General features: G+C 37.2%; 4 protein-coding genes, 1 long non-coding RNA gene and 1 other non-coding gene across 34 annotated transcripts; 3 read left to right on the top strand and 3 right to left on the bottom strand.

Annotated features, from left to right (window-relative positions):
- Window positions 1–312: 312 nt before the first annotated feature.
- Window positions 313–6,275, bottom strand: LOC147560242 (putative F-box/LRR-repeat protein At3g59170). 28 transcript variants are annotated; one of them, XM_086662349.1, is made up of 9 exons: window positions 5,860–6,275; window positions 5,076–5,184; window positions 4,397–4,780; window positions 3,922–4,052; window positions 3,102–3,179; window positions 1,622–2,611; window positions 1,126–1,293; window positions 896–1,021; window positions 313–804 (listed from the first exon to the last, which is right to left on the bottom strand). In XM_086662349.1, exons 6-9 carry the CDS (start codon window positions 2,261–2,263, stop codon window positions 544–546), a joined length of 1,197 nt encoding a protein of 398 aa, XP_086518475.1. In that variant the 5' UTR covers window positions 2,264–2,611; window positions 3,102–3,179; window positions 3,922–4,052; window positions 4,397–4,780; window positions 5,076–5,184; window positions 5,860–6,275; the 3' UTR covers window positions 313–543. The 28 variants fall into 28 exon arrangements, with proteins under 28 accessions (XP_086518475.1, XP_086518471.1, XP_086518491.1 ...); XM_086662345.1 differs by having other exon boundaries at window positions 3,922–4,482; XM_086662365.1 differs by having other exon boundaries at window positions 1,622–3,159; window positions 4,397–4,482.
- Window positions 6,276–7,662: 1,387 nt separating this feature from the next.
- TRNAD-GUC (transfer RNA aspartic acid (anticodon GUC)) lies at window positions 7,663–7,734 on the top strand. The gene has a single exon. It is a non-coding gene; the product is annotated as a tRNA-Asp (tRNA).
- LOC147560240 (putative galacturonosyltransferase 10) lies at window positions 7,703–12,581 on the top strand. The gene is made up of 2 exons (XM_086662343.1): window positions 7,703–8,315; window positions 10,691–12,581. Exons 1-2 carry the CDS (start codon window positions 8,166–8,168, stop codon window positions 12,140–12,142), a joined length of 1,602 nt encoding a protein of 533 aa, XP_086518469.1. The 5' UTR covers window positions 7,703–8,165; the 3' UTR covers window positions 12,143–12,581.
- An 8,398-nt stretch (window positions 12,582–20,979) lies between these two features.
- On the bottom strand, window positions 20,980–24,490 carry LOC147560239 (uncharacterized). 2 transcript variants are annotated; one of them, XR_015233691.1, is made up of 4 exons: window positions 24,016–24,490; window positions 22,137–23,862; window positions 21,305–21,717; window positions 20,980–21,199 (listed from the first exon to the last, which is right to left on the bottom strand). It is a non-coding gene; the product is annotated as an uncharacterized LOC147560239 (long non-coding RNA). The 2 variants fall into 2 exon arrangements; XR_015233690.1 differs by having other exon boundaries at window positions 24,151–24,490.
- A 4,838-nt stretch (window positions 24,491–29,328) lies between these two features.
- On the top strand, window positions 29,329–30,689 carry LOC147560238 (chlorophyll a-b binding protein 13, chloroplastic). Its single transcript, XM_086662340.1, has 3 exons — window positions 29,329–29,721; window positions 29,830–29,991; window positions 30,083–30,689. The coding sequence occupies exons 1-3, from the start codon at window positions 29,590–29,592 to the stop codon at window positions 30,590–30,592; spliced, it is 804 nt and encodes a 267-aa protein (XP_086518466.1). The 5' UTR covers window positions 29,329–29,589; the 3' UTR covers window positions 30,593–30,689.
- A 147-nt stretch (window positions 30,690–30,836) lies between these two features.
- On the bottom strand, window positions 30,837–33,640 carry LOC147560237 (protein NRT1/ PTR FAMILY 5.4-like). Its single transcript, XM_086662339.1, has 4 exons — window positions 33,236–33,640; window positions 32,661–32,878; window positions 31,885–32,378; window positions 30,837–31,724 (listed from the first exon to the last, which is right to left on the bottom strand). The coding sequence occupies exons 1-4, from the start codon at window positions 33,339–33,341 to the stop codon at window positions 30,899–30,901; spliced, it is 1,644 nt and encodes a 547-aa protein (XP_086518465.1). The 5' UTR covers window positions 33,342–33,640; the 3' UTR covers window positions 30,837–30,898.
- Window positions 33,641–52,250: the final 18,610 nt, after the last annotated feature.

Genomic DNA, 52,250 nt, shown 5'->3' with positions numbered 1-52,250 from the left:
AATGAAGACAAAGTAAATCTTACCTAATGCGCATAAAATAACAGCATCAACCTGTCCGTGTCAAATCACAGACTTAACTTTCACTCTTTCAGAATAATGGAAGCTTTCAAGTTTCAACACAACACTGGTTAAGAATATGAAGGAAAAAATGGAACAAGAGAGACTACAGAAAAGCACAAAGCTGGCAAACCCGCCCGCCTAGAGAGCATAAGTTCATCATCATTTAATGATCGATCATCAGTCATCAAACTATGCATGGAACGGACAATATATTCGATAGTTCATAATAGACAAAAAGCATTCCAATTCTTCGTCAAAACTTAATTTATAGTCAGAGAAATGAGACAGTATAGATAATTGCAATTCTTATAGGAAGATTACAAATACAAACAAGGTGAATAAGATGGGGGATATCAAATAGAAGTCAAAATGAGTACTCAAAACATAAAGTTAATATTCAGAACTATTTATCACTAAATATCGAAAAGGGGATGAATATTTCACTTACTGAAATTCATACGAAGGACAATGTTGTCGGACGTTCTAGACTAGCATGATCTGGACATTTGAAGAAGTTCTTGGGGAACTAAGTAGCTCATTAACACATTCCCTTAGCCGTCTTTGGGAATGAGATGATTGAGCCTTGGCTGAAACATAAAGCACCAGCTTCTCTAAGGCTATGGCGTTCTTCATTAAAATTTCCAGAAACACAAGCTCGTTCTGATGTCCCTCAAATCGTCGAATCTCAACAAACTTGAGGTGATAATGAAGCCATTTAGACATCACTTGGACTGCTTCTCTTACCTGGAGAAAATCAGAAAACAGTTAATTAAAATAACTCTGCTTTTCTTTCTCTTTCCATGTTAAGTGCGTAAAAAAAATATAAAGTGCTCACCTGGTTGATGGTTACGTTCTCCTGATATGGGTAGTCTAGCTCTGGCGTTAAGATCATCTGGTTGATGGTTACGTTATCTTCATATGGGTACTCTAGCTCTGGCATTGAGCAGCTTTGTTTGACTTCCTGGTATTGATCACAAGAAAAAGAGATGAAGTTATATTAATGTATTCCATGGAGTGTGTTTTTTAAGAGGAGGAACATAAACACAGAGACTTGATACTTGTTACCTTTTCAATTTCTAGATCAAGTGATTCTATTTTAGGAAAGATCTTGAGTAAGTATGGTACAAAAGCGAAATATTTTCTTGAAAGGCATGTTTGCAGCTTCAAATGTCTGAGATTGCAAAGCTGAAAAGGCTCACTTCCTACTAAACTTCTGACACACGATGAGGTAACCTTGAAGACCAAATATAAGAAGATAGAAACCCAATAGAACAATAGTGAGAGTTTATTCTTAAAATGAAAAAAACAAAGATTGACATCGTACGAAAAACTAGGTGCTTGGATTGCTAAAGTGTAGCCAAAAAGAATCATGATGATTCAAACATGTAGTTGCTTTAAAATCTCCCCAAAACCAAGTTACTCAAACATCATAGAATGTAAACATTGGATTGTTCGACGTATCCAAATACTTTATTTTGATACTGAATTTCGAATTGAGATACAGATATCAAGTGGTGAGTGATCATTTCTATAAATAATAAAGGAAAAGAATGAAATTTACCTCAACTGACAAGGACGACAATGTTATAGTTTCGACGTTATGAAGAGCAGTGTGAAATGTAATCATCCTTTCCACATTATTATCTTCTTCAAACTGCTTGATTTCAATATCAGCCTTAACAAATACACAGATATTCTGCAGAGAAGATGCGGACAAGGTACCTCGGCAACAAAATGATACAAGATTTGGAGCATATATGTTGATGGTATATCCATAAATAGTAATGGTAGGGAACTTGACACCATTTCCTAAAACCAAGTGCTTGAGACTATGAGAACATATACAGTAACTAAAAAGACTAAAATAACCCCCAATCAAACTGAATGTTTCCAAAACAGGACAACCAGACATAATATTCCTCATATCATCATCTAGAATCCAAAAATTGTCAAGAACTAGAGTTCTAAGTCGAGGTAAACTCGTCACATTAGATATGTTTAAAAAACAAAGGGGTTCATCAGTGTCCAAGAGCTTCATCTCCAAAGTTGTCAATGAATTGGAAACAAAGAGGCATTCAGGCAAGCAAAGCAGGTTAATATGATTGAGATGAACATAAATCTCGTAGTGCAGCAAGGATCCACCGGTTTGTATACGTATTAAAGTTGCAGCAGAGACGAAGACTTTTAAGATTTGGGCTTTCATGGAGGCTAAACACCTTTTCTATAAACTTTTTAAAGGGCTTATGTGTATCATCGCCTCTGAAGTTCAGGAAAGGTAGGGATTTCCAGAAGCTCCTCCACGTTTTAGATAAGATACAGGTTTGAACAGATTGTTTGGTGTCAATTGAAGAGAATATCTGATGACGAACACCTTCAGGTAAATCACTAAGCCTATCAACCTTCTCCGTCATCTTCTCCATCTGAAGATTTCTGCAATTTTGTAATAACCAGAACTAGATTATGTTTGTTTTGCCTTTACCAATATATACAGTGATTATTGCCCGTTGGTTGCTCGGCCTTTATAATGAATTGGGAGCTTTCACGGGAAATTCTATTGAAACAACAAATATACAAAAAGTGTTAGTAATCCTAGATTGATTGATTGTTAGGGTTAAAGCGACGTTGAAAGTTAAATATGCGAGGAATCAAAGATAGATGTTCAAAGTTCATATTACATGAATTTCAAATCAACCTAAAACAGAAAGAGGTAAGTAATGCAATTAAAATTGATATCAAAATCTTCTTATTCAAAATTTTATCTTTCGGAGTATGATTTGAATCCCATTTGAGGACAACCATACCATTTGTTACTAAATCTTTGTGAAATCAAAAGATTCCTATCCGAATCCTACGATCCAACTGCAACTACAATCAAGCGCTAATTCATTCACCATTGACATGAAAATGAATCGACAAACATCGCCTATTAGTACTTTCAAATCCAAACAAAAGGTGAAAGGTCTGAAGATCTTTTCTCTAGAAACATAACCTTAGTCAGTTATGTTAGCATTGGATAGACACATATTGAGAAAAAGAGATACCTGATGCAGAATGCTGGTGATGGTGGGTCTGATCCAAGGCGAGGGAGTTGATTGAGAACTACGCCGCAATAAAACAATCTTGTAAGGATGGAAAACATGAAACCTAGGTTAATAGAATTAATAGTGGAGGAGAGCAAACCCTACTTAGCAATCCTATGTGGCAAAAATACCTCATTAGTACAAATATAATTAGATTTCAACATTTTATAATGCAGTGAAAAATCCGGCCAATCATTTGGAGTACAAATAATACATGGAATTTGGCATAATTTCACTACTTAATACACTTAATACGGTATAAAAACTGGGCACGTAGATACCATATTAAGACTAAGATAACCAAGTTGTGATACTACTTCCCTGTAATGAAATCATATATCAAGAAGATTAAGGTACATTTTATAATTTTACGAGGATCAGGCTTCTTCTTTGAGACCCTAAACCTGTGTTATTAGCTTATTATTTCTAAAGAACTTCTGACCAAAATGATGAAGATAATGTCTTACCTCTTACAAAAAACAAATGAAATCTTTGAAAAAACCCAGCATCTGGTAACTTGCTGACAATATCTCTAGAACTCAAAGATAGTGAGTTTCTTCTCTAGTATCTACTTATAGGGTTCGAGATAAGTAGTATCAGAGAGAGATACAAATCAATTGTTAATGAAAGTTGGGACATAAAAGATTAAGAAAACATGCAATTTAATTAGTACTGAAATCACAAGGAAGATCGGGCAAGATCAGTGTTAGACAGTTGTTATTGCAATACCCTAAATGAATCAATTATAGGTTTGAAAGTGGAGAAAGATAGAGATAGATACCTGAAGTTTACGAGTCTGGGATCGTGAGCTCGATTGGCGGTGGAGGGATCGAGCTGGAGCTCTCCGAGGCATGAGCAGGTATGAGAATGTTGAGTGGACATTCTCCAGATGCCTCGTGTTTCGGGGACATTCTTGAATGACCATGGATTATAAATTAGCATACTTGTATTTGTTCTTCAAATAATATTTGGGTATTACCAGAAAATGTATATACTATAACCAAGTGTTCAAAGATAAAAGCAGAAGTAAATCATTGAATTCGCAAAGAACTACGGTTATTAATTTCAAAACTATCAACAGAATGACAAGATTTTATCACTACAAAAGGAAGTGAAAACAGATCACAGAAGGTCCAATTCCTAGTTGCTTAAACAAATCATTTACATGAAAAATAAAAGATATCACATATTCGACAGTAGTAAATCACCTACTAACTTTTTACTTTTTAGATCGGAATGAAACAAATCAGACTTACAAACAGTGCCGATTAGCAGTTACATTTGAAGTAACAAGATACCGATAATCACCCAAAGAACTTTTAGACTAGCATGATTCTGACACCTGAAGAAGTCCTTAACGAAGTTAGTAGCTCCTCGACAAATTCATTAGCCTTCTCTTGGTATGAGATAATTCATGATTGATCTTAGGAAGACACATAAATCACAGACCATGGCGCTTTTTGGCAAAATCTCTTGAAACATTAGCTCATTAAGACGCCCTTCAAATCCTTCAACCTCAACAAACTAAAGGTGATAATGCATATGTTTAAACAGCCCCCCAACTTCATGCACTTTTTTTTTTTGCCGAATGAATCATTACCGAGATCAAAGCAGAGAATGATAAGTTTTAACCGCACAGCCTATTCTTAAAATGCAACAACATAGATTAACATCATATGATTACGAAGGCCCTCAGATTACAAGTATGTTGCTAAAAAAATTGCTCAACAAACACCAACAAAATTCAAAACCTCTATGGTAATTGGATACACAATCATGATTTCGAACTTGAAGTTATAACGGGTTACCAATAAAACCTTTCCGAGCAAACCCATCCAAGCAACATATAATGTAAACATTGGACTTCTAGACAAATCTTGATCACTAAGTTACATAAAAACTAACTTTTAAGCTATATGTCGAAGAAAGTTATACCTCGATTGACATAGGCAATAATGATAGGAAGCCCCCTTGGAAATATCATCTTTCATTCCACAGGATCGTCTTCTTCATATCACTTCATCTCGGTAGAAATACGATAACTCTGACAACGAAACAATAAAACATTAGAAAGCATTTAGTTTGATGTTAAACCAATCTACAAACTGGTCTAAAAGTTAATACAATTACTTATAACCAAATACTTAAAACTATGAGAAGATATATAATAACTATCTACACCAAAATCAACCCTAATTGAAATCAATGATTCTAAAACATGGCAAGTTGAAATAATCTTGTTCGTATCAACACTTAGAATCCAAATATTCTCAACCATTAGGGTTCTAAGATGAGGTAAATTCATTCAACTAGGTATTTCCAAATTACTAAAAGGGTTTCCATGAATTTTAACTCCAAAAGGGTCAATCAGTTTGGAATAAATAGAGATTCAGGCAAAGAAGGTGGATGATTATGGTTAATAGGAAAATAAATTTCTTCGACATTCTTTTCTAAAGTAGCTAGGATCAATCGATTTACATAACCATTGAATTGACAGGAGAGACGAAAACTTCAAAAATACCTTTAGCCCTTCAGGTAAGTCGCTGAGCCTGTCAACCTTCTTTAATTCGATGTCGGGAGATTTTTTTTTTTTTTTAGGAAATCTACTGATTTACGTTAGTCAGTTACAAGACATTGATACATTGTCAAGATGTGATAAGCACGATAACCGCCTAAGTTACACAAACGATAAAGGGCTTGAAACCGGACAACGAACTACTTTATTTAGTGTCTAAATTATATGGGATAAATCTTGGAGATAAACTGCTTCTAGCGAGACTCGATCCCAAGACTTCATGGACTTAAGAAGATGTCCCATCGCCACACCAAGGTGGACTTGTCTGGAAATTTGTTGTGACACCACCTTGCAGAGTTTGCAAACTCAATTTGCAGTTATAAACTTGTGCAAACTCAGTTTGAATTTGCAATGTTAGCGAACCTCTACGTTTGATTTTCATAGTTGCCTCAACAGAGATGGAGTTAGAGGGAGAAAGTAGAAAGAGAAACTGAAGATTCAATAGTCACTAAGTCTGTCAATGGATTAAAAATTTCTACACCCCTTAAGAATGTTAGGGAAACTCTGCTTATCGGATACAGATACACCAATTTTCGATCCGATAAACATCTTTATGTGATAAGTAATATAAAAAAAAATAATAAAAATCAAAATTTATTAATAATAATATATAAAATGTATGGTTGAGATTCATTATTTAGATCTAATGGTTAAAAATTTAATCTAAAATATAAAATTTTGTTTTTGTTTAATATTATCGGATTCGGATATTGATTTATAATATCCGTCGGATAATTAGCGGATACAGATATGCCTATACCCGATCTGATAAGTTACGTTTACAGGCCTAGATCCGAGTTTGCAAAGAGTTAGGAGGAGTTTGCAAGCCCAGTGTGCAATTATAGACTTCTCCAAACTCAATAGTGCAAATGTAAACCTTGTTTGCAGAAAAAAGGTAGCATTTTCTTGGATATTTTAAGGAAAAAGTCTTTTTTCATTTTTTTTTTAATTCGACTACGATTTACGTTAGCCATTACAATGCATTGATACATCATGACGATGTGACCATTAATGAAAGAGGCCTAAAATCCAACAACATGAAAGAGGTCTAAAGTTCGATTATTACATTATTTATACCTTTAATAACTCAAGCTTAATAACCCATGAATTCCATCTCCTCTAGGAATCGAACTTGAGATTTCAAAGTCTTGAAATTGGATCGCATTAGAAAGATAATGAAAAATCCTTTTTAAATATATAAACTTCATATAAATCAAACACCTTTTAAAGTTTAAAGAAAAAATAAAATAGTTAGTTACATAAAATGACTAAATGGTATTTTAGTCTCTGTATATTTTTTTACATGAATAACGATTATAAAGTATTTGCTATGTTTTTCTTTTTTGTACTTCTTTTCGATATTATTTTGCTATATTTGGTTAAAACCCTCACCAATGGAAAAATAGGTCACAGGCGGAGAGACGTTGTTTTACACTTCGACATTTAATTCATGCTTTACAGGATTCGGTAAAAAGTTTGTGTTCTACATTCTTAAGGGATGCAGAAATGGTTGAAGGTTGGTGATTACTCCCAGAATAAAGAGATTATCGAGAAATAATTACAATAAACACAATGGATGTCGACTTATCTATATATACAAACCAGAAAAAGTCAAATAAACACTTATTTACAAACTACGAAGGAGTAACACTCATATACCAACTATTAAAATTATATAAAACTTATTCCTGATTCCTAGGACTATCGATCGGAGAACATAAGACAAATAAGCGAGAGAGAAATATAAGAGGATTTGAGAGAAAAAAATTGTATTCTTTTTTATAGAATATTGACTACAATAGTCATTACAAAGACATTAATACATCAATACGATGTGGTAAGTACGATAACTGCGGAATTACTTCTGGCCTAAAAGGCGGAGAAATGAAACAAATTAAATTCGAAAACTAATATCAATAAAACTTTTGTTGATCTGTTGGCACCAAAGTCGTTGTAGTATAGTGGTAAGTATTCCCGCCTGTCACGCGGGTGACCCGGGTTCGATCCCCGGCAGCGGCGATTTTTTTTTTTTCTTCGTTGAACGAAATCCAACGGTCCCGATTCTATACTTCTACATAAAATCGCAATATAATACAACTCAACTTTGACCGTTAGATTTCCATTCGTTTAAACAAAACAAGTGACTTTTCCAGTCCTCGACAATATCAACCAGACAAACCAGAGAACAGAAATGGCAGTAGATCTTTCTCCTGCTACTTATTACTTGATGGCTCAGTAAAAAAAAACCCTAATTTATCACTTCATTAGCTACCCATTATAGATCTTCAACTCTAGTTTCTAGATCCAACCTGGGGTTTTCTTTATTCAATCTAACTTAAACATACCCTCATTTTATCTCTCTCTCTCTATGAAATTGGTACTCAATTTAGTTTTAGAGTGAGAGTGATAGAGTTAAAGTTCTAGGTTTGATTTTATAGTTTGAAGAGAAAATGAGGAGAAGAGCTGTGGATTTTCGTCGACCAGTTAGAAGGAGGTATTCTAAATTTTTCTTCTTGTCATTATGTGGGTTGGTGATTTTGCTGTTTATTGTTGTTCTTACTCAAGAATCAAAGACTATTTCCAAACCATCAATTTCACAGGTTAGTTTTTCTCTTCAATTTCATTTAATTGATCTTTAAATCTAGAGATTTTTTAATTATAGTGAACAAAATATGAGTTTACTTTTGCAAATTTAGATGGGTAGATCCAGAATCTATCAATAGATAGATAGATAGGGAGAAAGAGAGGATCTTGGATTTCTTTTTATTTCTCTTATTGGATCACAAACCCATAGTTTCATTGATTAATTGCTTTAGGTGTTGATTTCTAAAAAGGCTTTTGTTAGGTGATTTGATGCCAAAAGAATGTTATTATCTGTCTAGGATGAAGAGATAAAATGCTTTAAACCCTAGATAGATCAAATGAACTAGTATTGAAGAGACTAATCAAAATTAGGATGAAGGGTTTATTCGGTGAAGTTGGCTTTGTTTCATTGTTTGTTTTTATATAGCTGATTTAGGATACTAGTTCACTTGGGTTATGTTCTGTGTAGAGTATCAAGTTTATTGGATAAACACAATGCGAAATAAACAATTTTTTGGACCAAGGATGAATTGGGTACATGAAAGAAGAGAATATATTGGAATGAAGTTAAGCTATTATTTGTGTGAATTCTTCAACTGTTCTATCATGCGTGTAGAAAAGGGAAAAATATAGACCAACTTCTACACCAATTGATTGTTGTTGATTAGATATAGATTATCAGAGCACTTGGTTTGAAGTCACACAAAGAGTTGAATGTGGGCATTGACATTAGGGTTTGTGTCTAATACGGCTTATGAAACTGTCAGATACATTTCATAAGAAGAGCTTGTTTGAAGGATGAGGGAAACAAATTTCTGCGAGTCTTGTAGAAAGCTAATCCAGTCTAGGGACACCCACACTGTAATTTGTGTTGCTTTGGAATACCACATTGATTGTGGGAGGAGTGGTGGCAACTTTATGAGTGCGAGGGAGAGCCTCACTTCTTTGAGCTAGCTTTTGGGGGGAGAGAGAGAGGCCCACAACCACACCCGCAACAAGCTCCTCCACTTCCACGTATCTTGCTCACCCAACATCGCTTTAGTCACCAAACTTGTACTCAAGTACAGTAATGCTTCGAGAAACACGGGGTTCACTAGGTGAAAGACACTGAATGCATACTCAGGTATGTTCCATTACAAGCAAGATCCTGTAGCCTATTCCTCTGCAAATTGAATAAGCAACGCCAATAAGAAGTGACATACAGATAAGAGGTACGACTTTCAATGTCATATTCGGATAAATCCAAGAATTGTTGGGGATACTAGGATCAGTAAAAACAGTTGAAGAGCCTATTGTCTGAAAGAGAGTGAATAACCCCAAAATCCCAGAAGCCTATCCAAAATCACCTACTAGGTCGACATGCATAGCTTTTCTAGCTACTTGAAAAATTCTGCCATTGGTTTTAATGAGAATGTCTTTTACTGCTTCTACTTCAACCTACCATGTGGGCAGTCGGCTCCTTCACGTTCTTCTTCTCATTCGGAGCCTATCCCTTTTTATGGTAAGGCTTGGTTCTCTCATTTCCGTTCCAGGCCCCCAATTGTGCATGGACCAGGTGGTTTGAGTGCAACTGTATACAACTCCGTCGATTAATTACATTCAATGAAACTAGTGTGGATTGATAAGGATAGTAGGCGCTCAGTGAAGTTGCTCAATGCAACCAGCTTAGAAATTATATATTTTGCTTCAACTTAGGTGATCTTCCGTGTGAATACACTCGTTATTCTTTTAATGTAGCTAAATTCCTTTCATCTAGACAAATCGGATTTGGTGCTAGACTTCTACTATTGTGGCTTAAGCTTTGTATGCATTTGACTTTCACTTTTCTCATGTGGTTCCTTAGTTTCTTTTACACAAAAATTGTTTAATTCTAGTCAGTTGTTCAGGTTGGATGTCCTTAAGGTCCCGCAACAAATAAATGAAAAGTAACAGATACAGTTAAAAAACGACAATGTGGATACTATTATTGGCTTCCTTCTGTGGCAAAAAGTACACACATCTTAAATCCCATTACTGTTAGTACAATCAGCTGCCTAGGTAATCCCTATTGATCGCCCATTGGGTTTTCGCTGTTGTAATTCTAACACTAGCTATAATGTAGGATGAGTTATTGGTAGGGTAACATAGTGCATAGAGCAGTACAATTATCTTTCGTGAAGTTGTTATGAGAGCACCCAAGGCCAATATAGGGATCGGAAATTTTTAATGAATAGGTTGTTTTTTCTTTTCAATATTTTATAGTCGAACTATTTAAGTCACCTATTTAAAGCAAAACGTACATGAATATTTTTTTTAATTTTGACATTATTAACCAGTTTGTTTCATTTTAAATGTTTCTCTGTTCTTAACCATGAGCCTGGAACTAACAAAACCTTTATACACTATTGTGCAGAAATCTTTTCGAAACAATCGAATAGCAGAATCCCTTAATGTTACTGAAGAAATGTTAAGCGCAAACTCAATCACCAGACAATTGAACGATCAAATTGCTTTAGCAAAGGCAGTTGTTGTGATAGCGAAAGAAAGCAATAACCTCCAATTTGCATGGGAACTAAGCGCTCAAATCCGAAACTCACAAGTTCTTCTCTCAGATGCCGCTATCACACGATCTCCATTATCTACCCGAGAATCTGAAACCGCTATTCGTGATATGGCTCTTCTCCTCTACCAAGCCCAACAACTCCATTATGATAGTTCAACCATGATCATGAGGTTGAAAGCGAAAATCCAGTCTCTGGAAGAACAGACAAGTTCTATAAGCGAGAAAAGCTCAAAATATGGTCAAATAGCCGCCGAGGAAGTCCCAAAAAGTTTGTACTGCCTTGGTGTTAGACTAACTGCTGAATGGTTTAAAAGCTCAAGTAGAGAGAGAAGACTCACTGAGGGGAGAAAAGCCGCTTCTAAACTCGTAGACAACAATCTCTACCATTTCTGTGTGTTTTCTGACAATATTCTTGCTACTTCAGTTGTCGTGAATTCAACTTCTTTGAATTCCGTCAACTCTGAAGAGATTGTTTTTCATCTGGTAACGGATGAAGTCAATTACGCGCCAATGAAGGCTTGGTTTTCCATGAACACCTTCAACGGAGTAACAGTAGACGTCCAGAAGTTCGAAGATTTTAGCTGGCTCAATGCTTCTTATGTACCTGTTCTTAAGCAACTTCAAGACTCTGAGACTCAGAACTATTACTTCTCTGGCAACAATGACCATGGCAAGACTCCTATCAAATATCGAAACCCCAAATACCTATCAATGCTTAACCATCTCAGATTCTATATCCCAGAAGTGTTTCCTGAGTTGCAGAAGGTAGTGTTTCTTGACGACGATGTTGTGGTTCAGAAAGATCTCAGACCTCTTTTCTCCATGAATCTGAACGGAAATGTGAATGGAGCTGTCGAGACATGTATGGAGACATTTCACAGGTACCATAAATATTTGAATTATTCGCATCCATTAATTCGCACACATTTTGATCCTGATGCATGTGGGTGGGCTTTCGGAATGAATGTATTTGATCTTGTTGAATGGAGGAAAAGAAACGTTACCGGCATTTACCACTACTGGCAAGAAAATAACGTCGATAGAACGTTATGGAAACTTGGGACTCTACCACCTGGACTTTTGACCTTTTACGGGTTGACAGAGCCGTTGGATCCTAGTTGGCATATATTGGGCTTGGGCTATACTAATGTCGACTCGGAATTGATTCAGAAAGGAGCTGTTTTGCATTTTAATGGAAACTCTAAGCCATGGTTGAAGATTGGAATGGAAAAATATAAACCACTTTGGGATAAGTATGTAGATTACTCTAATCCTCTCATGCAACAATGCAATGTTCATTAACTATCAGCTAAGAAACTTTGATTGTTTCCACGACCATAATCTTATAAAACAAAAAGATCGTCAAAGTCCGATTCTATCCATCAGATGTTCAAGAAACTGTCAATTCCTGGCCTATACCGGTAAAGTTTCCTTTCGATCTTGTTCTGTTTGGGGTTTTCAAGATTCTTATATTTTTGGACTTGATTCAAGATTCATGTAGGGGATGATGTAGTCTATTTATAGTTCTTGAGTTGCAAATAGTTTTAGCATCTTATGAGCCATATCCTCTGAGCGTGGGTTTGCCGTCTTTTGATCCTTCGATGATATGAGAATTGTAGACATTATTTTTTAACATGAGTTATGTTCTCTAGAATTTTATTAGTGAAGGAGTGTTTTTTAATGTTCTGTAAAATGTAAATTGATGTTAGTTTCATTTCAAATATAAAACCTCTGGTAGTTCTATTTGGTTTTTGAATCTTTATTCAAGTGTTCTAGTTGGCTTGTTAGTAACCCTTTTTCTCTATCAAAATTACTTTTACTTACACTGCCTCATTTGTTCTTAGGCAATTGAGATATGACTCATTAACATTGTCTTTTTCTCGCTTGATTCCTTAGTTTATGATTAATTTCTTACCTGATTCCCTAATTTTATGATAAGTACTCAGATAGCTCTCTTTTCGTTTCTTCCGTTTGGTTAATGCTAGGTTTTCTACTATTCAACTTCTTCATCAATAATTTGCTTTTTTGCTTTCTTCGTGTCTAAAAAACAAACGTTCAGGAATCCATAAACTTGATTCACAAACTAGAGAGATTTCATCTTTTGAAGAGGAAGAGAAGATGAAGTTGACAGAGAGAAGAGAAAAGACAAATACCAGAGATAATAATGTATTTGTGTGAGAAAGTAGAAAAAAGTTTTTTTTTTTTTTTTTTTAGAAAACACACTATCTAATTTTTTGGTTAAAGATGTTATTATGTTAATGATGATGATGAAGGTGATCAAGAATTCAAGATGAAAGTAAGAAACAGGAGAGGAGAAAGGGACTAATTGTAGAAATACTAAAGGATAAAACTGGAATACAAAAGTTAATAACATAAACGGAAAAAATAGAATAGAAGTCATCTGAATATTTTGATAAATCGGGGAGCCAGACGAAAAACTATTATTAACTAAAGAGTCAAACACAAAATAACCCTAAATTCAATAATACTTTGTTCACACAATAATTAAAAGATAATGATACTCACATACATTGCCATTAGTGGTTTTTTTATATTTTTGAGGGCTTAATATGAAAATCTCTACAGAATATTGAACATGAACAGCTAGATTTTTTTAGATGAACAGCTAGACGATCTTATTTGAAACAGACTGTGTTAACTTTTTTTTAATGTCTATCTAATATTGCAATCTTGAGGGAGAGGCAATGTTATTATTATTTGAAACTTTTTTTTTATATAACGTCGTTACTTCATTTCACGACATAGATGTATTACGGATTAAATAAGTTCCATACATAACATTGTCACCATCACGAAGACCCAGTCTTAAGGGTCATAGAAAGACCTTTAAGACCATCTTATGGTGTCTGTAAACTCATTTATTTTGCCTCTAACTTATATATACCAAATTTTAATAAATATTCTAGAAAATATAAAGAGAGAGGGTGTTTGATTCTTGTACTTACTAAGTGATTTTCACTTAATAAATGTGGACCGACAATTTTAAGTCGTTTGTTTTTCACTTAATAAGTGAAAATTACTTAAAGTACAAACAAGTAAGCTCTAACTTGGAGCTTATTTTTTCGCATTCGCTTTATTGTTAGGTTAATCCCACATTGGTTGTGGAAGGGGCAGGGGGTGCGTTAATAAGTGTGGGAGAAGCCTTACCTCTTGAGCTTGCTTTTGGGGGTAAGAGATGCCCAAGACCACCCAACACTAGTATCAGAACCCAGGTATAACAAGTCTCAGCCCAATAACTATTGAAGTTGAGAGCCAATGTGTGAGGGGGAGATTGTTAGGTTAATCCCACATTGGTTGTGGAAAGGGCAGGGGGTGCGTTAATAAGCGTGAGAGGCGTTAATAAGTGTGGGAGAAGCCTTACCTCTTGAGCTAGCTTTTAGGGTAAGAGAGGCCCAAGACCACCCGACATTTATAAGTCCTAAAACAGACATTTTTATCAATCTCTTAATATAATAATGACCAATATAATATCATAACAAAAAATAAAATCTTAAGTAATTGATAAATAAAAATTTTGTTTATGACTTTAGAGGTGACTCTTCCCCTTCTTCACTCATCTTTCACCTAGGTTTTTCTCCTAAATTTTTTTCACCTCTCCTCCTTCAGTAATTACGGAACCACCCAATTTTCATGTTGAAATGTGGTTCATAATCCTTAATTGTCTGAAGTTAGTGTTTTCAACAAAAAGTATTTATAAATCTTGGTTTTTTTCCTAAACTCGTGAATTCGATGAATTAATATCAAAGTGATAATATCTAAATACTTTAAGGTTAAAATAGACACTTTTTTATTTTTCTAACGTTTAGAAATTAATATAAAGGCAAAAATTAAACACTTAGAAGTAGTGATAGAAAATAAGTGACATAACACTTACGAAGTGATAACCACTTACTAAGTGGTAGCACTTAATTTAAGTGCTAAAAAATCAAACGCCCTCTGGTGTTCGACCAACACCCACAAACTGGACAACAATATTAATCCCTCATTTTAATCATTACAAAGTCTTATATTCTTTTTTTTTTTTTTTTTACTTTCAACAAAAAAATAATATTCTTCTTTTTAAATGTTTTAGAGGTATCTACTTTTTTTTTGATATATTCAGTGGTATATACTTTTTTTTTTTTTGTATCTACTTGTAGTGAGAAACCTACTGTATCAATTATTTTTAATGACTATAGTGTAAACTTAGTGTAAGGGGAGTGTACAAAGAGTGTTAGTTTATTAAGTATTAGGGTTGTGTTGTATTCACTATGGTGTGGCCTGTCACACTATAACATACATTCATAACAACCTAACAACCCTAACTGATTCTTAACAGAATCTCTAACAACCTCCTCTATATATATTTGTAATCTCATTCTATCAATGCAAGGGTTTTATCATTTCCTCAATATGGTATCAGAGCTAAGATCCAATATTTTTTCCTTTTCTTTCTCTCTCTAAAATTCCCATCATCATCATCTTCATCGTCTTCATCTTCTCTCACTAGAATTATCATCATCTTCATCTTTCTTTCTTCAACTACTACAGAATCATCATCAAAATCTTCATCGTCTTCATCCTCTCTCACTAAAATCATCATCATCTTCATCTTTCTTTCTTCAACAACTTCAGAATCATCATCTTCTCTCTCTAAAATCTTCTTCTAAATTTGATTTCTACCACTAAAGTCTTATAATTCATATACAAATGGAAAATCCGAAGATTACTACAGTTTCAATCAACTCCATGGCTAATGCCATTCCAATCAAACTTCAAGGTGATAATTATATGACTTGGAAGTCATTATTTCTTCCTATTCTAAGGAAATTCAAAGTAATCGACATCATCGAAGGCACAAGGCCATGTCCTCCAAAGTTCCTGAATGATAATGATCAATGTGCTGAAATTCTCAATCAATCTTATGTCGATTGGATTGAAGAAGATCAATCTCTTCTTATTTGGTTAAATTCTACACTTTCAGATTCTGTTATACCATATGTGGTTGGTATAACTTCTGCTAGGGAATTGTGGTTGTCACTTGAAGAAAATTTTGCAGCTTCATCTACTGCTCATATACTTCAACTTCAACATAAACTTAGAGACATTTCTAAAGGAAATTTGTCTATCACAGATTACTTGAGTCAGATCAAGAAGATTACTGATTGTCTAGCAGCTGCTGGATCACCTGCATCCAAGAATGAAATCATTGTAACTATGCTTCGAGGACTTCCATCTGAATTTGATGCCTTTTCTGCAGCCATTCGAGTTAGGAATCCACCAGTGACAATTAATGAATTGCACAATTTGTTAGTAAGTGAAGAAATTACTATCTCTGATAAGATCAAGAAAACCACTGATTCAGTCAATCAAGCCTTTCTTGTTTCTCATAACAATTCCAAAGGTCGTCCTTCCTTTGATAACAAAAGGTCCTATGGTAGAGGTGGTGGAAGGTCCTATCATCAAAATTATTCATCTTCTTCCAGACCTAATTCAAGCAATTCAGGAATTTCATCAGGCAATTCAAGCAATTCAGGAGGTTCATTTTCAGACAAGCCTCCTCCTAGATGTCAAATATGCAACAAGATTGGTCATGTTGCTTATGAATGCTATCACAGAATGAATTTTTCGTTTCAAGGAAGAAATCCACCAAAGAATCTCTCGGCTATGCTTGCTTCAGCCAACATCAATGGCTTTAACCCTTGGTATGCTGACACTGGGGCTACAAATCATATAACTCCTGACTTGTCAAATATTGCTTCTCCTTCTACTTATCATGGTTCTGATTCTGTGAACACAGCTAGTGGCCAAGGTATGCTCATATCTCACATTGGTACTTCTAATTTTAAAGTTAATCAGAATTTGTTTACTATGAAAGGCATTTTACATGTTCCAAAAGCTTCCCATAATCTTTTATCCATTCATAAATTTACTAAGGATAACAAGTGTTCTGTTACATTTGATCCTGAACAATTCACTGTGAAGGATCTTCAATCCCAGATAATGCTTTTCCAAGGACCAGTTGAAGATGGTCTTTACCCAATGCCTATATCAATTTCATCCTCTCCTGCTGTTACAGCTCTTCAAACCAATGTTACTTCATCTACTATATGGCATAAGAGACTTGGTCATCCTTCTTTTCAATCAATTCAGAGAATAAAGCATGTTTTGCCATGTTCAGACTCATGCACAAAACCTATCTTTTGTGAGGACTGTCAATTAGGCAGAAGCAAGAAGCTTCCCTTTTCCATTTCAATAACTACTTCAACCAGACCCTTTGAACTCCTTCATATGGATGTTTGGGGACCAACTAGTGTACCTGCTGTATCTGGTTCCAAATATTATGTAAACATCATTGATGATTGGAGCAAATACTGTTGGGTTTTTCTTTTAAATTGCAAGTCTGATTTTCGACATGTTTTTCTTCAGTTTAAAGCTAGGATAGAAAATCATTTCTCCTGTAAAATTGATACAGTTAGAACTGATAATGGAGGTGAATTTCTACATAATGAGCTTAAGTTGCTATTTCTCTCACATGGTATACAACATCAAACCACATGTCCTCACACACCTGAACAAAATGGTGTGGCTGAGTCTAAGCATAGACATCTTATTGATGTCACTCGAACCCTACTGATTCAAGCCTCTCTTCCCTTCTCATTTTGGGATGAAGCTCTGAATACTGCTAATTTCCTAATCAATAGACTACCCACTAAGTCTATTAACTTTCAAAGTCCATTAGAAAAGCTTTATGGTACTTCTCTTGATTATACAATGCTAAGAGCATTTGGCTGTGCCTGTTATCCATGGCTTAAGCCTTATACTTCTCATAAACTAGAGCCTAGGAGTGCACAATGTATTTTCTTGGGTTATTGTTCCACTCAAAAAGGATATAAGTGTCTTGATCCTAAGTCTAACAAGATCTACATTTCAAGGCATGTAACCTTTAATGAATCACTTTACCCTATGTCTATTCTGTCTAATCAACCTATTACTTCCTCTTCCTTGGTCTCTCTACCTTCAATCCCTCTTTTTCACTCTAATTCTACTATACCAACATCTGCTCCTAGCGAGTCTACAAATGCTACTACTCCTATTGCACCAACTTCTCCTGCTCCTAGTGAATCCACAAATACTACTCCTATTACATCAACTTCTTCTGCTCATAGTGATTCTCCAAATACTAGTGAATCCACAAATACTACTCCTATTACATCAACTTCTTCTGCTCATAGTGATTCTCCAAATACTACTACACCTATTGAACCAACTTCCACTTCAATAGCATCCTCTGTACCTAATATTCACCATATGATAACCAGATCCAAAGCTGGTGTTTTTAAACCCAAAGTGTTTCAAGCTACTAAATATCCTATTCCTCAGGCATTTCTCACTTCTACACTTCCTGAGACACCTACCTGCTTCACTCAGGCTAACAAGATTTCCCATTGGAGATATGCTATGCAGGCTGAATTTGATGCTCTCATTAAGTCTGGCACTTGGTCTTTGGTTCCACCATGTAAGACTCAAAATCTAGTTGGGTGTAAGTGGGTATTCAAAATTAAGCAAAGGTCTGATGGTACAATTGAAAGATACAAGGCCAGGTTGGTAGCAAAGGGATTTCATCAAAAGGAGGGTGTGGATTTTTCAGAAACCTTTAGCCCAGTAGCTAAACCAACAACCATTAGGGTTGTGTTGTCTCTTGCAGTTCAATATGACTGGCCTATTAGGCAGCTTGATGTTAGCAATGCTTTCCTCCATGGTACTCTCAAAGAAGAGGTTTATATGGTTCAACCATCTGGTTTTCAAGACAAAACACATCCAAATTATGTATGTAAACTTCATAAGTCACTTTATGGGCTTAAACAAGCTCCAAGAGCTTGGTATGAGTCCCTCATGGATGTTCTCTTGAGTTTGGGTTTTACTACTTCCATGGCAGATTCTTCTCTCTTTGTGAGTTATTGTCAAGGAATTATTATCATTGTTCTCATCTATGTAGATGATATTCTTGTTACTGGAAATTCAATTTCAGCTTGTCAATCCCTAATTGATCAACTCAGCACCTCTTTCTCTATGAAGGATTTGGGTGATTTACACTATTTCTTAGGCTTGGAAGTTAAAAGAGACACTCATTGCTTGGGGTTAACTCAAACCAAATACACTTTGGATTTGCTTAAGAAAAGTGACATGATTGGAGCTAAACCATGCTCTTCTCCTGCTACTGTTGGTTCTAAATTGACACCAACTGATAGCCCATTGCTAGCTGATCCTACATCTTATAGGTCTATGGTTGGAGCTCTTCAGTACTTGACTTGGACAAGACCTGATATTTCTTTTGCTGTCAGTCAGGTTTGTCAACATATGCATTCTCCAACTGAGAATCATCTTGCTGCTGTTAAAAGAATCCTTAGGTACCTCAAAGGTACTCTTCATCATGGTATTACCTTTAGGAAGGGAGAAATGACATTAACTGGATTCTCAGATGCAGAATGGGCTGGTGATCTGTCTACTAGTAAGTCAACTGGTGGTTACATTCTCTATCTTGGCCCCAATCCATTATCTTGGTCTGCTAAAAAGCAATCTAGTGTAGCAAGGTCTTCCACAGAAGCTGAATATAGGAGTCTAGCACAATGTGCAGCTGAATCTGTTTGGATTTGCAATCTTCTCAAAGATCTTCATGTATTTCTTCCTTCATCTCCAACTCTCTGGTGTGATAATGTTTCTGCTTTATCTCTAGCTTCTAATCCAGTTTTTCACTCCAAGATGAAGCATTTAGCCATTGATTTTCACTTCATAAGGGAGTTAGTATCTAATGGTCGAATCAAGGTTTCTTATATAAAGACTTCTGCTCAGCCAGCTGATATTTTTACAAAAGTACTCTCATCTCCACGATTTCTTGATTTGAAGTCCAAGCTGAAAGTTCTTATCAGCCCATTTCATCTTGAGGGGGGGTAATGACTATAGTGTAAACTTAGTGTAAGGGGAGTGTACAAAGAGTGTTAGTTTATTAAGTATTAGGGTTGTGTTGTATTCACTATGGTGTGGCCTGTCACACTATAACATACATTCATAACAACCTAACAACCCTAACTGATTCTTAACAGAATCTCTAACAACCTCCTCTATATATATTTGTAATCTCATTCTATCAATGCAAGGGTTTTATCATTTCCTCAATAATTTTTTTATATAAAATGGAGACGTGATTTAGTGGTAACCAATTAAGTGAGATCACCTCCCTCTTCCCACCTTCTATTACATTACAATGGCTTGCAACAAAAACAATATTACAATGTTAATATATATAAATTAGGGTTCACCTTGACACTTCATACACACCTAATAGCCATGCATATAGGCATTATATATATATATATATATATATATATATATATATATATACTAGGTATAACCCGTGCCTCCGGCACGGTGGTTATCATCTAGCATTTAACAAATATTATGTCCGAAATTGACGTTCTGATGAAATAAATCATCTCATACGAAGAAAAAACCTAGAATAAACCACAAGATTAGATGTTACATACCTACCTAACTTGTAAAGGGAGATGCTAAACAAACTTTAAAAAGAACAAATTACAAACTAATACTAGCCGATAATAAAACTAATTCTTCAACTTTCTTTAGTCACAAACACAAAAAGATAATTTCTTTAGACCAACCCAAAAATTAATATATTTATCTTGTCATACAATTTATAAGACAATCCAAATTTGACATTTGAGACTCAAATGGAACTCAAATAAAATGTATAATTAAACAAATAACCTTATGTATTTTATCCTACATGCTTAAATTCAAAAGTAATGTAATATAAGGAACTCCTAATCCATAGTTTTTTTTTGTTGAACTCCTAATGCATAGTTACCAAACGTTCATAAGAATTTACCAAACCTGTTGATAATCTATTTACTCGGAACCAACTACTAAGTGAGAGCTTCTAATCTGTTGAAAAATGGAAAACGCCAGAATGTTGAACTACTCTCAACTTTGATTCTGTTTCAATTTTGTTCCTGCCCACGTTATTGCAATAGACTCAAAGAAAGAAACCTCGATCTTTGATCATTTTCTCTACCTTAATTGATAACAAAACGAAACATTTCAAAGAATCAATGTATCAATTAACACACAAGAATTTTCAATTAAATAGATAAGAGATCAAAAAATAATTGAAAATCTACTTTGAGAATGCATTTGATGGCGTCTACGACGGCATAATAATCCATTATCATATTAAAAAACCACTCATTTAAAAAAAACATCACTTAACTCAATCAGTGAAACAATTAAAACCCTTGAAATTTCAATTAAAGAGATCCATAGATAACAACTCCCCCCATTCTGCAAAATAGATTATGGAAGAGGGAGTTTAGATATAGTTCAAAACCCCATTGAGATTTGAACCAAATAAGTGAAATGAAATAGAAAATAATAAAATACGATTACCTCAACCTCTTTGACCAGAAGATCCTTCTCTTTAGGTGAAAACTCTTCCCAAAATGAAAACATGATACTATTTTTCGTGAGAAAGTTAAACGATTTGTGTTTTACAAGTTTAAGTACGAACACAAAAGAGCTAACCGCATTTATGTGGTCCAAGTGTTGTAGGCGTAACCCATGTCTCTGGCATTGTGAACATCAAATATAAATATGAGGAAGTTCTTACAAATATAAATTGCGTAATTTTTAAATACCAAGGATCGGTGGTTGGTTCTCGTCGCAACACCCAAGAACTTGACTCGGAGAGCCCACTTGCATTTGTTGTAGCAACAACAGCCAGAATTTCATAGTACCAAATGCGGCAACTATTCCTTTATTTTCTTAACCTCTTCCGTCGTTCTCTATCTTCAATATCCTCTCTGAAAGACAACAAAAATAAGAGATCAAAAGACATAACTATTGAAAACTGAGATATTTTAATTTCTGTCAGAAAAACGATGTAATTAGGTGAAGCAAGACAATGTAATGAGGTTTTTCAAAAAAAAAAACAATGTAATGAGGTGAAGTATTGAAGAGGCATAGATACAAAGGTAATAGAAAAAAAAAAAAGTTAGGTGGAGTGTGAATCTCGTTGCTACTAATAGATAATAGAGTATAAAACCTAAATGTACTTGGCCAAAAAATTAGGTAGCAGAATACTTATACTTAAATGTAAATCTCGTCTTATCTAACGCGAGTAGTTCGATCTCAACTGATCTCTTGCATAGGGTAACTTTTTAGTATAAAATCACGAGTGAGAAAATTATAAACATATAAAAAATAATTGAAAGAGAGATACCTCAATTTATTCATCCTTGTCCACTTACGGTTTCTGATTTAATGGCTCTGTTCACAACTACAAATGATAAATACATTCAACGTAATTTGCAGCCAAAAAATCATAAATGGCAATACCAAACCGAAATAGTATTCAAGCAATGGGTGATCAAATCCAAGTAAGTTAAGCCAATTAGAGCACAAAATAAAACAGATTACCAGTCACGAGCTCCTGCACTTTTGCAAATCCAAAAGCCAAAACAACATTTCCCCACTTAGAATCCCAGACAACCCTCACTCAATGACCCATAGCAGTAAAGTAAAAAAACACTTCCCCACTTAGTGGACAATAATAATCATTCATTTGTAATTAAGAAAGAGAAGACGGATACATCAAGAGAAATCAAAAAGTGAAGTGGTGAAAATATGAATCCTTTAAACGCATCTTTCATGAGAGACATCTACAGAAACAAAAGTTAAACGACATACTGTACCCATAAAATGATCAAAGTTTCAACAACATTTTCTAACAGTACTGCAGAGGTCTAGTTTATGTTCCGCCCAAAATGACAGGACGTCATAATCATGAAGGATACATTTGTAGTTCGCTATGGTACCGTGAGAAAAGATATTGATACAACCAATTTATGTATATATATATACACACACAAATCATATATATCGAAATTTTTAGGAATAATGAACTACGTATTAAAGTGTTGGTAATAAATTGTATAAACTTCAAAGCAAAGTGGCGAGATTATACGAAGGACAAAGTGATGAAAACATACTTGCTTCTTGGCTGCCATTAAAAAAAATCCCAATGTTTCACACAACTTCCTACTAAGGTGCAATAGATTAGTATGAAACTCAATATTTGTGTTGATGAAATAAATATTTGGAATATACCACTGTTCTTCACAATTATTTGGTATAAATCTGGACTATAGGGTTCAAATACTCAAACACATTTTCGTTATCTACTTCACCATAAACTTTCGTAATGGCTTATAGTTCCCAATGCTCAATATTCTCCTCTTGTCACCCACACAAAAACCAAATGAAAGGTTCATTGATTTAGGTATCTTCAAAGCAGATTTCAATGCAGTTCCTAGATGAGTTTTGAGGAACAATACCCAGATTTAATCTTCTTGCAACAAAATGAAGCGCTATCTAGTTTACCCAACATAAGTATGAATTGAAAAAAATACAAACAAATGTAAGCTCAGAAGCAGATTGTTGCTTCCCTTTATTAACCTAATGTGAAGAAAAATGTCTTCCATGTGAAAACCAAGGCGTAACTGTTTAATCAAAACAATTATATTATATAAGAGAAATAACCAAATCGTTATATCCAAAACTGAGAAAGGATGCATTGGAAACTAAACTGATTGGTGGTAAATCAAAATTCTTTCTGACGAAGAACACTAAGACCAACCGATCTAACGTCGCACACATTTGTAATCATAAAAGAACATATTTTGGTTATCTATCGAAGCATAGCTAACATAACTGAAGAAAAATGGGGTGAAATCGATTGAAAGCCCATATTTGGATTGTAATCTATTTCTGTTTTAATTACAAACAAAGAGAATTTAGGTTACAGTGAACCTGAAATCAGAAGCATAGAGACAAACAAAGTTGAAATCACTAAACTCCAAGTTAAATTATGAATGCTTAGGGTTTATATATTTGGTTTGCTAAAGAAATCAGAACCATACCTGTGCTCACCTTTATTCTTTTAAACCCTAAACTCAGAAACATGGAGAAAGATTATTAGTGGAAAAAAACTCCATTTACTAATCACAACCCTAATAAGAGAAACACATAAAAAGAATCTAATCCTGACAACCAAGTAAAGAAAATCAAATCATATAACAATCAATCTATGAACCGAATACCTGCTGCAAAGAGCCAAAAATTTCTTCACTTTTGAATGCAATTTTGTTGAGAAATTGATTTGAGGGACAAATTAATGTTTAGTGTTACCCATAAAAGAAATTAAGGTTTTTTTGGTGGAGCATTCATCGACTTACCCATACAGAAAGCATTTCCGAGATGATTCCTGGTGGAAAGTTTGCTTGTAACCAAAAAAAATTTGATTATTGAATTGAAAATCTCGCTCTTGACATTAAGTTGAAGCAATACGCTTGAGAGGGAGAGACATAATAGAATAACTACCACATGAAGGATTAGACCAAAGTGTAATAACCCATAATAGGGCATAATGAGGGGATCAATGAGAGTAACTGAAGAATCGAAGATGGAGATGAAGATAGAGGCGTTATGCCGTTATGGTTTTGGGGGAAAGAGAAAGGAGATAGTGCTCAAAAGTTTGGAAGAAGATAAAGACTTTTCCGAGAAGAATGATTAAAATAAGAGAATGTTTTATTTAATTTAACGGTATTAATGAGAGGGTGAACGAATTGACCTTTTTTGTTAAGTACGTGAAAGATCTAACGCTCAAGATTTCAGATAAAACGAAATGGACGGCAAGACTTATCTCTTGGTTTGTCCTAGTCAGCATGTTTCAACCTGTTTTATTATATAGATATATATATAGATATATATATATATGTTAGGGTTTTGTCTAATAAATAACATTATAGCTTATGTACGTAATAAATTATTGTACAAAAAGCTCAAATATATAAACAATTATAATTGTCTAAAGAGACCTAAAGCACCTCATCTATAAATAGGTGCACTCACCTTTTGAAAGACTTGGGTCATTCTTGATTTTTGAAACAAGAAAGCAAAGAATCAAGATGGCCACCCTATCATCATCTTCTCTCCCACAATGGCAACCCATTTTGAGTGAAAACCCTACTTACTCATTCCTAAACAATCTCTCTCATTTTGCTTTTGGTTTCACCACTCCCACTGTGGTTGTTTTTATTTTTGCTATCTTCATTTGCATTTTCTTAGAGACAACTAGAAAAATTCAAACACATCCATCTCCTTCTCCGGTTGATCTTATGGCTCGAGAAGCACCTGTTGTTTCAGAGAAAAGATTAGCGGTTGGCGATGGGAAACCAGCGAAATACTCGTCCGAGCCGAAACAAAAGCAATGGAAGTTTTGTACTCAATTAGTTATAATTTATGATGTAATTAGGTCTTGTATGATGAAAGGGGTTTTGTATTTTGAGAAAGAAGGGAAATTTGTTTGGTGATCTTATCTGTTTCATAGCATCAATAGTTCATTACAACTAAAAATATTTTTGGCAACGGTTTTACGCTGGCAAAGGCAACGGTTTTAATGTTCGTATAGCTTTTGATGGTAAATTTAATCCGTTTCTCCATGAAATATAGTGCATTCTTGTATACTAATAACATATTATGGCATGATGCGAGACTTTTTGACCCACGTGATTAGCGTGATTCGTGAATACAAGTCCTTCAGATCTGGGCGAAAAGATCACGATCTTGTCTCGAACATATAAAAAAAAAAAAGTAAATAATCATTAAACCTACTTTACTATAATTTATGCACCAAAAACCTCCAGAGTATAATGTCAACAGCATTACAGCAATGTAGGAGTAGGTCGATTTAATTTAACTTCTTAATAATGGACAAAAGAGCTTAAAAATTATAACAAAACCACAAAAATTGTGAGAATTTCAAGGAGTTAAATAATAGTTCCTTTTCCAGTATCCAAAAAAAGTTATCAAAAATAAAGTGTACATGGGACTAAGGGAGAGAGGTTGATTTCTTTACCTAATGTTTACAAAGTTAATTGCACTGCTCATTCCTACCAAAATGATAAAACTACTTATTTGATGATCTCCTGAGTCACTTCGTAGCTACGTGGTGGATAAGACACGACACTTTTTTCAACAAAAATGACATTTCATTAACTATGTAACAAGTTTCACATTCAATATTTTATTTTCAACAAAAGAAAAATTCAGAAAAAAACGTTTTCTTTTCGTTTTTCTGCAGGCTAGTTGCAATATACTTGCAAACGTAAGTTGAAAACTGGAATTCGCAAAATGTAAATTACAAAATGGGGCTTGCAAAATGTAAATTGCAAACAAGGATTTGAAAAATGTAAATTGCAAATTGGATTTGCAAGCTTTGCATAATGTAATCTTGGGTTGCAGATCTTACAAACTCGATTTGCAAACCGATAAAAAAATGAATTTTCTTCTTTAAAGAAACTTCACCATATATATGGTGAAACTTGGTATTTCACAGAGAGTTCATCAAGACGACAAACTTGGAGTTCAGATCTGGACTTCTCCATCAAATTCAGGGTTCTCTGAACTAAATTCTTTCGGTTTAACAGTAGTTGATGAAGAAAATTGACGAAGAAGAAGAAGATTCAAAGAAAAAGAAGAAAGAATAAAAAAACCTTAAAACTTATTTGGATCTTATTTGGATTTCTTGAGAGAGAAAATCATTGCTAATAGGCAAGGGTATTTTGGAAACCAAACAATTAGAAAATGACCAGAATAGTAATCAGAATATTATTTTAAACTTGACCTATTATTACTCATAATATTTTGATAAATTCTAAAGATCGAGATTTTTTTGGTATTTATGTGTCTTGGGGAAATAAGAAAAATCTAAAACTCCGAAGTCACCTACTCCGACGACCTCCACCATTAATGTCGACGATCACCACCACCAAATCAGGTAAGCTACTCTCTCTCTTTTCTTCTCTCTTTGTTATCTCTCTCCTCTTCCCCTCTCTATTTTTTCCCTCTCTAAGTTCTGGCGGAGGGGATCCCTTTCGCTAAAAACTCGTCTAAATCTAGAAGAACCAGATCTACATGAAGGGTTACAGCGAAGGGGCTTTTCCTTTTCCGGAAATTAGACAATAATAGAGAAACTAAAACAGCAGAGAGGAAAAGAGGAGAGAGAGAGAGAGAGAGAGAGAGAGAGAGAGAGAGAGAGAGAGAGAGAGAGAGAGAGAGAGAGAGAGAGAGAGAGAGAGAGAGAGAGAGAGAGAGAGAGAGAGAGAGAGAGAGAGAGAGAGAGAGAGAGTTGTCGCCGACGACTTGAGGGGTGTGTTCGGTGCGTGGTTTTTGGATTTTCCACTTTTTTCTCCCATAAACTTTTCTTATTTCCCCAAACACCCACCATTTTTTTTTTGACTGAAACAGCTATTTTAGTATTTTCTGTTAAACCATATAATAAAGCTAAATTACTATATAATGTAGTGTGAATATTGAAGAAGTAAGAATGCAGAACCAAATCAATTAAATTTAAAAAGGTTATTGTTGATATTATTTCATCCGCATAAAATAATGGCTTTGTGTATTTCCCACGAGAAGGAGCATGCGTGGTTTAGAGTAATAAAACACAACTCACATTTCTGTGATTAAATAAACAATTTATTAATACAAATTAGTAAGTGGTTTTCATGTCAAAAACAAAATTAATTAATTTTTAATGAATCAGTAATCTCTCAAACTTAGATTAGTTGGATATTATTAAATGCCTAGGGTGATGGAGTGAATGTCATGTTAAATTATTGAATAAGCTCATATATTAAAAAAAAAATCATGTTATCAGCCACAAAAAAATCATAAAATCTAATAATTTTAGTATAAAGATCTGAAAGACTGAAACACCATCATTTTGCTGTTTTTGTGAAACACTATGGAGAATACAAAGAAAAAAAAATGGCTAGATTCATATTCTCTTACCTCCAAATATGGCAGCTCATTTTCGTTGACAATCCAATTTATTCATTGATTAAAAAGAGTTATACTATTTTTGTATATAATTTTTAGCAAATTTAGTAGAGTAGTAAACTAGTAATATATAGTATTAGTAACTTGGTTTAAGACTTGGCCATTGAGGTTGGGGTTTTTATTCAGACCATTGGTCAAATGCTAAAATCTAGAACAAAAAAAGTACTAGCAGAGAATATTAAATCACTACAAATTTGAGAAAACCAAGATTACTCAACCACCCAATTTTGATAAATTTCAAATAATCCTAAGAAAAATTGAAATACAAATAGACACAAATACTTAATGTGGTTTAGTCGGATATTCACGATTCACATAAAGTCATAAGCCAATACATCTTTATCAAACTCCACAACAATGATTTTGTGAAATGATTTGTTACATTAGCTCAATGAATTAAATTCCTAGAACTCACTCATATTTACAAAGTGAATTACAATTTTCTAACTTCCCAAAGCTCCTAACTAATCTTGGAATTTAGATAATTAAAAGATACTTTATATATATGAAACACAATTTTTTATATCTTCAAATATTTTAGACTCTCTCTTGATCGTCGAATCACAACAACTCTATTTGTCATGTAACTTATTATGAATGAAATCACGTTAGATAAACGTGACTCGGTTAGGTTGGAGAAGATCAATTTGGCTCAAAAGATGTCGCATGTGTTTAGTGGAGCTTCATCTTGTGTGAAAATAAATAGAAATCATGCTCATGAATATCCCATTGGAGGATCAAAATAAATTATATTCAATCGTTTATCACGTGGAAGAATCATAAAAAAAAAACTTGAATATGATAGTAGTCTGTTTTCGGTTGTGATGAAAGATTGGGTTGGTACCATAAAAGATATCTTAAAGGAGGTCCAGCAATGATATGTTCGACTCCATACTTACTATGATAAAAGAATAATGGCAGTAATGGCGCACCTTCCACATCTCATAAATAAAGTGATGATATTTCCAAAAATGGATGCCCAATTTAATGGTGGGTAAGGGGCTATGTCGGCATATTTATCAAAATAACGACATGACTAGAGCAAACTCTGTTGTGTCTGGCCGTGTTGTACCAAAACAGGTTTGAAATATCAAAAGAAAATGTTAGAGAATAAGAAAAACTAGACAAATTCTAAACATAACTCTTATGTTAGCCTGTTGTGATTTGTGTTTTCAATGATTCTAATCTATTTAACTGCGAATCAAGAGAATCCACATAAGAGTTCTACCCACCGTCTAGTTTTTCTTGTTCCCTAACGTCACTCATCTCGAAACTCCAGAAGATCTATGTCGTGTCATGGTCATTTTAAGTTTTTCTTGTTCCCTAACGTCACTAAGCTCAAGATAGAAGAGTTACTGGCCTCCAACTAACTAATTGTAACCGAAGTTCTAAAAGCACCACCACCTCTGTCACTGACCCACTTCTTGTTGAAGGAAAAGTAAATCTATAGGCGCCTCTATCAAAGAAGTTGACCCTGTCAATAAGATTCAACCTAAGACAAAAATGTGGATAAGATATGATGAATTGATAATCCTTCAAATCTATTAAAGCTCTCCTATTGGTAGAAATTCCAACCCAAAATCTCCACCATGAAAAATGTCCACCACCAAAATCCTTAGCATTCCTACCCACCCATTTTTCCACTTTCTCTCTCCTCAACAAAACAAATATAAACACAACTTTTCTCTTAACTACAACTCACCCATCACCACCACTAATTACTTTCCACAAGTTAGAGAAGTACCTTGAAACTTAAGCAGTGAGTGTAAAAAATGGTGGCAACTCTAATGGCAGCCTCAGCTAATTCCAGTACAGTTCTTAGACCATCTCAATTTTTGGGACAAAATAGAGTCTCTAACTCTCTTAGAGATGTTGTTGCTATGGGAACTAGTAAATACACTATGGTAAGTAAGACCCACTTGTTGGGAATTCATTATTCATGTTTATATTTGATATTTCGATTGATATGACGGGTTCTGACAACAATTTTTCGGTCAATTTTGTTTGTTCAGAGTAATGACTTGTGGTACGGTCCTGACCGTGTCAAATACTTGGGCCCATTCTCTGCTCAGACTCCATCTTACTTAACCGGTGAATTCCCCGGTGATTACGGATGGGATACTGCTGGATTATCAGCAGATCCTGAAGCCTTCGCTAAGAACAGAGCTCTTGAGGTTAATATAGTCATTACTTCGTTACGTCTTTCTTTATGGTTACTTGAATTTTTAGAGTAAGCAGTTGTTAACATTATTAGTATTTTGTCAGGTCATTCACGGTCGGTGGGCTATGTTAGGGGCGTTTGGGTGCATCACCCCAGAAGTACTAGAGAAATGGGTCAAGGTAGACTTCAAGGAACCCGTTTGGTTCAAAGCTGGATCACAGATCTTCTCTGAAGGTGGTCTTGACTACTTGGGAAACCCTAACCTTGTTCATGCACAGAGCATCTTGGCTGTGTTAGGGTTCCAAGTTATACTAATGGGCCTCGTCGAGGGTTTCCGTATCAATGGATTACCCGGAGTTGGTGAAGGTAACAACTTATACCCTGGTGGTACTTACTTTGACCCACTAGGCCTTGCTGATGACCCAACTACCTTCGCCGAATTGAAAGTGAAGGAGATCAAGAATGGCAGACTTGCCATGTTTTCCATGTTTGGATTCTTTGTTCAAGCCATTGTTACTGGAAAAGGACCTCTTGAAAACCTACTAGATCACCTCGACAACCCTGTCGCTAACAATGCTTGGGTTTACGCCACTAAATTTGTCCCAGGATCTTAAATTTGTCTCGGTTTTATTATAACGTGTAATCACGAGTGTAAATTATTATGATTTTAATAGAAGGCCTTGAAGATTTCTTTTAGTTTACAAGAACAAATGTCCAACTGATAAAATTACCCAAAATCAGCGGAAAAAATTAACCAATTCCCACAAAGTAACGCTAATGCAAAGGATAAATGTCATGCAAGTCCTTGCAGTTTGAGAAGCTAAACCTAGACTTCAGGTCTGTACGTACCAAAAGACATTTCTTATTCAAACATCGCACTTCTTCTTAGAATGTACATACACACACCAATGAAAGAGTCTTCACAATTGTGAATTTTTGTACAAATAATGTTTAGAAACAAAAACATAAAGAAAAAGCCACAAACTACTTAAAGTTGCAAGTAACCAATAAAAGTAATCAAGATGAGCCCTATTGAGATTATTCCCAAGCCATTCATCTCCATTTCTCAAGCTCACAAACTGAACTACAGATATAACAACACTACTCAATAGGCTTCCAACGCCAAAAACACTAAGATAAACGGCCGATCCAACGCTCCTCATTGAATCTGGCATTTGATCATAAAAGAGTTCTTGCAATCCAACAATCGTAAACACGGCTGAAACTCCTTTTATCACATATTGTGGTAGTAACCAACAAATACTCATTGGGACTGTTATATTTGGTTTATCAAGTAGCCCATATTTTCTTGCTATATCAACTCTTCTTGATTCAACTAGACCTGCTACTCCAATCGAAAGTGTAGATAAAAACATACCAATACCGATTCGTTGAAGCATTGTTATACCAGATGGAATGCTGGTATATTTTCTTGTTACAGGGACTAAAACTCGATCATAAATCGGTGTTGTAATGATAATAACTATGCCAATAACCACTTGAAGTGAAGCTGGTGGAACTTTAAGTTTAGGGCTGATTTGGGTGTTCATTGAACTACCTTGCTTTGTGAAAAATGTATCCGATTGTGCTTCAATTACAGCAAACATTAAGCAACTTAACCAGATGGGGATTAATCTGAGTATGAGTTTAGCTTCTTCAACTTGAGTTGTTGAGCAAAGTCTCCATTTGTTTCTTGTGTTGTTTTCTGCATCAATTTGGTCTATGATTGTAGCTTTGTCTAGACATCTGAAAGTGTTAAATGAGTTATAAAAACAACAATGTATTAAAGTGGAGAATATGTATTGTTGGTAGTATGACATGTCAGTTTGGCTCTGATATCATATTAAGTTTGATGACATTATATCCCAACAAAATAACCCAAAGAGTCGAGAGTTTCATGACTTACTTAAATTGATCGGTGTGGGTTAGCTCTCGATGACCCTCAATTTCAGTAGCAAACTCATCACTTGCACTACGAGCAAGATGTTGTTTATGACAAGCAGCAACAAACACTTGCACAACACGAATCAGAGGACTTCCAGACGGAATATGCCTTCGGTAAAATTTTCCACCGATCAAAAATAAGACAAGCGCAAATAACATTGCAATAGCAGGAATTCCAAATCCAATCGACCACCCAATATTTTCTTGCACATAAAATACAATCAACATTCCTATGGTTGCTCCACCGCATAACCCAAAATACCACCAATTGAAAAAAGAACTTTTCGCTTTTCTTTCTTCTATATTATTTTCATCGAATTGATCAGCTCCAAATGTTTGTACACATGGTTTATGACCACCTTCTCCTATGGCTACCATATAAAGTGATAAGAAGAAAAATGCATGCCGAAACCTTAATGGAATTACCGATACCGATATCATTAACATAACTAGCCCCTGCAATCACACAATAATTTGGCATAAAAATCTAAATCGAATTCAATGACATCAACTAGTATTTTAGAACTAACCCTTATAACGGAAATAACAGCCGCTCTAAAGTCTAAAGTATGGCGATGGAAATTGTTACAATCATAGATTGTTGTGCTAAATGTATAAAAAAAAAGTCTAAAATTCGAAGCATACTCCAGACCTAAATAGAATCAACGATCCTCATTTTTTTTAACATACTATATCGATATTAACATATGAAGAATTACAAAAGATTAGGGCACTCACCCAAACATAAATGATTGAAGAAAAGAGAATTGTACTGAAACGACCCAAGTAAGAATCAGAAATCAAAGCTCCTAATAATGGCAGAAGAGTTGCTACACCAGACCAAACATTTACATTCTTGGCTGCTGTTGCTGTTGATTCTCCTAACACTTTAGTGAGGTAAGTTATGAGGTTCCCCGATGTCCCCGCAAAAGCGAACCTCTCCGCAACTTCGACACCTGATCGGCATGAATATCATTAGTATTATCCCACATCGCCTAAGCTGGTTTGTCAACAACTCTTGGTTGGAGAGGTCACCAAGTTGGTTTCCAACCTCTAGGTCATGGGTTCGAGACACGGATTTATGTCTTACCTTTGGAGAGGAAAAAAAAGGAGTTAGGCTTGGTGGACTCTATTACATGGTATCAGTCTACAAGAGCTAGTGTTTCAGAGCTGAATTTGAATTTTTGTAACCTTGGGCATCATTATTTGTGAAGTTAGTTTGAATGAGAATTAGGCCAAATAGATCACCTTAACACTTATGAACAAGTGAGAAGAACACAAAATCATGATAATTGGGGTAGATATATAGTTACCAATGATGTAAATTGCTGATTTCCATCCTCCTACTTTGATGGGTATTTTGATATCTCTTACATGATCATCATTCATCAAGAGTGGGAACTTTAGAGGACTCTCCATTGATTCTTACTAAGAGAATGAAGTAAAGGTGATTTGTATGAATGTAGAAGAGAGAGAGAGAGAGAGATGGGATATGAGAAATGGGGAAGTTTGTTTGAAGTATTTTGATTAGAAGATTTGGTTTTGGGATGATTGAATTTACAAGGAGAAAAACATCAAAAAATGTGATTGAGAAAGTCAAGTATATTATGGTAATGGTGGGAACATGGGTAGGTGGAGTTTCACTATTCTTTCTCTTTCTCTCTCTCTCTCTCTCTCCAAATACTTCATTATTTATTTCTCTTCATCTTGAACACTTCAAAATTAATCAAGTTTCATAAATGGAGATCCATATTTTTTTCAAATTATAAAAATAAAAATCAAGAGAGGCAGGGAGGGGAACTTAAATAATGATTTAACCGATGAAAGCGTGAAAGTCGTGTTTCTTTAGATGTCAAAAAGCTATCAGTTGAATATGATGCAAGATAGATGCCTATCACAACTCAAAGAGGAGACACTATATTTGATTTTCTTCACGTGCTTTAAATATCTGATCACTGTGAGAATAGTTCCACAAGGGAGAAGAGACCGAAATAACGAAGTAGACCTTCCGATACCCAAGTAACTGTCAACTACCAAAAAAAAGTTAGAGTTGAGGGTAATTTGCTTTAGATTATCCAATAGGAGGTGAACTCACAAAACTCTTGTTTTAAGAGTTGAATTTATGGTTGCTGCCAAATTTTGATCAACTCTAGGTGACCTCCATATTTTGACCAAATTACTGAATGAACCCCTGGACTCCTTTTCTAGACGTTTTTCGGACATTAATAACTACTCTTTATTTCTATCCCGAATTTGTCCTTCCGCCCTTCATTTTCATCATCTACAAATCTTGTCATGATTGTATCTCATAGATCTAAAGGTTTGTGCATTTATAACTTTTGAATTCACAATGGTCGTGAAACTAATTATTGAAGTTCATAATGCAACAAACTCAACCAATTTCTACGAAAGGATGAAAAGTTAATGTGAAGAGACTAATGGTCTCTTAATACTAATGAACCAAAATGAGAAGATGATGAAACAAAGGGAACCAGAGAACAAAGAGATGAATATAATTTGAATTTAATCTTTTGTATTTTCTCTGTGTATTTTACAACTAGTATTTGGTACTATATATATAGGTATATGTGGATATGGTAGAATATAGATAAAATGGAAACTTACATGAAATGGAAACTAATAGGAAATGGTAACATATTATACATGGAATAATAACTAGTATGGTAAGTCTAAGCCACCAAGGATTTGGTTTTATCCTTATCTATTCTTGCCGAGTCTAGCCGAGTTGGATGGGTTGGTGGTCGACTCTTGTGGTGTCCTTAATACTCCCCCTCAAGTCGGAGCAGAAATTGAGATGATGCCCAACTTGCCAATAGTCTTCTGAAAAATGTCGTCACCTAGTGGTTTTGTGAAGATGTCGGCTAGTTGATCTATTGTTGATGTAAAACGGGGAGCGATGGTTTTGTCTTTAATTTTTTCACGAACGAAATGACAGTCTATTTCAATATGCTTGGTTCGTTCATGAAAAACCGGATTGTCGGCGATGTGAAGTGCCGCACGATTGTCACAATAGACGGACATTGGTGAAGGATGAGTAATGCCGAAATCCATAAGAAGGGATTTAATCCATTGGAGTTCACAAGTAAGATTAGCGAGTGCTCGATATTCAGCTTCAGCTGAAGATTTTGCAACTGTGGGTTGTTTCTTTGACTTCCATGACAAAGGGCTTGAACCTAGCATAGTAAAGTATCCTGTAGTGGAACGTCGAGTCGTGGGACAACCTGCCCAGTCAGAGTCACAATAGCCGGTGACGTGGAAGGAGCTATTGGCCGAAAGAAATATGCCATGATTAATAGAACCTTTCAGGTAACGAAGGACACGATGTGCCGCTTCAAGGTGAATGTTAGTAGGATTTTGAAGAAATTGACTAAGATTATTAACTGCATAGGTAATGTCAGGACGAGTGACGGTAAGATAGAGTAATCGTCCAATTAGACGACGATAGACAGAGGGGTCGGAAAGAGAATCACCATCTGAAGGACTGAGACGGAGTTTTTGTTCCATCGGAAAGGGGGAAGGTCGTGATGCAGTGAGACCTGAATCTGCGAGAATATCAAGAGCGTATTTTCTTTGACATAGGAAAATACCTTTTGAAGATCGGGAAACTTCAATGCCGAGAAAGTATTGTAGACGGCCGAGATCTTTTAGAGAAAATGTTTGATCGAGGAAAATTTTGAGTTTGGAAATTGCCGAATCATTATTTCCAGTAATTATGATGTCATCCACATATACCAGAACATAAATAGATGTGGATGAAGTGGTGAAAGAAAAAAGAGAGTAGTCAGAGAGGGATTGAGTGAAATCCTTTTTTAAGAGAACTGAGGAGAATTTCGAGAACCATTGCCGAGAAGCCTGTTTGAGGCCATAGAGGGACTTGTGTAAATGACAAACTTTGGACTCCCCCTGTTTGGAAAAACCAGGTGGTAGTTTCATGAAGACTTCTTCATTGAGATCTCCTTGGAGAAAAGCATTGTTGACGTCAAGTTGGTGAAGTGACCAACCCTTGATTGCGACAATGGAGAGAAGAATACGGACAGTGACTAACTTGGCTACCGGAGCGAATGTGTCATGATAGTCCAGACCCTCTATTTGAGTATAACCCTTGGCGACAAGCCGAGCTTTGTATCGTTCAACCGATCCATCAGAGCGAAATTTGATTTTGTAGACCCATTTGCAACCAATGGGTCGTTTTCCTGGGGGTAAATCAACGATGGACCAAATTTTATTTGATTCCAGTGCCAAAATTTCTTTTGACATAGCATTTCGCCATTCCGGGGACTTCATAGCTTGTGAATAAGAAGTAGGTACCACAGTTGAAATAACAGAGGCAATAAATACTTGATGATGCTTTGAGAACACATCAAGGGACATGTAATTGGTCATAGGATAAGGAATGGATGAGTGAGTAGACGATTGACAAATGTAGTCTGATAAATGTTTTGGTGGGCGTCTTGAACGTTGAGGCCGATGTGTGTCCATCTCGGAGTCACTAGATGGAACCGGTTGAGTGGGTGAACCTGCTAATGAGGTGTCGGAATTATGAGGAGATGATGAAGGACCTGACGTATAAGGATGAGGCAGGTTGGAGGTGCCTGCAGACAGATTTTGTGTTGTTGAGGGGACGGGAGTGCCCGTAGTGGGTAGCTCCACTGTTGGAGCCGTGGGTGAAATAGAACGACCTCTGAGGGCAGCCACCCGATTAGATATCGAGGTGGAAGAATGTTGAAATGAGCCGTCATCATTAATGGATAAAAAATGTCGTTTCTTAGAAGCGGGAATAGATGTCATCGGAAATCGGTCTTCGTGGAAGATAACATCACGAGAAATAATTATTTTTCGTGTAGAGAAATCATATATACGAAAGCCTTTTTGGCCATTAGGATAGCCAATAAACATACCCGGAGAGGCTCGAGGATCTAATTTTGTCTTAACGATAGGATGACGGAAGTAACATAAACAACCAAAGACTCGAAGATGGTTGAGGTTAGGAGGAGAACCTAACAATTTTTCGTGTGGAGATTTTCCATGTAAAACGGGAGTGGGTAACTTGTTTATTAAATATACTGCGGTAAGGATGAAGGATTTATTCGTTCGGTCTGAAGGAGATGTCCTTCCGAAGGAGTGTCCTTCGACCAAGGTGGCAATGCGATCAATTTGTCAGTTAGGATAACGATGACCACACGTAAAGATCATCCAGTCCGGTCCAATTAGGGGTCGTAATGCTTTGCTAGAAGCCAACTACGATCATCGGATCAAGGAGTTGATTCGAGGCTAACATAGACCGGATCCTACAACGGGTTACACATAAGAGTGGTAACTTGATCGGAGAGTATTGACTAGATGGGAACTGGCTTAAGTTGGATGGGATTCAACCGGGAAGGCCGAAAGGGTCCGAATGGAGATTCGGGACAAGATAGAAAGGAGGCTCTTTGGGCCGGCCATGAGATGGCCGACCAGAGTAAGTGGGCCGGCCATATAAGGCCCATAGTGGGCTGCCCTGGCCGGCCACACTTAAGGGGATTATCAAAATACCCCAAAAAGGGTATTTTGGTAATTATCTTTTCTGTGACCCAGAAAATAGAAAACCTAATCTGAATGAGATTCTAATTAGGGTTTGTCTATATATTGGGTCAGTTGAGAACAGAAAGTGGGGTGGATTTTTCTCTAAGGAAAATTATACAGCTCTCTCTCTCTCTGAATATACAGCTATTGGAGAGAGAGGAATATAGAGAGAAAGTTCCCATTCTATCAATCTAGTCAAGAAGAAGAGTTCTTCTCAACCTTCTACTAAGTCCTAGCAGTCTGAAAGGAAGGGAGATCAAGTCTATTCACTCGGTGTCTCAAGTAGAGGAGCTACAGTTGGAGCTCTGATCTTTGCATGCGATTGGAATGGTTCGAGGGAAAAACGCGTTAAGGTATTTATCCCTCTCTAGTTCATTGATTAGTTTATGCATATAGGTCCTGGGCAATCTAGTGTTAAACATGAGATGTTTGAGATTCCGCTTACAACACTAGGTAGTGTATGAGATACACAAAACCCTACAGTGGCATCACGAGCCGGTTGCATGAAACTATCTCTGACTAGTCGAATTAGATTCGAGCTTGATTGATTAGATTATTTTATGTTTAAATAGGGATTTAGACATAGAATTGATTAGTTTAAATTAGATTTAGACTTAATCTGATAGAAGATTGAAAGAGTTTCAATGGAAATCTTTAAAATTTGGTGTTTTTGAAAAGAGTTTTCAAAATAAAATTTTAAAGTGGATGGTTTTTTGAAAAGAGTTTTCAAATTGCTGAGTTTTGGATGAAGAATCATCAAAACAGCAGCAAAAGTTGGAGTTTTTTCGAAAATTAGAGGAAAACAGGGTGCTGTCCAGAGACCGGACTGACCAGGACGCGTCCCAGGACGCGTCTGGCCAGTCGCGGACGCTCAGGACGCGTCCCAGCCCTTCCCGGACTGGGAATCCGAGAGCGTCTCGGATTAGGACGCGTCCGAGAGTTTCTCGGACAGAGGACGCGTCCGAGAGCGTCTCGGACTGGGAGTCCGAGAGCGTCTCGGACAGGGATCCCGAAGGATCCGCGTCCAGCACCTGAGGTCGCGTCTTCCGGACGCGACCACAGAGACATGTCCGGACGCGTCTCGGATTGAGAATCCGGACGCGACCAGGACAGACCTTCTATATAGCGTCTGGGACGCGTCTGGTGAGACCAGAAGCTACCTCGGACTGGGAGTCCGAGGAGCACAGACTTGGGCAGAGCGTCTGGGACGCGTCTGCTGGGATGGAAGCGTCTGGCCTAGGGCCAGGACGCGACCACCTGAGGGACAAGGCACGGTCTGGAACGTGCCAGTCCGGGTCTGACCTTGGTTCAGACCTTGACCGAGACTTGACTGGGTCAAGTCAAAGGGTCCCTTGACCAAGTTTGACTTAAGTCTTTGGAGTTGGACTCGGGTCTTTTGGGCCTTGACTTAAGTGGGAGGTTATTTTCTTCTGCCAACTTTGACCATATTTTTTCCGAAAGTGACCCGGGCCCACCAAAGCCCGAATCGGAGTTTTTCCAAAACGATTTCAAAATCTTTTAGGATAAAACCAGAACGAGCCATTAGTCAGAATTATGAGATAATTAGACTTAAGGCACGTTAGACATAGAGATGTCGGTAGTATCTCCCGAAAAGCTATCTAGAACATAGCAAACCTAGATTCGACCAAAGTAAGCGAATCTCATACATACTTGGGTGTTTTATGAATGTCATATTATTATGTGTGTATGGATGTGAATGCGGGTTCTAGTATGGCCATAGAATTGTTCTATCTTGTTTTTAAGCACGGATGGGTGCCCGATGTAATGTATTTAATTTCAAGTTTTATACGATCTGCGAATCGTTGAGTCTTGTAATTAGAGTTTAAGGGTACAACTGAGTCCATCGAAGAGCCAAAGGATGAGATCGTGGTTCAAGTGGGAGAATTCAATGGATGTTCGAGGATGGAGATCCAGGCGAACGGAGGTTAAACAAGCGAAGAACCTAAGAAGATTAGATCTTTTAGGTTAGGGGCCATACTAGGATCATATCTGCTTGATTTATTTTCTCGCGCGCATTTACTTATTTACGTTTTGTGTGGTGTATGATTATGTTAGAGTTCACAGTAATGCATGCAAACAAAAACGTAAGAGTCCCCAAAAAGAATTTTGAGTAATGCCTACCCAGATTAAGACACCTGTTGCGCCCTTGTTCATCGATGGTGGGTCATGCCAAAGCAGGGTGCCATCTTTTACCTCGGGACAATACGGGTAGACCTATGAAGAGGTCTACATGTCTAAATGGTTATTCTCAACGAGTCAGCAAAAGGGTTTTGGATTTCGAGGCAAAAGGATGAATTTAACACATAAGTGTTATTCATCAACCAAGAGTCATATGAGATATGATCAGTAAGGAGTTACTCACCCAGGAGGGTGAAGTTAAGGGCAGTGCCAAAGTACGCTTAGCTTCACAGGAATGGGGTCTTGGAATCGTATTATTCATAGGGGGACGTTTTTCTTTGAATAATATGGCAAAAAGTGTTTTTGCGTAAACATTGAATGTAGTACTTAGCAAAATCCTTATTTTGTTTCTGTAGAGTAGAGATGGCAAATAGGATTAGTTCACGTTTAGATAGAGATCTATACGACTTTCTAGATTGGGAAGAAGATCAGAGAAGAGTTCTCGATGCTTCAAAGAAAGAAAGCGTAATAGAGCTACCAGAAAGGGAAGTGGAAGTCGGTGCCTATGTTATAGAGGTCAATTTGGCAGATATGGCTGACTCTCCCTCATGGGTATATGATACCGGATGTGGAGCTCATATAATTTCAGAATTAGATGAGCTCAAGGAGGTCAGGTATCTGACAAAGAGCGAGATGGTTCTACGAGTCGCAAACAAGGCAAGAGTTGCTGTTGTGGCTGTAGGAACTTTCGAGCTCAGTTTAGAGACTGGGTTGATATTAGTGCTACGTAATTGCTATTACGTACCGACTATATCGAGGAACATCATCTCTGCGTCGGTGTTAGACAAAGAGGGATATCACGCTATAATAAAGGACAAGAGTTGTTCTTTATACAAGGGTGAGATGTTCTACACCAGTGCTAAGCTGCGTAATGGTCTTTATGTTGTGAACATAGAAGACGAAATCCTGAACATAGACACGAAACGGCTTCGTACTCATGATTCTAACCAAAGTTATCTCTGGCATTGTCGTTTGGGTCTCATTAACATGAAACGCATGCAGAAGCTTCATGCAGATGGACTTCTGGGATCGTGTGATTTGGAATCGTACGATACATGTGAGCCATGCTTAGTGGGCAAGATGACAAGATCGTCCTTCAAAGGGAAAGGAGATCGGGTGAGTGAACCCTTAGGACTGATACATACGGATGTATGCGGACCTATGAGTACACTCGCGAGAGGTAACTATGGCTACTTCATTACGTTCACTGATGACTTCACTAGATATGGTTACGTGTATCTAATGAGGCATAAGTCGGAATCGTTTGAAGTGTTCAAACAATTCCAGAATGAAGTAGAGAATCAGCTTGGCAAGAAAATAAAAGCCATTCGATCGGATCGAGGTGGTGAGTATTTGAGTCAAGAGTTTGAGGATCATCTTCGGAGTTGTGGAATAGTTTCACAACTCACTCCTCCAGGAACACCTCAGATGAACGGTGTGTCCGAGAGGAGGAATCGAACATTGATGGACATGGTTCGATCGATGATGAACTTAGCCGATCTTCCTAACACTTTCTGGGGGTATGCTCTAGAAACGACTGCTTTCACACTTAACCGAGCTCCGTCAAAAGCTGTAGAAAAGACGCCACATGAGATGTGGACTGGAAAGGTTCCAAAGTTGTCTTTTCTCAAAGTCTGGGGTTGCGATGTTTATGTAAAGCGTTTACAAGGAGATAAACTAGCACCAAGATCAGACAAGTGTCTCTTCGTCGGTTATCCGAAAGAGACAAAGGGGTATTACTTCTACAACCCGTCAGAGAACAAAGTGTTTGTTGCTCGTGATGGTGTCTTCCTTGAAAAGGAGTTCCTTTCCAAGAAGACAAGTGGGAGAAATATAGAGATCGAAGAGGTTCGATCTGAGCAACAAACTGACACCGTTGCACCGATGTCAGAAGTCGCGATTCCTAACTATTATGAGCCGATAGAAGAGGAAAGAGGGGATGAGATGGTAGATCTCGGAGATCCTCCCGCGCAGAGCGAATGTGATTCGCAGGAGAACCCTCAAGGAGTTGAGAGTGTCTCACCTGTTGTTCAAGCCCCGCGTAGGTCCGCAAGGCTGATTGAGTTGTCTCAACGACAAGAGTTGTTGTTGGTAGAGGATAACGAACCCAGCACCTACGAAGAAGCTATGACGAGCCCAGACTCCGAAAAATGGCTGGGAGCCATGAAATCCGAAATGGAATCCATGTCTGAGAATCAAGTTTGGAACTTGGTTGATTTGCCCGATGGAGTAAAACCCATAGGATGCAAATGGATTTTCAAGATGAAAACAGACAAGGATGGAAACGTGAGCGTTTTCAAAGCTAGACTGGTGGCAAAAGGTTACAGACAAGTCCAGGGTATAGACTACGAAGAAACCTTTTCCCCTGTCGCGATGCTTAAGTCCATTAGGATTATTCTAGCAATTGCAGCTCATTATGATTATGAGATTTGGCAAATGGATGTCAAAACCGCCTTCCTGAACGGTAAACTGGAAGAGGATGTGTACATGACACAGCCTGAGGGTTTTGAGGATTCCGGGAATGCTGGAAAGGTTTGCAAGCTTCAAAGGTCCATCTACGGGTTGAAGCAAGCAAGTCGGAGCTGGAATCTTCGATTCGACCAGAAAATCAAAGAGTTTGGTTTTCTGAAGAATGAAGAGGAATCTTGTGTATACAAGAAGGTTAGTGGGAGCAACCTAGTTTTCTTGGTCCTGTATGTGGATGACATACTGATCGTTGGAAATGACGTTCCTATGCTTGACTCCGTGAAAGAGTGGCTTAGGAAGTGTTTTTCAATGAAAGACCTAGGAGATGCAGAATATATATTGGGCATCAAGATCTATAGAGATAGATCGAGGAGGATGATTGGACTTAGTCAAGAGACTTATATAGATAAGGTTCTTGGGAGGTTCAAGATGGAAGACTCTAAGAGAGGATTCCTACCCATGACACATGGTACGACGCTTAGCAAGACTCAGTGTCCCCGAGATCCTGATGAGCTAGCACACATGAAAAAGGTGCCTTATGCTTCGGCAATAGGATCTATCATGTACGCCATGGTCTGCACTCGCCCAGACGTCTCATATGCTTTGAGTATGTGTAGTCGTTACCAATCTAATCCAGGGGAGAAACACTGGACCGCAGCCAAAAATATCCTGAAGTACTTGAGAAGGACTAAGGATCACTTTTTGGTGTATGGCGGGAAAGAGGAACTAATCGTGGAAGGCCATGTGGATGCGAGCTTCCAAACGGACAGAGATGATTTCCGATCGCAGTCGGGATATGTCTTTTGTCTAAACGGAGGAGCAGTAAGCTGGAAGAGCTCAAAGCAGACTACTGTAGCAGACTCTACTACGGAAGCAGAATACCTTGCCGCTTCGGAAGCAGCGAAGGAAGGAGTTTGGATAAAGAAGTTTATCTCCGAACTTGGTGTAGTTCCTAGCATAGAGAATGGGGTTACTCTATATTGTGACAACAATGGAGCTATCGCCCAGGCTAAGGAACCAAGGGCACACCAGAAATCCAAACATATCCTAAGGAAGTACCACGTGATTAGGGAAATCACTGAGCGAAAGGATGTGGTCATTTGCAAAGTCGATACGGACGACAACGTTGCCGATCCGTTAACTAAACCACTGCCTCAGCCCAAGTATGAGAGTCATAGAAGGGGCATAGGTATAAAGCGCATCGATGAATGGCTTTAGGTTGTAATTGGATTAATGAAAAAGGGTTTTTCATGTAATCAATTAGCTACATTCAATAAAAAGAAATAAAGAGTTTATTTCTGTCGTTAAATAATGGTTTAGTGTTTAATGACGGTCCAAAATAATGAGGAATTCCAGGTGGGTTTATCAGATACGTGATCTGGTGAATGGAACCCCACTAAGTGAACGTGGAATAGATTCATTATTAAGTCCCTAGTCCAGGTCATTGCATGGACAACAATGACTTAAGAAGGCTAGCATGGGAATTGACTGATAGCGCAGTTCCATGGGCTATAGGAATATAGTATTTAAGTCAATTACATGGATGTAGATTGGGGAATCTACATTGGATTAACCCAAAGATGAGAGTTTTTTCAAGGAGTTGAAAAAAGCGTCACAAACTCTCATAGGCAAGATTGGAGAGATTCCGTAAACATGAGTGCTCCACTCATCTTATGTAAGGAATGTCGAACTTTGGTACTGTCAAACGCCGGGCCGTAAAAGGAGGTTATAAAGGCAGCATACTGGGGGAGACAGGATAGACATGAAGTTAAGTGGGAGTACAAGACTGGATGATGTCCTCCTATTAAGTTAGGGATAAGTATCTCCGGGCCACTTGAGGAGAAGCAACTGGAAATGTGTGGCCACACTCAAATGGATTAAGAGTTAATCATTTGGTTTGACAGTTGTTCTCTGGATCAAGAAAGTCTGAAACGTGTGACGTATCAGATGGGATACTAAGCGACATGGGAATCGAGCATTGCACTTGTTCTAAGTACAAGTGGGAGACTGAAGGATTTATTCGTTCGGTCTGAAGGAGATGTCCTTCCGAAGGAGTGTCCTTCGACCAAGGTGGCAATGCGATCAATTTGTCAGTTAGGATAACGATGACCACACGTAAAGATCATCCAGTCCGGTCCAATTAGGGGTCGTAATGCTTTGCTAGAAGCCAACTACGATCATCGGATCAAGGAGTTGATTCGAGGCTAACATAGACCGGATCCTACAACGGGTTACACATAAGAGTGGTAACTTGATCGGAGAGTATTGACTAGATGGGAACTGGCTTAAGTTGGATGGGATTCAACCGGGAAGGCCGAAAGGGTCCGAATGGAGATTCGGGACAAGATAGAAAGGAGGCTCTTTGGGCCGGCCATGAGATGGCCGACCAGAGTAAGTGGGCCGGCCATATAAGGCCCACAGTGGGCTGCCCTGGCCGGCCACACTTAAGGGGATTATCAAAATACCCCAAAAAGGGTATTTTGGTAATTATCTTTTCTGTGACCCAGAAAATAGAAAACCTAATCTGAATGAGATTCTAATTAGGGTTTGTCTATATATTGGGTCAGTTGAGAACAGAAAGTGGGGTGGATTTTTCTCTAAGGAAAATTATACAACTCTCTCTCTCTCTGAATATACAGCTATTGGAGAGAGAGGAATATAGAGAGAAAGTTCCCATTCTATCAATCTAGTCAAGAAGAAGAGTTCTTCTCAACCTTCTACTAAGTCCTAGCAGTCTGAAAGGAAGGGAGATCAAGTCTATTCACTCGGTGTCTCAAGTAGAGGAGCTACAGTTGGAGCTCTGATCTTTGCATGCGATTGGAATGGTTCGAGGGAAAAACGCGTTAAGGTATTTATCCCTCTCTAGTTCATTGATTAGTTTATGCATATAGGTCCTGGGCAATCTAGTGTTAAACATGAGATGTTTGAGATTCCGCTTACAACACTAGGTAGTGTATGAGATACACAAAACCCTACAAAGGACACATTCACCCCAAAAAGAAAGAGGGAGATGTGCTTGAAGGCGTAAAGATCGTGCCACTTCCAAAATATGTCTAGTTTGGTGGGAGATTCCATGATTTTGGAACCAAGTTTGTAATTCATGGTTCATAAATTCAGTACCATTGTCGGATCGGAAGGTTTGAATTTTGGGAATCAAGATTGAACCATTGCCGGTTTTGAATTTGTTAATGTGATATTTAAATTGATTTGAAACGAATGTTGTGAAATTAGTGACGTACTTGGTAGTATCGGATTTATTTGGGAGAAGAAATATCCAAGTGCATCTAGAATAATCATCAACTATTGTTAAAAAATAACGACATCCCGAGTTTGATAGGACCGAAAAGGGACCCCATAGATCGGCGTGAACGAGTTCAAAGGGACGAGAAGTAATGGAGGTGCTAGTCGGAAAAGGTAAACGTTTATGTTTAGATAAAGGACAAACATCGCACGGTTTATTATTTATTGAAATAGTTTCATACATTGAACATTAGAAAGTAAATACTTAAATCGAGAAAGAGAGGGGTGTCCCAATCTCCAATGCCAAATATTAAAATTAACATTAGTACTACTACTAGGAAAGAAAGATGAGCAAATCCTAGGGTCCGTACGAAGAAAATAGAGTCCTTCCGATCGATCACCAAGTCCAATCGTCGTTGCCGTCGCTAGGTCCTCAAAGACACACGAGGAAGGATTAAAAATTACCTCACATAATAAAGATGTAGTTATTTCCGAAACAGAAATCAAATTGATTTTGAAATCCGGAACATGTAGAACATTTTTAAGAAAAAATGATTTTGAAAAGGAGATGGAACCGACATGGAGAACACGTATTCGTGTTCCATCGGGAAGTCGCACATAATAGTCGGGAGGGGCCTTAACGTAAGAAGTAAAAGAGGATAATGTTGAACAAATGTGTTTGGCCGCTCCCGAGTCGACTACCCAAGAATGGTGGTTAAAGAACATACCGGTCAGGTTAATGATGGGATCGGTGGACTGTTCTGGTGTAGCAGGGGTGCCTGTAGACTGACGGTTTTGGGCCAAGAGAGTAATCAAAGTCTGGTACTGTTCCTTGGTCAGAGAAGTGGCTGCGGGCGCTCCCTGTTGGGTTGCTGTGGACGTGACAGAGGCAGCCATATGATGCTGCTGTGGGCGCCCCCGAGAACGAGATATTGGGCCTGACCGACTTGTGTTTGCTGGTGGATATCCATGCAATTGATAGCATTCGGCTCGAACGGGGCCATGTGTGTGACAATAGTCACAGTAGGGACGTTGTCGCTTTGAGCGTTGTGGGTCACCACGGTCAGGACGTGATCCTTGGCCGACGGCTAGAGTAGCCGCTTCAACACCATTGGAGTTAGAGTTGACAATATTTTGTTGAACCTCCTCCTGCTTAACGAGTGAATGAATACGTAAAGTGGAGGGGAATGGGTCCATGAGAAGGATTTGACTGCGGATCGCAGAAAAACGATCGTGGAGTCCTTGAAGGAACTCCATTGCACGATCCTGATTTAACCTGTCAATCATCGATTTACCATGAGTACAAATACATGGTTCAACTGTTGTAAGTGATTGAAGCTCGTCTTGGAGCGATTTTAACTGAGTGAAGTATGTAGAGACATCTAAGGCCTCTTGTTTCAAACATGAGATGGCTCTTTTGAGTTGGAAAACCTTAGGAGCGTTGGTTTGAAAAAAACGATCATGGAGATTTTTCCATGTCTCAGCAGCAGATTCATCATAAAGAATCGATGACTGGATATCCGGAGTAACTGAATTGAGTATCCAGCTTGCAACAAGATCGTTGCAACGTTCCCATGAATGTAACTCAACGGGAGAAGTCGGCTTCTCAATAGTCCCATCTACGAAACCAAGTTTGTCTTTGGCACGGAAGGCTTTTGTCATACCACGAGACCAGGAGGCGTAGTTATCTCCGGTAAGAAGTGGTTGAATTAAAACAGTGGTTGGTGAGTCCGAATGGTGGACATCGAAAACTTGAGTAACATTAGTAGCGGATTGAGTGGTGGTATCAATGGTTGAAGACATTGTGTATTTAAAAAAAATCAAGTAGGCTCTTATACCACGTGAAGAGACTAATGATCTCTTAATACTAATGAACCAAAATGAGAAGATGATGAAACAAAGAGAACCAGAGAACAAAGAGATGAATATAATTTGAATTTAATCTTTTGTATTTTCTCTGTGTATTTTACAACTAGTATTTGGTACTATATATATAGGTATATGTGGATATGGTAGAATGGAAACTTACATGAAATGGAAACTAATAGGAAATGGTAACATATTATACATGGAATAATAACTAGTATGGTAAGTCTAAGCCACCAAGGATTTGGTTTTATCCTTATCTATTCTTGCCAAGTCTAGCCGAGTTGGATGGGTTGGTGGTCGACTCTTGTGGTGTCCTTAATAGTTAATCTAACACGACAACTGAGAGAACAAGAGAAACTAGGGTTTACAAGTCGAAGAGTAAAAAGAGGAATTAGGGATTACATAGTTCTTATATGGTCAACATCAGTCAAGAGTCAAGAAGGCTTCAGTCAATAGTCAAGGAGAAGTCAATGGATGCAGCCCATTACAGCCCAGCCTGGTCAAGCCTCAGTTGTGTTAAGAGCACTCTTCACCTATCAAAGAAAAGTTAGTTTCAAGTTAGTTAACCAAACTAACTTTTCTGTTTTTCTGTTTTTTCTGTTTTTGAATAACAAACTTAACAAACTTAGTTTTACTTTCTTTTCTTCTCTATCTCTATAAATACAAAGTTGTAAAAGAAGAATTCATATTTGGAAATAAAATCTTAGAGTTCATTGAAAACTTACATGGTATCAGGTTCAGCTAGATCCTTCTTCAAAAACTAGGGTTTTCATTGTGAACTCAACAGCCAATTGATCATTTCTCACAAAATCACCATCAAAATCAAGAGAAAGTAGTAAATATTCAGAAAATTACAATCATTTCAAGATGAAGATTACAAAAAATTCATACACAAATCAAAAAGTTTCAGAAGATACTTGTTCTTGTCAAAGCTATTGATCAAAATTGAAAGAAAACAAGTATAAAGATCTAATTACTTACTGTTTTTTCGTGCAAAGTCTCCAGCTTTCTTCAAATCTATCCATGGCAGCAGCAAATCAAGGTAATCTCCCACCTATTTCTGCTGTTACTAACTTCATAACTGAGAAGTTAGATGATTCTAATTATCTAATGTGGAAAGACCAAGTTGAGACCTTGCTTGGTACCTATGATCTTCTAGGGTTTGTGACTGGTTTGACTGAGGAACCATCACAACTTAGGGTCATTAATGGGGTTGAACAAATTAACCCTGATTTCTTACTTTGGAGAAGTAGAGAAAGTTTTGTAAGGTCTTATCTCAAGAGTACTCTCTCTAAATCAGTCTATTATGACACATATGGATTGAATTCTGCCAAAGAAATGTGGGATTGTATAAATCTTACTCATAATGAGGGACTTGAGTCCAAAAAGGACCAATTGAGAAGGAAATTACAATCTATTAAGAAAGGTTCTGCTTCTATTACTGTCTATCTAAGAGAATTGAAAATGCTAGCAGATTCTCTCATTTCTGTTCATGATAGGATAAGTGAGTCTGAATTAGTTCGTATTGCTATTCAAGGTTTAAGTCCTGATTATGATCAGTTTACAATTACATTAAGAGCAAATAATGAACATCTCACTTTAGCACAACTCAAATCAAGACTCACTATGCATGAACAATGGTTACTATCCAAGGAACAGGACCAAGAAGTTTATTATGTTAGAAGAATAAATCATTCAAACAAACCTTCTCCCACTTACCATAGGAATCCATCTTACAATAGAAGAGAGGGGTCATCTTCTATTCCAAAATCTTCTAGTAATACTGATGTCAAACACAAAAACCGAAAGGCAGAAGATTTTGACTTCTCCACTGTTCCATGTGGCATATGTAAAAGATGGGGTCACTCAGCTAGTGTGTGTTTCTTTAGGTATACACCAAATAAGACTCAATCTGGTTATCACACAGAGTCTCAATCTCAGCCAGAAGGTTGTGTGTCTGAGGTTAAGGCTGAAACTGTTGAACCACAGTCTTATTTTTATGAGGATGAAGCACTACCAGAATGTAATAATGCTGTGACTTATGAGTATGCTTATAATGATAGTACTGATGATATCTTCCATGAATGCCACACTGCTATTGTTGAAGAATGCATTGATAATGACATTTTTCATGATTGTCTTGCAAATGCCTTTTATACTTATGATGATGAGAAATGCTATGTTGCTGAAAATGGCATAAGTATAGAATCAAAAGACACTTCCTGGCTAGCAGACACAGGGGCTAGTAGTCATATGACTCATTCCTCAGGAAATCTTTTATCTACTCTACCATATCAAGGCAGTGAGGCAGTGATGGTGGGTAGTAGAAATTTTATACCCATCACTAGTATTGGATCATCACAACTATGTACTTCTACTCATGATTTCAATCTCAACAAAGTTCTTTGTGTCCCTAAATTGAAGAGAAATCTGCTCTCTATCTCCAAATTCACTAAGGACAACTCATGTTCTGTAGAATTTATGCCATGGGGATATCAAATCAAAGATATAAGTTCTAAAAAGGTATTAGCTGCAGGACCAATGCAAAATAACCTATATCCTATTGAAGTTCATAACAATTCTCTTAAGAACAGATCAATTGAAGTATATGCAGCTCAAACAGTAAGCTCTTATGATATCTGGCATTCTAGACTTGCACATTCTCATCATGGAGTTATTAAGCAACTACATACTGAAAACAAGATAGCAGTATCCAATATCAATGATAAGAAGTTTTGCAAATCTTGTGAATTAGGTAAGAGTAAATCTCTTCCTTTTGCAAACTCCTTACCTATAACTACTACACCTTTGCATCTTATTCATTGTGATATATGGGGACCTGCACCCATCAATACTCTAAATGGAGCAAGATATTACATTCTGTTTCTAGATGATTTTAGCAAGTATAGCTGGATTTATGCCATGAAACTCAGATCAGATAGTTTAAAATGTTTCACACATTTCAAGGCAACCAATGAGAATCTTTTACAACAGAAAATTGTTTATTTCCAATCTGATGGAGCACCAGAACTTAAACAAGGGGTTTTCAGGGCCTTCTTGGATTCAAATGGAATTATATTCAGGTGTTCTTGTCCATATACTCCTCAGCAAAATGGCAAAGCTGAGAGGAAACATAGACACATCACTGAATTGGGTAACACTCTATCTTTTCATTCCTCTTTACCAAAATTTTTGTGGTTTGATGCATTTAGTACAGCTGTCTACATCATAAATAGATTACCAACTCCCACTTTAGAGGGTGTATCACCCTTTGAGAAACTGTTTCATGTTTCTCCTGAATACAACCTATTGAAGTCTTTTGGATGTGCTTGCTATCCACATTTAGGGGAATTAAGACAAGACAAACTCAGCCCAAAGAGTATTGAATGTGTCTAAAAGCCTGGCTAGGTAGAGGAGCTTGATAGCCTGGCTAGGTCGTTTGGGTGTACTAAAGGGTCCCTGCCTATTTCTTATCTCGGGCTTCCTTTAGGCCACGGATACAAATCGAAGAAGTTATGGGATCCAATTTTGGAAAGAGTATCGGTGAAACTTTCCTCTTGGAAAGCTAAGACGTTGTCCCGTGGAGGTAAGGTTACTTTGATTATGGCCGTCCTTTCAGCTCTTCCAGTTTACTTTCTTTCCCTCTTCTCGATGCCCATCGGCGTGGTTTCTCAAATAGAGAAGAGTTTCAAAAACTTCATGTGGAACGTGGGGGAAGAGGTGAAGAAAATACACTGGGCGGCTTGGGATTTGATTTGTAGACCGAAGTCGATGGGCGGTTTAGGAATCAAAAGTCTCAGAGTTATGAATGACGCCCTTTTATCTAAGTGGTTGTGGCGATTCGGGATCGAGAGGGATAGGCTTTGGAGGATTGTCATCGGGCAAAAATATGGGGAAGCCAGTGGCGGATGGATCTCTCTTCCTCCTAAAGGAACATACGGCTGCTCGGTTTGGAAAGGAATATTTAAGCGATGGGATGTGTTTTACTCTAAGACGAGGACTAAGGTCGGATCGGGTGCGTATACCAAGTTCTGGCAGGACACGTGGTTAGTAGAACAACCTCTATGTGTGGCTTTCCCTATCATTTTTCGAGTCTGTTTGAACAAGGACGGGATGATAACCGATTTCTTCGATCCCGTGGGAGGGGTTTGGACAATTCCATTGAGACGCAGTCTAAGAGATTGGGAAGTTGATGACTTCAATCGATTAATGGGGTGTTTGGGTAGTTTCTCTTTATCTAACGACGCAGACACAAAGGAATGGATGAACTCGAAGAATAAGGAACTCTCCGTTAAGTCTTGTTATGAAGTATTGTCGAACTTCTCTGGCCGAGAGTCTAAGGTGTATTTGGATATATGGAAGCGGAACGTTCCTCAGAGGGTATCTTTCTTTCTTTGGGCGGCGTGTTTAGAGCGGGTTCCTACTATTGACTTGTTGAGAAAGCATGGCTGTTCTACCCCCAACAGGTGCCCAATGTGTAAGAACGATGAGGAGTCTAGCTCGCACCTTTTTATTCATTGTGATATGTCGTACAATGTCTGGCGGTATTTTATAGCCTCTTTAGGGGTGTCGTGGGTTACCCCAGCTTCCGTTGTAGACCTCTTGGCAACGTGGGGAGGGCTAAAAGGGAGAAATCCGATCATAAACATGATCCCTAAAGCTATCTTGTGGGCAATTTGGAACTCTCGGAACTCAGCTATCTTTGCCGACAAGCCGGGGTCGGTGGAAGACATAATTTATTCAGCTAAGTGTTTTGTCTATCACTGGAGCCGAAACAATCCGAAGGTTAAATTTAGATCGTTTTCGGACATAGTGGGGAATTGGGGGGCTTTCATTTCTTCGATGTAATTTGTTTTTGATTTTTCTTCTTTTTATTTCGTCGTTTTGTCTTTTCTTTTTCTTTTCGGCCTTCTCGGCTTGTACATAGTCCGTCTTTCGTTCTCTTTTTAAATTCAATCATATTATTCAAAA

Source organism: Eschscholzia californica, unplaced genomic scaffold (genome assembly GCF_041429995.1).
Source record: "Eschscholzia californica isolate CP2 unplaced genomic scaffold, dmEscCali1.0.p SCAF_2, whole genome shotgun sequence".
Taxonomy (NCBI): Eukaryota; Viridiplantae; Streptophyta; class Magnoliopsida; order Ranunculales; family Papaveraceae; genus Eschscholzia; species Eschscholzia californica.
Note: the sequence above shows the minus strand (reverse complement) of the source record. Positions and strands in the feature narration are given on the sequence as shown.

Coding starts and splice junctions, on each gene's coding strand:
- LOC147560242 (XM_086662361.1), bottom strand. CDS start 2,263: ATGAAAGCCCAAATCTTAAAAGTCTTCGTCTCTGCTGCAACTTTAATA. Junction 1,294..1,621: donor TGTCGTCCTTGTCAGTTGAG/GTAAATTTCATT, acceptor TTGGTCTTCAAG/GTTACCTCATCGTGTGTCAG. Junction 1,022..1,125: donor TTGATCTAGAAATTGAAAAG/GTAACAAGTATC, acceptor GATCAATACCAG/GAAGTCAAACAAAGCTGCTC.
- LOC147560240 (XM_086662343.1), top strand. CDS start 8,166: ATGAGGAGAAGAGCTGTGGATTTTCGTCGACCAGTTAGAAGGAGGTAT. Junction 8,316..10,690: donor CCAAACCATCAATTTCACAG/GTTAGTTTTTCT, acceptor ACTATTGTGCAG/AAATCTTTTCGAAACAATCG.
- LOC147560238 (XM_086662340.1), top strand. CDS start 29,590: ATGGTGGCAACTCTAATGGCAGCCTCAGCTAATTCCAGTACAGTTCTT. Junction 29,722..29,829: donor GAACTAGTAAATACACTATG/GTAAGTAAGACC, acceptor TTGTTTGTTCAG/AGTAATGACTTGTGGTACGG. Junction 29,992..30,082: donor CTAAGAACAGAGCTCTTGAG/GTTAATATAGTC, acceptor GTATTTTGTCAG/GTCATTCACGGTCGGTGGGC.
- LOC147560237 (XM_086662339.1), bottom strand. CDS start 33,341: ATGGAGAGTCCTCTAAAGTTCCCACTCTTGATGAATGATGATCATGTA. Junction 32,879..33,235: donor ATCAGCAATTTACATCATTG/GTAACTATATAT, acceptor CATGCCGATCAG/GTGTCGAAGTTGCGGAGAGG. Junction 31,725..31,884: donor ACCCACACCGATCAATTTAA/GTAAGTCATGAA, acceptor TAACACTTTCAG/ATGTCTAGACAAAGCTACAA.